This window comes from Gossypium hirsutum, chromosome A03 (genome assembly GCF_007990345.1).
Source record: "Gossypium hirsutum isolate 1008001.06 chromosome A03, Gossypium_hirsutum_v2.1, whole genome shotgun sequence".
Classification (NCBI taxonomy): Eukaryota; Viridiplantae; Streptophyta; class Magnoliopsida; order Malvales; family Malvaceae; genus Gossypium; species Gossypium hirsutum.
In genome coordinates this window covers 13,168,290-13,240,378 of record NC_053426.1, presented here as the reverse complement: position 1 = coordinate 13,240,378, position 72,089 = coordinate 13,168,290, and the positions used below count along the sequence as shown (strand labels likewise).

At 34.9% G+C, this 72,089-nt stretch overlaps 1 protein-coding gene and 1 non-coding gene across 2 annotated transcripts; both read left to right on the top strand.

The window, feature by feature from the left end:
- The first annotated feature begins 28,791 nt into the window (after window positions 1-28,791).
- LOC107887589 (uncharacterized) lies at window positions 28,792-33,728 on the top strand. The gene is made up of 2 exons (XM_041108722.1): window positions 28,792-29,331; window positions 33,642-33,728. Exons 1-2 carry the CDS (start codon window positions 28,863-28,865, stop codon window positions 33,695-33,697), a joined length of 525 nt encoding a protein of 174 aa, XP_040964656.1. The 5' UTR covers window positions 28,792-28,862; the 3' UTR covers window positions 33,698-33,728.
- A 7,245-nt stretch (window positions 33,729-40,973) lies between these two features.
- Window positions 40,974-41,080, top strand: LOC121227653 (small nucleolar RNA R71). The gene has a single exon (XR_005925207.1). It is a non-coding gene; the product is annotated as a small nucleolar RNA R71 (small nucleolar RNA).
- Window positions 41,081-72,089: the final 31,009 nt, after the last annotated feature.

Below are 72,089 nucleotides of genomic sequence, written 5' to 3'. Positions count from 1 at the left end.
AATGTTAAGTTCATTTTACATGTATTGACTTTTATTATTGATTTATTTGTCAATTTTAATATAATAATAGTATATCATTTTTTCAAATGAAAGTGGTGGGACGCGCAGAGTTCAAGGACATACGCTGCTTAGAGATCTATACGACTTAGATCCTGTCGAGCGTGTCAAAGTAAGTAGAAATACTCGTGGTCAGCCTGTTGGATCTGAAGCTCGACTTTTAGCAGGCTATTTGGGCATTTTAGCAAGAAATGCCAATATGTTGCCCATCAATTATGAATCATGGCATCACATGCCTGATAGCAACAAAAATCAGGCTCTCGTTAATATTAAGGTAACAAAATGTTAATGTAATTTATAATAGTTTGGTTTAAGTTTTATTTATTTTTACATTCTAAACTTGTGTTTTTTTAGGAGAGATTTGCTTTTGAGGTCTCCGATGATTATATCAAGAAGGCATTGGGTAAAAAATGGAGAGACAATAAAAGCACTTTAAAAAAACAATATTTTAAGAAAGACATAAGCCTCGAGGAAAAATTAAGAAATGTCTCGCCGGGAATGCTGAGGTACCAATGGGAAGATGCGGTTCGATTCTGGAATTTAAAGAAAGGAGAGGTATTGCGTATTTCCAAACTCTTATATATAGTGTTTACTATATACGTAATAATAATTTCATTATGTAGGACCGTGAGCGAGTTGGAACAAGCAGCAGGCAAAAACAAAAATACACGCACACAGCAGGGTTGAGAAGTTTTGCTTCTGTAGCTGAGGCCGAGGTATTATGAATTTATTAGTTCTTTCAAATATTAATAACTTTCTACTATTAAATAATATTTTTACTACTATATTGTAAGAAGTCAAATCTGGACAAAAAGTTAGACGCCTTCAGCTTTTTGAGATTACGAATAGGAAAAAAGATGGATCTCCTATGACATCCGAAGCTGGAGAAATTATGGTATATTTACTTAATAATATTTGATTTATTCTAAATATTTATAATCTTTAATTATAATTGTTTAATTCAATTCATCGTTAGTAGTTTTAAATAATGTTAAGTTATGTTGCATTCATTTTTATTATATATTTCGTTTCTAACTGTTTAATTGCTTTTTTAGGAGAAACTAAAGGAGAAGAAGGCAGAATATGAAGCGATTGCTTCGACTGATAGTTCTGTTAATCTTGAGAACATTGATAACAGAATTATCACTGAAGTTTTGGGTTCTGAAAGATACGGTCGGGTTCGATTTCAAGGATCTGGTGTTACCCGGCCCAATATTTTGGATCCGGCTCCCAGTAATACATGCCTTCTGGAAGTCAAGCTCAAGCTGAAGTTCAGAGGTTAAGAGACCAGATAGCTCAGATGCAAGCGAACACGGTTGAGCAAATTTCTGAGGTTCAACAAAAATATGAAGAACTCCAGCAACAACTTAGAGCGGAGGCAGCAGAGAGGGAGGCAGTAGCAGCAGCGAGGGAGGCAGTGGCAGTAGCGAGGGAGGCAGAGGCACGAGCGAGGGAGGCAGAGGCAGCAGCGATGGCAGCAGAGCAGAGCAAAAAGTACGATGACCTCCAGCTACAACTTTAGCAAATGATGCAGATGTTTCAGCAATCGCAAAAGCCGCCATCTTAGACATTAGTTTTCTAATTGTAAGAATGTTTTTAACTTTGTCACGTTTAACATTATTGTAAGAATATTTTAAATTATACTTTATTTATTAATTATATCATATATCTTTCGTTAAATTTGAAGTATCATTTAGAATTAATGTTTTTGGTTGTATTTTTTATGCTAAATTTGCTGTTTTTGGCTGCATTTTATACTATATTTGTTGTATTTGGTTGGATTTTAATGCAGGAAGGGTTGGATATTGGTGAAAAAAATATATTGCAAATCTGTCAAAATTAGCGGCGTTTATTTAAAAAAGCGCCGCTAAAAGTCATGGCTTTTAGCGGCGTTTTTTTAAATAAACGCCACAAAATTTTGTGGCGGTACTTATAGCAGCGTTTTTTGCGGCATTTTAAAAAGCGCCGCAAAAAGTTTTAGTGGTGCTTAAAAACGCCGCTAAAGGCTAAAAAAAGCGCCGCTAAAAGTTCTACTAGAACTCAAAAGAGTTGGGCGGCAAACACATTGAGAATCCTTGCTAGTGTGCCTCCCCCTTTCCCATATATTGAGTTACTTCAGTCTTTTATGTATTGGGATTTTACCATATTAAAATCTATAAGAAAATAAATTTATTTTTCTTATTCAGTAAAAATGCGATGACTAGCGAATTTTATTTTTCACGTTAGACTCGATTATTTAATTACATTTAATTAAATAATAATTCAAAGAAATTAAATTAATTTCTAAGTCATTTCTTACTCCTTTGAGAAAATGCATTGGATACAGATAGTAATTCATGCAATCTATTTCTCATACATCATTTTCATTCATTCATCATAATGGTTCTTATTAGCAATGCAAACAAAGTTGTGTTGATCTAGCAAATAGGCCGATCAAACATGTACAAGTCATGCTTAAATAATTTGTAATTAAGTTTCGACTTTTTATCTATTAGTCACAAATTGCCAAGTCATGGAGTCAATACACTTAAAAGATCATGACTAATCTTCCCATTATATACAATTATGGAAGCAACTTAAATCAATGCTTTTATCCAATGACCTTGTCATTTGTGCGCTACCCTCATAGGATATCCTTAATCACTTTGGGTTCAATCTGTTCACCCAATTTGATCTTTTTTTATTCATGGTCACCATTTTAACGTCCACGATGAAAAATATCATTGCTAACAAATAGTAATGATAAGTATTTGTCTCTAAAGAATGACCCATGGTAACATTCTTTTTTCATAATTCATGCAATGGTATTGAAAACATAGCATTTACTCTTTAACCGAGTTATGAATTCTACTATTGTAAGTGAAGTTGTTTTATACATAGGTCATATACTTAATATACCAAAGCATTTAAGTACACATGGTTAGTCACTCATGATTTAGGTAAGGAACACTATGAACATCACAAGTGAATAAATTCATAAACGGATCTAGAATAAATTCTACTTGTGTAACAACTCATTTTTCAATGGTACCGAAAATGGTGGTTTCAGAACTCTGTATTTTGACAATCGAGTCAGTAAATATTAAATTTTAATATTTATAAGTTAAATATAATGTATATTGAATTTGATTTGTTAAATTTTGTTAATTGGACAAGTGGTCAAATGACAAGTGGTTTGACCTTTAAGTCAGTTATTTTAGAAAATGAGGTATTGGGACTTTGTTTCTATATATTGAGTCATTAAACATTTCCATTGAATATTTACGAAGATATTATATAGGAGAAATAAAGTTTGGTCCAAAAATTTTAGTGATTTGTTATTTAATTAAGGTATAAGGACTAAATCGTAAAAATCGTAAGAGTTTATATATATTGAATTTTGAAAACTAAAAGATTTAATTAATAATTATTTAAGGTCTAATGTGACAATTTACCGCCTTTTAAATGTTTTGGGCAGTTAGTTCTTATTTTCACTTAATTATTTTATATTAAATCATGTTATAATAACATTAATAATGGTTAAAATAATAAAAGATAAACATCATCGTCTTTAGACTTTCCACCGAAAAGAGAAACATTAGAACACCATTGTTGAAGCTCTAAGGTTCTGCCAACTTGTTTCCTTGAATGTAAGCTAATTTTTATGTTTTTTTTTGTAATTTTTATATTTTTGGGATTGTTATAGCTTAATCTAGCTAGCTCAAGGACTATTTCATAAAATTGTTAAAGGTTTTAAATGTTTCCATTAGTGAGTTATGGAAGTTCTTGATGTTTACTGGTAGATTTGTAAACTTGGTTGTTAAATAAGATTAATTTGTAAAGTGATTTTTGTTAGTTTTGAATTTAGGGACTAAAATGAAAGTATGTTGACTTTAGCATGAAATTTTTGTAATGTTAAATGATTGAGAAATGTATAGGGATGAGTATGTAATCGGATTGAAATTGTGGGTTTAAATGTGAAAGTTATAAAGGTATCGATTTTAAAGAATAAATTGAATAAAATGTAAAAGTTTAGGGAAATTCTTTAAAATAAAATTAATAGGTCTTATGCATGAATTTGAGTGTTATAAGGTATATGGAATTGATATTTTAAACTTAATAAGGTGAGAAAGAATTAAGGATCTAATATTAAGCCTTGTATTCTTGAAGAATATGATTCATGTGAGATACTGAATGATAATGACCTCGTTTTGATATGTGTTCTAAAAACGTGGAAGTGCTCCTGTATTGTATATGTTTTGAATCTTGTATAAATACCAATTTGAATGTAGTAAACGATTAGGATATGATTGGTATGCTAATAGGGTTAGTTGCACGCTTATTCTGTTTGCACTTTGGTGCCCCTGTTTGCACTATGGTGCCCTTGTATGCACATTTGTGCCCTTGTTCAAACATTATAATAATTAAAAATCTATCTTAAAAATCTATCTTAAAAGTTTTAAATTCCACTTATCTTAAAAAGTGAATTTTTTTTTGAGAAATACCCGACTGGAATTTATTCAAAATAAAAGTAACACAATCAAAATAAAGAGACCAAGTTCAAACTTGACCAGATCCTAAACCAGCCCAAAATGCAAACAAATGCATCTTGGCCAACTATTACGAAACGAAAGCCCCCCCAAAAAATAATTTCCAGTCAAATACACCAACTAACACACACTCCCGAGATATTCTCAACCTTATCGCCTAAAATGGTCCAGTTTCCAAAAACTAGCAACTTTTCAAAATAAAACCCGATCAATTGTCATTATCCCTTCTAGACCATGCTCACAGCATCTACCCCCAGTCAGGCTCCTTTAATCTTCTTCTTCCTACGACTTCAATGACAAAATCTGGTACTCCTCAATCCAGGTAGTCTTCCCTATCCCTCTTCACATTCAGTGGCCGAACAATGTGCAAGAGCATTCACAGATCTGGGTACATGCTTGAACCAGATCCTTTGAAATCCTCTTTTTATTTGTTGAATGTTTCGAATGATAGCTCCTATTTCTGATTTGTCTTGAAGATCTATCTGACATTTTTTTTATTGTCCTTGCATCACCCTCTACTATCACTGCTTGGAGCCTTAACTGCAGTCCTAATAATAACGCTTGAAGACATGCATAAACCTCCACTGTAAAGGGGGACGCAACTGCCGGGTGGATAATCATTTTGGAAGCAACAATCTCACCCAATGCGTTTCTAGCAACAACCCCCAAACCCAATCTAGCTTGTGTTTGATTGAAGGAAGCATCAAATGTAACACCCCTAAGCTGTATTCGATGCCAAAATAGGGTTACAGAGCGTTATTGGACTTATAACTTATACCATCAAATATTTCATAATCAATTATCATTCAAATCAAAAACCATTCATAAACATTCATATGGTCCCTAATACGAGCCCTCAAGGCCCAAAAAAGACATTAAAAGTGGTTCGAGACTAAATCGAGTACTTAAAGAATTTTTAGAAAAACATGGAAAATTTTCAAAGCACAGGAGATACACGTCCGTGTTGCCAAGCCGTGTGTCTCACACAGCCAAGGGACACGCCGGTGTCTCAGGCTGTGTAGGCATTCGAAATGGGATCACATGGCCGTGTCCCAATTGTAACAGCTCGATTTAGACCCTAATCAGAATGATGGTTTTGGGACCACGAATTTGAGTCAAAAAAATATTTAAAAATTATTTTCTGTGTTTATTTTGGGTGAATTTATATTCGTGAAATTTTCGTGATCTACTTTTATCGTTTTAGTGTCCGATTAAATAAAATGGCTTAATCGCGTAAAATGAAAATTTAGTGGTTTAATGTGTGAGGGCCGAATTGTGTTTGTCTTTGTAATTTGAGGTATTTAATATGCAATTTGTCCATGATAATAAGTAATGGACGGTAAAAGCCTTAAGTTATAATGGTTTTGTATTAATAAATAAAGGTTATATTTGTAAAATGTATAATAACATGTAATAATAAAACATAAAAATAAAACAAAAGTGTTCATACGCTTTGCATGACCGAATATAAAGAAAAAGGAAAAGAAATAAAGCTTCCATAGGTTCTGTAACAGCTCGATTTAGGGCCTAGTTGGAACAGTGGTCTCGGGACCACAAATTCGAAGTTAGAAAAAAAATATTATTATTTTAATATTTTTATGAAGTTATAGTATGATTTTATTGGTGCATGATAAATTTAGTGAGCTAATTTTAATGTTTTCTACCCCAATTTCGAAAAAAGACTAAATCGCATAAAAGGCAAAAGTTGCATTTTAGTACCCAAATGAGTTAAATAGCTAAAGAACTTAAATTGAGGGGCAATTTCACCCTTTTTATTAGTGTTGGCCGGCCATGTGGATAATTTTAAAGAAATGGTCAAAGTATTAGGTGGATGATGTCATGATTTGGTGATAAAATAATGCCTAAAAGCCTAGCTATCATTTCTTTCCTCTCCATCTATTTTCTCCACCGAAAATATCAGAAAAAATGGAGTTTTGAAGGCTGAAAACTTTCAGCAACTTAAAGCCCTCACAAGTAGGTGATCCCCACACCCTTTGTTGACGATTTTTGCATTTTTGAGACCCTTGAAGCATGAGCTTTCAAATGAGGGTGATATCTTACAAAATGGTCAAGAATTTAGGGTTTTTCCATGGATGTATTTGTGATGTTTATTGAGTTTTTATGGATGAATATGAGTCCTAGTTGTGTCATGAACAACTTTGGTGAAGGAGTTTTCATGGAAAACACCTAAAGGGACTATTTTGCATAAGTTGTAAAATAGTTAGTAAGCATGTGAAATAGTGAGAATTTGAAGTTTCTACAAGAGTAAAAATAGTTTAGTTAGGCCTAAGATACAAATAAATTCAATGAAAATTGATTTTCGAGCATAGGGGCAAAGTGGTCATTTTACCAAAGATGTGAATTTATAATTGCCTAATTGTAATTAGTGACTAAATGAGTGTATATTGCTATTATAGATCAAGATTTACCAAATCTAAACCTAGATCGGGGGAAGGCCAAGCAAACCGACTAAACCGAATAGCCAATTACTTTTTGTAAACCGAGGTAAGTTGTATGTAAATGATACAACTACACTGTTAATACTTGTATTCATATCGCCATTGAATTGATGTTGTATGAGTTGCCAAGTTATGAATTGAGAATGTCTAGTAATATTTGAGACAATAGAAATATCCCGTTGAAACATTAGAATACGAAATGGATATTCGTGCCAAGGCATTGGGTGATTTGTACTCCAGTGTAAGACATGTCTGGGACATCCTTCGGCCATATTATGAGAGCCAGTGTAAGACCATGTCTGGGACATGGCATCTGCATCCAGACGAGGGCTAGTGTAAGACATGTCTGGGACATGCATCGCCATACTATAATAGCCAGTGTAAAACCATGTCTGGGACATGGCATCGACACAGAGATGAGTGCCAGTGTAAGACATGTTTGGGACATGCGTCGGCCTCGACAGAGATAGCCAGTGTAAGACGTGTTTGGGACACGCATTGCCTAAGAGTTGTGCAAGTGTAAGACATGTCTGGGACATGCATCAGCACGCGTATATGAGAGCCCGTGTAAGACCATGTCTGGGACATGGAATCGACAATATATCTCATGTTGAAAGTTCATAGAATATCCAGTAGTATTCCAAACATTTCAATGATGAGAGTTGTAGATCAATTTTGATAAAGAAAGAATAATCATGTTATGAGTGGTACAGGTACCTATATGGTAAGCATGAGTAATGAGCTTAATTTACAGAATGTGACTCGAGTAGATGATAATGAGTAAGTTAAATTATGTTTACCTTTGAGCTATAAGTATGATGACTAATGGTGAGATTGCTGTTGCATATTTATTTATATGTAACTTACTAAGCTTTATGCTTACCCTCTTTCCTTTTCCTATTCTTTCAGTGTTATCAAGCTAGCTTAAGGATTCCTTAAAGTTAGAGATATCGATCACACTATCAGCCGCAATACTTTGTATAGTTTGATTTATATTTTTGAAAGTGGCATGTATAGGGCTAGACTAGGATGTTGTATTAAGAGAATGGTTCATGTATTTTGGCTTAAGTCAAAGGCCCTTCATTTTGTAATCAAGTCTGGAATAATGGCTATTATTCATTTTGATGAATGCATATAATGTTCTTTCTATGGATGAATTAGTGCCCTTTGTGATGGGATTTATATATTGAAATGATCTTGTGTAGGTTGTGCAAAATGGGTGACAAAAGGGCTTGGGAAATAGCCTAGTTTGTCCACACGGGTAAGACACACGGGCATGTGTCTAGGCCGTGTGTGACATATGGTTCAAACCCATGGGTGTGTGTTATGGCCGTGCATCTCCTGCACTTAAATTTTTAAAGTCATTTTAGCACACGGGTGGGCCACACGGGTGTGTGCCCAGGCAGTGTCATAAAGTCAGTATGGATGCTTGTAGCACACGGACAAGAGACATGGCCACGTGTATCGATCGTGTGAAGGACACGGTTATAGGGCACGAGTGTGTTCGTAGGCCATGTGGTTTTGGCAGAATGCTTATGATTTCAGACACGGGTTCGGAACACGGGCGTGTCCCTGGCACACAGTCGTGTGTTCTATACCCACACGGGCGTGTGGAGTCTTGATGCTCAAAAATTTTCTAAGTTTTCATGAGGTCTCGGTTGGGTTGCAAACAACCCTGGACTTATGATTGGGCTTCGTAAGCCCATATATGAGTTAGTTGCTTGTGAAGAGAGAGGCTTTTAAATTGTTAGAAACTTCAGCCAGTCTTATACAGTTGGTTGAGTTTAAGTCAGGTAGCACCACGAACCCTATCCTAGCGTTGGATACGGGTGAGGGGTGTTACAGGTTCGGCCATTTGTTGATAGCTTAATCAAGGTATGTAACTAGTTCAGTTTTTGATAATTTTTACGTTTTTGAGATCGTTGCTTCGAGTACTATCCGACCCATACTTGAATTTTTTATTTTGATAAATATTTTGAGTTATGCCATTGATGAGAGCTTGAGATTTTTGTTGTTTAATGATGAATTATGAAAGATATGTTTTAGATTAACATGTTTTGTATTGGAGTTTTTGATGATTTTGAGTAATTAGGACTAAATTGCAAAAAAAATAACTTGAGGGACTAAAATGTAAAATAAATGAAATATATGGACTAGTATGAGTATAAGGAATATTCAGCCTAACTATGTTGTTGTGAGATTTTGTGTATTTTGTGTTTTATGCAATTAGGACTAATTTGTAAAAGTATGAAATATCAAGGGTAAAATGGTAATTTGCCCATTTATGTGATGTTGGAGTAAATTGAATGAAATTGTGTTTGAATGAGATTAATTTGAAAATTTGCATAGATTAAGAACAAAAGAAATCGGACTTGGATCGGGGAAAAGCAAAAATAGTCGAATAGTCGATTTACATCGTTCGTTGATATTCAAGGTAAGTCTTTAAGCAATTAAACATCGTTAATTTTGAATGTAACTTAGTTTAATATGCTGATTTGGAATTCATGGATTTATAGTAGAGTTAGCCGAATGTGATAAAGCATAGAAATAGCATATTTGAGTTTAACTCGATTAAGTTATAACATTTGAAAGCCCGTATGTGTAATACCCCCAAACCCGGCCTAGATGCCATGGCCGAATCTGGCGGCGTCACATGTGAGTGCTTTTTAGAAAAACCTTAGCAAGTTAAAAGTCGTCCAATTTGTTATCTTTACTTAAGTCGTGAAATCTCTATTCTAAATATTAAGTGAAAACATTTCATTAACGCGGAAGCTAAAACATCATCAATTCATAAATCAATAATTTAATAATTCCCAAAATAAACCCAAAATAAATATTTAAATAAAGCAAAAAAAATAAAGTGTTACTCAAAAATCCGTAAATGTCTATTAGTGGTCACCATCGAGCCCTCCGTCACACAAATCCATCTACTGCTGGGGATTACCTGAACAAATAAATAAATAAAGGAGTGAGTTTTCGCAACTCAGTGTGTACATCCCCACAAACAACATGCAAACAAACAGATAACAGAATACAGTTATTCGGCCTCAGCCATACAGATATCGAATGCATAACAGATCAGATATCAGAAATATCATGCCCACCAACCCTGCACACCATCTCCGTCCAACCCAACACACCATGTGGGGATAAAATCGACCCACCCATCCCTGCACACCGTATATGGGGATATAATCGACCCATCCAACCCTACACACCATAAAGTACTGCATCGCAGCACATATCATAAGTATGCAACTTAGCTACCAGATAACGGGCTTATGAAGCCCTTCAGGTACTTCCTTCACTTTGTCAAACCCACCCCGATGCAATGCATCATACAAGCATGGCATGCTATAACGCAGACAAACATATCATACCTTTATTTACAGAACAAAACAGATCAGATAATTATGCTAAGTATATCATGCATACCCATACATCACAGAATTAAGAGTTCAGATAAGGCTTACCGACCCTACTACAGGTTACAGTCGACTTGGGCGACCCGTGCAACCTTACAGAACATTTCAGATTAAAGGGGCTCACAGGCCCGTGTGGCCCACACGGCCCAAATTGCCTTGCACATGTGGATCACACGACCTGGCCCAGATTTCCACACACTTGTGTGGGCCCACATGCCCGTGTGGTCTACACAGCCTATTTTCCTGAGCCCGTGCCTCACACACGACCTACAAGCCATCACATGTCCGTGTTCGTCGTGTCAGTGTGGTGTGCGCACGGCCTGGCTTGTCAGTGACATGCCTATGTCTCGTGACGCAGGCGACTACACAGGCAGACCACACGCCTGTGTGGCGTCGACAGGCCACTTTTTGGCTTTCGTTGAAACTTATTTTCTGGGTAATCGAGTACAAACTTGGTTCGTTTTTACTGCTAATCCAACCACGAGCACTCTAAAGCCTAAAATCGACAATACCAAGCCTAAAATCAATCTCTTAAGTCAGATTATTAAGAATAGGCAAATCCCGAAACGAGAGATCTACTTATTTTCAACGAATAACGATGATTCCTTGCTATTAAGAGCTCGATTAATGATCCACAGACTCTAGAATATTCCTTAAAAAGCAACCAAAGTCCTTCTTAAACAATCTCCAAGGAAATCCCTTAACTTTTATTAAAAACCAAACTTACTGAACCGACAAAATCACTAGCAACACGCCACAACTAATCGAAAAAGAAAAAAACAAAGGAGAAGAAAAATGGAGAAGAAGGGAAAAAGAAGAAAAGAAGCTCAGCAGCTAGGGTTTGAAAGAGAAAGAACGACAGAGAAAATATTTTGCCAAAAAGAAAGAAATAAGAAAACCCCTAATTTTTCCTAAAACCCTCAACTCAGAATTTTAATAAAACCCAACACTTTACTGAAACTTGCAGCAAAAATAATCCTATCGCTACCGTAGGGAATCAAACTCCAGACCTCTATCACACCAACACACATCTTAACCACTAGACCAACAGGCCTATTCTATTAGGTTTTTACCATCAATTCCTTATAAACCCGTTAACCAAAACCCAAGCTTAATTCTTATAAAAACCAAAATTTTAGCCCAAGTTAAGGCTCGAACTTGGGACCTCCCAAGCACACCCCAAAGCATATAACCTCTTAAATGACATATATATATACAAAAAAGAATCAAAACAAAAGTTTCGATATTTCCATGCTCAACAACCACAAAAGCTGAAATTACAGAAATTTGAGGCGTTACAGTATGAACTATATGGAATATCTGAAATGTTCGATATATAAATTGTTTATAAGACAGCTTTATAATAATGATATTCGAGCTTTGAGCCTAGAAAACCTTGTGCTAGTGAATTTAATCGGGCTTGATGCCTAGCAGGCTTATTGCCGGTGTATAAAATCAGACTTTGAGTCTAGCAGGCCTTGTGCCGGTGTGTGATACAGGCTTAGGCCTAGCAGGTTTTATGCCGGTAAAATATTATAAGTCTATGCCTAAAAGACTTTATGTTGATGTGATAAATGAATACGTTAAACGAGCTAAAACGATCAGGAGCGTGATAGTTGGACTACCTATTTGAAAACATGATGAATTGATTTCTTGATATGTGATGAAAAAGAATACATGAATTTGATGTAGTATATGTGCTAATATGAGAAATAAATTTCATCTTATAATTATACATGAATGTAATGTTAAGCTTTGAGAGATGAATATATGTCTTAATATATATATTCGATTATATAAGTCAATGTGGTTTCGAAATTTGAGAACATATTGGTGATTTACACTTGTATATTCGGCCAAAGAGAAATTGCCTTGTGAAAGTATATGTTATATATGTGTGGAATTAAAAGTTTGAAAATAAAGGTGATTAAAAAATGCATAAGTTGATTTATTTAATTGAAATGATTAGTAATTGAAATGTTATTATGCATTACTTGTTTTATTTGCTTAAGGCTTACTAAGCTAAGTTAGCTTACTTTGTGTGTATATATTTGTCTTTGTTTTATAGATTTTTGAGATCATTACATGCTCGGCAATCGTTAGTAAATTCAATCACACTATCGTTTATTCTCGGTACGTTTGAAAGTTTTAAATTCAAACTTATGGCATGTATAGGCTGAATGGTGTTTCGACATGATGAACCTTGGTTTTGTATAAAAGCCATGCGAAAATGGCTTATTTAAATGCTTGAATTTGGTTTTGGTATGATGATGGTTTGAGTCCATTTTGGTTATTATGCAATGTGTCAAGGATGAATAATACTTGTGATACTATTTGAGCGTTGAAGTTGCTTGGTAAATTTGGATGTGTGCATTGGATTGATTCGGTTATGGTATGCATAGATAAGAGACTATTTAAAATTTTGGTTGTTGTATTTGTTCAAAGTGTTATATGTGATTTGGCATTGGAGGTTGTTTGGCTATGTCCGAGCATGATATAAGTTTGTCTTGATATGTTCATTATATGGTATGGAAGATTCACGTTTTGTATATATAAATATATCTATTTGTAGTTAATGGCTTACTCTTGAGAGGTATAAATTGTAATATGAGTTGGTTTGAAAATTATACAATAATGTATTGTGAATTCAGATATAAGATAAAGGTATATGAGATGGTTATGACTAACTTGTGGTTCGGCATTTGCTATTATAAATATTTATGCATATGATGAATTGACTTGATATGTATCTCATCTAAAGGTATACTACATAATAGGTAGGTTATATGTAAAATTATTTGCTTCTTAGGAAAAGTTTAGATGACCAAATTGATGATAAATAGGTTAGTTGTGTACTGCATTTTTGGCATGTGAAATGAGTACATTTCAAATCGTTACTTGTGTTATAAAATGGTTAACTATAAATAAATGGTTGAGTATAATTTTAGTTTGTGAATTAAGCTTGATAAGTTTCGTTATTAATGTTCAACTATAGTTCATGTTTAATATGGTTAAAATGTATATAAGGTTTATTTGTTTAATGAAACATATTTGACTATTTGTGAAGATATGAATGCCGTGTATGCTGATGATTAAATTGTCATGTGTTAGATTTTTATTTGATTTAATTTGTACATGTTTCGAAATATGTCTTAAAATGTTTGATGTTTATTAGATATCCGAATTTGACTTGTATTTGTATTGTAATGGCCTAAATTCAAGGTTATCGGAACAATGGTTTCGTAACCATAGATCCGATTTAAAGAGAAATTTATTTCAATATTTTTGCTTGAAAATTTATATGATAGGAAAATCGTATGAAAATATTGATAGGAAAATTTTATCGATTTAGTGATTAGTTAGAAATTTTTTTTTTGAAGAAATTGGGTAAAATAAGGTATCGAGACCTCTATCTCGTAAAACCGAGTCAAAAATAATTTTATAAATATTTATGAAATGTTATTAATGTGGTATTAAAATTTCGTTAGGAAATTTTAATGTTTGGGTAGTCAATTAAATGAAAAGGACTAAATTGTAATAGGTGTAAAAGTTGATAGAGTGATTAAATAGCTTAAGAGTCTAATGAGAAAGGATTTAAAAGGCAATTAGACCCAAAAGTTATTTGGGCTGGACGGAAAGGGTATGAAATCAGCAGAAAAATTGATAAATTAAGGGTAAAATTGGAATATTGCAAAATTAACTAAATAAAACTAGGACTAAATAGGAAATATCTAGATTTCTCTTCATTTCTCTTCAATTCCAGCAGCTAAAAACGCCATAGGAGGGTTCTCTAAGCTGGTATTTCATAATTTTTGCACCAAGTGAGTTAATCCTTGCCTTTTTCTTATAATTTTTGTGTTTCTAAGACTTTTACAACTAGGTCCTACTATTAAATTCATTAGTTTTTGATTTCATGGATGAAATTGAAAGTCACCATGGTTGAGTGCTGTAAGTTTATGATGAAATAGAATGAAATTAAAGCTTTAATTTGTTTATGAGATGATTTTATTAGGCAATTTCAATGGAAATTGATTTTTAGGACCTAATTGTGAAAATGTTTGGAATTAAAGTCTATTGCTGAAATTCGGATTCCTAAAGGTTGTAAACTAGTTTAAGGTGATAGAATAAAATGTTAATTGAGAAAAATTCAGCTCAATTGAGAGGCTAATTGAGTAGGGACGAAATTATCATTTATTAAAAGTTTAAGGGAAAAATGGTAATAAACAGCTTGCACTAAAACAGTTTGGACAGCAGCAGTAGACTAATTTTGAAAAATCACCAAAAATTATAGGAATCGAATTAGAAGATGAAAAAAATATTTAATTAAAGCTTCTTGAGTCTAGTTTCTCATAGAAAAAATATTGTAAGTAATGGATTTGTAAATTTTGAGATATAATGAATTTTGTGAGACAAGGTCAGAATGAATTCGGGTTCCCCTGTTCTGACTTTGAAAAATTATAAAAAATTTAATAAAAATAATTAGGGACTTAAATTTATATGTATAGAATTCTGAATGAGTCTATTTTTAATATAAACAAACGAGAACATCATTTGAATTCTGTATAAAGAGATAATTTATTTTTAGTGAAGAAGGGTCAGAACTGTTAGTCAACAGAACATGGGTGACTTTGAAGAATAAACTGTACTGATTGGATAAACCAAAAATTCTTAAAATTTTATGGTAAAAATATATATGAGTCTAGTTTCAGGGAAAATTAACGGATCTTAATTTGGAGTTTCATAGCTCAAGTTATAAATAATTTAGTGACTATGACTCAAGTAGACAGCTTTGAATGAACTATAAATAATAGTTGAATTATAGAGAATGTTGCATATGAACATGAAATGTATTAAATTGATAATTAAATTTATTTATTTAGATCCAGAAGATTCAAATACGAAGCTAGATCAAGGAAAGGAAAAAGTTCGGGATTAGTAGATTTTTACTGTTTACAAACAAGTATCAAGGTAAGTTCGTGTAACTTGAATTATATTCTTAAATGCTTGAGATTGTATGTTATTGATGTGAATATGATTTGAGTGTTCATTGTATGAAAATTAATGAAACATTGATATATTTGATAAAATGGGAAGAAATCCCAATTGAATGAAAGGAAAATTCGATGGATCTCTGAAAAGGAATTGACGGTAAAAAGGATCTAGCCCGGACGGGTGATCCTATCCTGATATAGCCCTCCCGAAGAATATGTGTAAAATGAATTTAGCCCAGACGGGTAATCCGAATTAGGGTCTGAATTTAGCCTGGACTGGTAATTCAGATCCAAGCTCATTAGAGTAATTGTCGTTGCAGGGGATTTAGCCTGGACTGGTAATCCCGACAATACTCTATAAGTTTATATTGCAGGGGATTTAGCCTGGACTGGTAATCCCGCTGCAAGGTTGAGGTTCGCGGGAGTGTGCTCTCTGAAATGGAAATGTGCGCACATGAATATGAATTGACGGACCCGGAATTGTACACTAAAAGTGTACCTCTGAAAATCCATCGAAATTCCGATAAATTCAACGGGATAAGTATAAAAAAATAACAAGGAAATGGAAATTATGATATTGATGAGCTCATCAATCATGGTATATATTATTGGTACATGGAAATTATTGTACTAACTTGAATGTTGAGTTTGTGCATATTAGGGTAATAATGCATTGAATGGATATATGGATGTTTATTGTATTGTATTGAAAATATTAGGTAAGTATAATTCTTGTTACATGAGCTTACTAAGCACAAAGTGCTTACCCCGTTTCCTTTTTTCCCTGTTTTGTAGTATTAAGAGCTCGGAGGTCGGATTTGGTCGGAGACACATCACACTATCAACCTCAGGATTTCGGTATATAAAGAAACTTTATTTTGGAAATCAATGGCATGTATAAGCTAAAAAAGTAAATGTTAACGTGAAATGAATGTAAAGTTAGCCATTAGTATGGTTAACAAACCTGGTTATAGATATGTGATGATGTTATCTTATATAAATGCATGAATCTATCATGAAAATATGTTGAATTGATTTGGTTGATGTGGATTGGTCTCGATTTAATATTACAGGGAAGGTTAGATATTTATAAAAGGGCTATATTGAATATAAAAAAAAATTTAATTCGTAAACTCCAGTAATGCCTCGTACCCTATTCCGGCAATGAATACGGGTAGGGGTATTACATGTATATTATGTAATGATAAAATTTCAATTAATATTTATTTGGACATTCATATATACATATGAATATGACTTATGTGAATATTCAGAGTTGTGCTTTTGTCCAGTAATGCCTCCGGACCCTAATCCGGCGATGGATACGGGTTAGGGGTGTTACACCAGCCCACATCTAACCCCGTGTAACTCACTGACTTGGGTCACACAACCAAACCATACGCCCGTGTGCCAGGTGGTGTACCCTTTGAAATGGCCTCACACACTCGTGTGCCAAGCCGTGTGCTAGGCCGTGTGAAAACTGGAGGGTATACTAACTTGTGCTACACGCCCAAGCCGCATGCTCGTGTGCTAGGCTGTGTGAAGCTACTGACTTGGTTTCTAAATAAGTGTCAGGGGACACACGGCCGTGTCACCTGACCGTGTGTCACACACGCTATGCCCGTGTGGACAAAAATAGACTATTTTTCAAGCTATTTTTCTCACCCAAAATGATGCCAATCTAAGCTCAATAATGAACATACAACCATGGCATAAATAGGCACTTAAAACCAACCAATATCAAGCCTATATCATGTACTATCGACACATACAACTTGATATACATAAGCACATACCAATGATCACTTTACAACATACCAAATATACCTCCAAAGAACTGTTCAAACTCACTTATTAGACTTTGTGCCTAATTCAACATGCGTACCACATCTCAAACTCAATCATTTAGTACTCAAACTACCAATACACAACCAAGGCATTCATCAAGCAACTATACACCACATACCGAAAAATTATTTATGCATATTTACATAACCAAGTATACAAAAATAAGTCAAATCACATGGCTAAATACATAACCAAAACAACATGAGACATATAGACCACATTAGCCAAAATACCTATATATTCCATTTAACCCAAAATGTAAAGTCCAAAGTACCAAAATAGAGTTTGATAATGTGATGCAAATCTCCGATGACTTCCGAACCGAGCGAGCTTCCGAATCACTATAAACATAGAAATTAAAACTGAGTAAGCAATTAAGCTTAGTAAGTTCGTATAGCTAATAAATACAACTTACCAAATCATCCACAATTTAGTTAAGCATAATTAAAACATAGGTAAATTCCCATTTGGCCCAAAGCCTAACACCTAATCACAATTATGTTAGTTATGTATAAATACATCAACTATGAATTACTTCTCGTATTTTACATGAATACTTGTGTTGATTCATATCAACTCGTATAACCTTGTATCATCATCTGTGCCTATTGAACCATTTGGAATATTGTCGAATACTCGGGTATTTCGCACACTAAGGTTGCGTTTGTTTGCAAGGAAAATATTTTACGGAAAATATTTTCCTTGTTTTCCAGTGTTTGCTTTCTTGAAAACATTTTCCATTTGGAAAATTATTTCCAAGACACGGGTAAAATGTCTTACGTTTTAGGGAAATTGTCTTACGGACTTCATTTTTGTAAGACATTTTCCAGTCCCTCCATCTAGGTAAAAGTCTCTCCTTCTTCCTTTATTCATTTCTCTTACTTCTTCTATTCTTCATTTTCTAGTCCATAGCATATATCATTTTCTCAGGCTGCTGTTTCATTTCCTCTGTTTCTCTCTTTTTCAGGATTATACCATTCCTCTTCTCTGGGTCTTGACTTAAGGTATGGCATAAAGCTATTTTTTTTTCTTCTTGTTCCTTACTTCTCCACAGATTTTATGCCTGAAATTTTATGCTTTCCTTTGTTTCTTTAGCTAGGGAAGAAACCTGAATGATTTAGGGATTTCCAAACTCAAATTTTTAGAAAAGAGAAATACCGAAAACAAGCTTGAAATTGAAACTGATCGGTTTCAAAAATCTCTAATCTTTGTTCTTTTCGTTGTTGATAAAAAAATGATAAAAATAAAATTCTTGGGGTTTGGTTTGATACTTGGAAGCCCCAACCAATAACACCAATTTTGAAATCGAGAGATATGTGGGTTTGAGAGGCCATAGCTGAGCCGCGTCAATTATGAGTAGTTAGTGTGGTTGGTTTGAGAGGACTCAAAGGATCTTGAAATGGTCGTCAAGAAACCTAGATCAAAGTTTTTGAGGAAATTTAGAGAGAGGGAGTAGTGAAGTAAGTAACCTAGATTTTAATTACTGGATATTTTTGTGGATGAATGTGCTTGTTTCAGTTATGAATGCTTGTGATCTGTTTTATAATTGTCTTTTCTCTTGGTTTTTGATTTAAAATAGTAGTTTTTTTATTTGGTTGCTGAAAAAGTGAAAGAAAATAAAGGAAACTGTTGGTTTTTGTTCTTTTTTTGAAAGGTTCAAGCTTGATAGGCTTCCAAAAGAATATTTTGCTTCTCATGGTTGTTCTTCAGCTACAAATAAGCAGGTCTAACGACTTGTTCGTGAATTTAAAAGTGTTGTTTTATTAAAATAAGAAAAAAAAATAATTAGTAAGTGAATTAAATTAAACCTGTAAACATTCTAGTTGATTTTTTAAGTTTTGACTTTTGTCATTGCAAAATCAAATATTGCGTAATATATCTATCATTTTAGTCCAACCTTTATTGTTGCTTAGTTTAGCATTATGGCTGCAGTTATAAAAAGTTTGGTCTGAAAGAAAAGTGCATTTGGAAAATGTTGCTTTGAAAAATTATGGTTTGGGAATTTTAATCTTTTAGCATTGCTGTTAACTACTGCTATGAGAAGTTAAAATGTCAATTTTAAAAACATGATGTTAGAAGAAAGACGAGACAAATGAGGTTTTTTTGCATTTTTCTTTTTCAAAATCATATTTTCAAACGGCAAAACCATCAAAGTGCATCTTCTTAGTTTGGTTCAAAAAGTATTTTGTCGAAAAGCTTTGGCTATTTTTTCCTGGTTTTTGGTTGTCTACTGCTTATTGTTAACATCATGGCCAGCTGATTTAGAATGAATCTTCTGTTACTGCTTATAGTTCGCTATGCGGTTAAATTGCTTAAAATCCCTTTCATATTTAAATGATTTTTTCAGTTTTTCGTTTTCTCATATAAAAAAATGTCAATTTAACTGCACTGACTTGGTTGTAATACTAATATGTATATATTGTACTGAATCAGATTATAAGACACTCCTCTTGAAATTATATAGTGGAATTCAATGGAGTTTTGTGGTAATAATGCCTTCAATTTTTTTTCCTTTTTGGGGTAAATCATAAACCTGAGACACTTTTCCCTTTTGTGGTTTTATATTTGCTGCAAAAGCCATTGTACTAATGCATTATTAGTTAGATTAAGTCCTTTTTGTTGTGCATTAGATATTTTTGTTTGGTCTTATTATGAATAAAAATATTTTCAGCAGTTAGCTGCATAAAAATGGTAAAATGTTTTGGGCTTATACCAGGCTTGTTTCTGAAATTAGGCTTAAATTATACTTTGAACTATACTTGTTTTCCTACTTTAGTGCTTAATTTTTTTTATTTCATTACTATTATTTTCGTCTCAGTTTACCTCAAATTTTATCCGTGTCCCATAAGAATATGTTGCGTGTCATGTTCTTGTTGGTGCATTTTTATTCCAAAGTAAATTGGGATAAAAATAATAATTCAGATACTAAAGTGTAAAGAAAAAAATTTCAATGCCAAAATGAGAAAATAATAATAATAATAATAATAATAATAATTTAAAGCCAATTTGTCTTAAAGCCCTAAGTTATTGTCATCGTGGACATAATGCTTGTGACTCTAAAAATTGTTCTTCAACTCATGGTGAAAACAGAGCAAAACCTTTCCTAAAACATGAGATTCGATACAGTGCCACGACCATGTCACATGGCCGTGGGCAATCCTGCCAAATCAACACGGGCATGCAACACGCCTGTGTCTATAAGCCGTGGTAGAAACTGAGAAATTAACACGGGCGTGCGACACGCCCATGCCTACCACCTGTGGTCAAAACTGTCAAGATAACAAGGGTGTGCGTATATATACACGGGCGTAGGAGAAGCGAACGAAGCAGGACACGACCGTGTAACACGACCGAGTGCACCAACACGCCCAAAAAACACAGGCGTGGGCCGAATTTTAGAGGTGCCCAAATTTGAAAACCACGAAATGCACAGGCTGAAGCACAACTGTGTGCCCCAATATCTATATAAACCCACACTATTCATCATCCCCTTCCCCAATACCCTAACCCTAGCCACCGCTCCCACCACTATCGTCGCCTCTTAAGCCCCGACCAGCACCCAAAATCCATCTTTCTCCTCCATTTCCTTCCATAACGCATCCAAATCTTCTCTCTTATCCTTCCTTCCCTACACATTCCTTTATTTTTCTATCTTTCTCTACACTACAAACCCCCACCATCGCGCCGTCGCTCCTCCAACCACCGGTCCTCCAGTAACGGTCTTCTCTTCTCTTTTAGTTTTTTTTATGCTTACTATCATGATGATCTTAATTTTACCCTATTACGTACATTTTTCTATTAATTGCTTACCATATCATCCTCATTCTTAGGATCTATTTCACATATTTTGTACCATTTTCTTACCATTATTAGCTACTTTTATCTATTTCGTGTTGAATTTAGTCATGCTATTACTAAGCCATTTGCCATAAAATTTCTATCGTCAAGTTCGATTGCTTTTGGTTGAGTCTTGTTAGTGTCACTAGTTTTTGGTTGAATTTGTTAGTTTAATTATATTCATGGTTAATTCCTTTTTGAATTTGTTAGCATATGTTATCTTCTTTGTTCATTAAGACATAATACTCGTTCTTCTTCTAAGTATACCATGTCAAATCCACATGGTAAGAAAATAACAGTCCCCGCTTCAAAAAAAGCAGAAGGGACCCGGAGCCATATTAGCAAGCGCATCTACCGAAGTGCGCCATCCCTTCCTACAGTTTCCCTTGGGACCCCAGGAGAACTTTTTCTGATACTCCATGCAAGATCCATCAGTGCAGGACGATGTATTAATTGGATCGCTCTAGAGCAGATTCAACTTGTTGACGCCGTTCGGGCTCTCCTGGCTACTGACCCATGGAGGCTCTTCTTCGAGATCGTCGAGCTGACATACCTCGAGCTCACACTAGAACTCTGTTCGACCTTTCACTTTCAAATCATTACGACAGAGTTCGATGTTCCCGGAATGGTCCAGTTCTGTCTCGACGATTTAGTTTGCCAGTTGAGCATGCCTAAGTTCGGTGTCTCATTAAGACTATATACGGAGGAGTTCATGGATGGCGAAGACTTCGGCAGTCTCCATCGCCACATCCATTATTCTCTTTCAAATTGCTGGAAGGCCATAGTCCCTACTTTGGCCACTTATGACCGTAGTCGCTCCAAGGCATCGCCTCTCGCCCAATCGCTGAGATACTTACACGCCATCCTAGCCCACACCCTGATAGGACGGCGAGAAAGTAGCGGCGTCATCAACACTAATGACGCCTATTTTTTATGGAACATGATGCATGGGCACGTATTCGACCTCACTTATTTCATTGCCTGCGCCATTCGCCATCAGACAGAGCGGCATAAGAAGGGAGTCCTTTCCATCGGCCCTTATGTGACTCGCCTGGCACGGTACTTCGGTCTTCTCAACACGGTGGCGCAAACATCCTCTCTCACCCTCATCGGTCAAACGTCCTCACAGGGCATCTCGAGTATGCTTCATATGAGGATGATCGAGCGACGACGTGGATTTGATCCTCCTCAGTACCGCCTCATCCAGTTAGCCGAGCAGAAAGACCCAGAGGACATTACTGATGATGTCCCTCCACCTCACGAGGATCCACCATCTTAGCCACCACCTGTTCATCATCCAATTCATGTGGCTGCTTCACTCTCTGACATCTCTGAGCGTCTCACTCGATTCAAGCAGTAATGTTTTCAGCGCTTCGATTACATTGATACAACCTTACATCAGATTTGTCAGCACATTCACATCTCATCGCCACCCCCACCTCGTGAACCATCTAGTAATGAGGATTTTTGAAGACTTTTATTTATTATTTATTATTTTTACTTTTATCTTTATTTATCTTTTTAAATTACTTTTCATTTTATTTCTCTTTAATACTATTTTTATTTCATCTTTAGGTTTTACAATTTATATTATATAATTTATGTTTTCGGCCATTTCTTTACGAGTAATCATGCTACTTTATATTTCCTAAAGAGTTAATAATTCTATCGCAGTTATGAAGAGTTCCAAAGCTCACTATTACTTAGGAATTTGCAACTCCACTGGAAAAGGTCCTCCACAACTGCCATGCTCTGCTCGACCACGTCTATAGCTGCCACCTGTTATAATATTCTTTTGGCGCTGGACTTGTGGACTAACAACCTTTACCACTACCGGAGTATCCTCCTCCAATCTCACCCTTGTCTTAGCCAATTACTTTCCATGACTCCAATTCAAGGATTCCATTTAAAATTCAGGAAGTTTCACTTCTCTCCCTATCTTATGATCTTATATCTATATTTTTCACTAAATCTATCTTTCTACATTGAGGACAATGTACATCTTAAGTGTGGGGGGTTATTTATATCATTATCAGAAAAATCCCTAAATTTTGTCTTATTCTCACGTGACTCACTCATATCACTATTAGAATGAATTTTGATTAATTTATGATTTTTATTGATATGTCTTGAATTAAAACATAGGCATTTATGCATTGATTGTTTAAACTGTAAGGCATTAGAGAATCAAGCATGACAAGTTGATTTCTGAGAATTAAAAATCTTTAGGTTATTTCCCCAAGTTTAGGTATTATCTTGAAGTTGAAAGTTATAGGATTAATATCAAAAAGCCATAATTTTTGAGATATCTTGAGCCTTTAGAGCATATATTATTTCTTTCATGCTTACTATTATTGTTGCTATGTGATCGCGTGATTCGTAAAAAGTAATAAATATTTATAATGAAGATCAAACCTAGACTAACTATTATCACGACGAAAAGGCAAGCGCACCTATTGAACAATAGTATAGTAATGGAAAAACCGGGATATCGTACCCAAGGGAACCAAAAGTACTAGTAATAACTATCTTTTTATTATTTAACCTAAACATAAAAAGGGGTTGTTTATTAAACTAATTAACTAAACTAATTAACTAATTAAACTAAAGAAAAAAGTAAATTTGGAAAAAGACTTGAAGAAAAGTAATTGATAAAGATGACACCCAAGGAGGAATCCACCTAGATTTCACTTGTTATCTGACTCTGAACCAGACGATTTATTCACTTGACTTGATTCGTGAGACTCCCTAACCTATATTATTTTCTCTTTCGAGACTAATAACGTCTAACCCTCAGTTGAATTAATCAAAATCTCTTTCTTAATTAAAACCCCTAGGGAAGCAGTAAATCGATCTATGGACTCCCATATTAAGTTTCACCCTAATCTGGCAAAATCTCGTAACCCTATTTCTAGGCGTTCGATCAACCCCGCTTAATAATGCCAAATCTATTCTTAGACAGGGACTTTTGCTCCTCTGCATAAGTACATCAAATCATGAATTAATACCCGGAATATTAACTCAAGCATTAAGAACACATAATTAAGAACAAATCAAGTATTTATCATGCAGTTCAGATAATAATAACAAGATCCATCATAGGTTTCAACCCCCTTAGGTATCTAAGGGGTTTAGCTCATAATAAAATAAGAGTACATCTCAAAAGTATGAAAATAACAAAACATAAAGAAAACTCTAAAGCCCCTGAAGGAATTCTGAGAGAGATCTTCAGTCTTGGAGTAGCTCGAGCTTTTGGGATGGATCGTCTGGCTTCCTTCAAGTAATTCCCGGCATGTGGTTTTGTACTCCAAAAAAGTTATGGAGGGAATAGAGGGCTTTCTAAGTCATACTTAGGGTGTTTATATAGGCTTTGGATTGGCATTCTTCTTCCCTAAATATCCTTTTCCGTGTAAAATACAACTCTTTGAAAAAGGGACATGACCGTATGCCATGGCCGTGTAACGTGTTTGCCAGGCCGTGTTTGATCCGTTAAATTGCACACTACTGTGTGGGTCAATAGCCAAGCCATGTGAATCATGAAAGCCTTGGTCAACACCCTCGAAAGACACGGGCGTTTGAGCAGCCCGTGTGGCAAGGCTTAGGCCGTGTCATCTTCTCGATTTGGTCTGTTTTATCCCTTTTTGGCTCATTTTTGGCTCCTTTTGACTCTTGGTGCTCTCATGAGTACAAAACATGAAATAACCAGATTAAGAGCACCAAAATCCACAAATCTAGTGATAAACATCCATAAATATGCTAAGTATTTGGGGTAAAAATATGTATTATTTGGCGTTTATCAAATACCCCTACACTTAAGCATTTGCTTGTCCTCAAGAAAAACTCTCATTTACTACTAGAATTCATTCCTTTCAATCATATAATCATTACTGATAATGTTACAAACTATTCCACGAAAAATCATACAGTGAGAATTCAACTATAGGGGCATTAAAAGCATCAAACAATCTAAATCGAATATTTTGATAATAAAATTATAGGTAATCTCCTTCCTCTAAGTAATTAACTTTAGTTCTAAATATACAAGAGATGACATCCTCACTAAGGATTCACTCAAATCACTCAAAGTGCTTAAGGTTCAAGATTAAGCACTCGATTGTCTAACATGAGAAGTTATTACTATAGGCTTGCATGAAAATAAAATCTCCACCACTTGTAAATGATATGATACACAAATCAAAAGGTCTTTGTGTGATAGCCCGAAATAGGGCCTAATCGGAATAGTGGTTTCGTAACCACAAATCCGAAGTGAAATAGTTTAATTTTATAAATTTTTATTAGTTACTGATTGATTGAAATATTGTGTGAAAATATGGATAGGAAATTTTAATACTTTAGTGCTTAATTGAATTTTTAGGACTAAATCGAGAAAAATGCAAAGTGTGTCTAATTAGTGATTAAATGACTTAATTGAATTATTGCATGAAATTGGAAGTGTTTATGTGGCAATTAGACCATGAATTAGTGTTGTGGACACAAAAGGGTATTTCTAGAAAAATATCTAAGTAATGGGTCAAGGGCATTTTTGTCCAAATTGAATAAAAGACAAAATAAAGATGAAAACAAGTGTTCATCTTCTTAAAATCAGACGTTTGCTGCCAAAAAAAATTCATGTCACCATAGCTAGGGTTCTTGAACTTCCTAAGCTCAATTGTAAGTGATTTCTTGCCCCGTTTTTGATTATTTTCGTATTTTTATGCTTATTGAAGCTTGAATTTCATGTTTCTACTATTTAATTTAAATGAAATTAAAGTTTGAAAATTTACCCATTCATGATATAATTGTAAATTGATTAGTGATGTTAGATAATGAATGTTTGAAGTGTTAATTACAAGTTTTACTAGATGAATTTTGATGAAAATGTTGAAAAAGGGCTAAATTGTGAAAGATGGTAAAGTGTGCATAAAGTTGTGATTTTGTGAAATTGAGGGCTGTTATGAGCATGAAATATGATTTAGTGAAGTTTGAAATTTAAAAATTTAGTGAATTTTATTTTTACGAGCTTAGGGACAAAAGTGGAATTTTTGAAAAGTTTCGGGGAAAAATATAAATTTGCCAAAATGTTGTGTATGAATTGTATTTGAATGAAATGTTGATAAAATGTATTAAATTGTGTTAATATAGATCAAGAAAGAAGAAATAGTGGAAGTGATCGGGGAAAAGAGAAAGTTATCGACTAAATTACAAAAAAATAGTCGTTTTGCATCCGAGGTAAGTTACGTGTAAATAATAGTTATATTTTTATAAATTGTGAATTATATTTGATATGTGAATTAATATTGAATGTGGAAGGAAAATTGTTCATGAATTACTCAAGTGTTAAAGTGTTAAAAATAAAGTGTTAAGTGTAAATTCCCGGTTGAACTTAGGAATAGAAGTGGATACAAGTGACATGTCACTAGAGATCAGTGTTACAGTGTTGCAGTGAGTCCCGGGTGCTGGGTGATCTAGCATGTGTTGCAGACACTTGACAGCTTGTGTGAGCAGGCCCGTGGACATTTCCAGTGTTATTGATCAGTGGTAGCTTCGGCTACATTTCAGTGGTAGCTTCGGCTACATATCAGTGGTAGCTTCGGCTACATATCAGTGTGGCACTTATGTGCTAAATCTCTACGTATCCGTGTATATTCCAACTGTTCAACGGGATTAATAATGAATTAAAGTGAATATGAAATGTTAAGTGTGAAAATGTATATGCAAGTGAATTGGTAAGATTGTGCATGTGTAAGTGATTGAAATTGCTAAGAAATGTTTTGATTAGTTATATGTTAAAAGTGTTAATTATTAAATGAGTAATTATTGTTTACATGTAACTTACTAAGCTATTTATAGCTTACACATCTCTTTCTTTCCTTTGTTTTATAGTGATTTGAACTTGATCGAATAGTGGACCGTCGGAGCTCGTATCACACTATCATAGCCATCTCGGTATTATGTGCTTTTCAAAATGTTTGAACTATGGCATGTATAGAGTCTTAATCATCTTGAGCATGTTCAAATGATATGGCTAAGATTAGCTATTGAAATGGTTAGTAAAGATTATGTTTTGGTATTATGTATGTGTAAATGGTAACTAATTCAAAGAAGCAGTTTCTTTGACAGCAGCAGTGACGTGAATGTAAAAATTCACCATAAATAGTAGAAATGGAATTAGAGAGTGAATTATATATGGAATTAAATCTTATCAAGTCTATTTTTATATGAAAGAAACGATGTAGGAAAAGGAATTCTGTATTTTGAGATATTTGAATTTTAGTGAGATAGGGTCAGAATGGTTTTTGAAGTCCCCTGTTCTGACTTTGAAAAATCATTATAAATTGTACAGAAATAATTATGGATCATAATTTATATGTGTAGATTTCTTAGTGAGTCTATTTTCAAAAGAAAAAAACGATAACCTTATATGTATTCTGTACAAAGAGATAATTGATTTTTAGTGCCGAGAGGTCAGATCTGTCGAGCTGTGAAACAGGGGATACTTTAATGAATAAACTGTACTAATTGGCCAAGTCAAAAATTCTGAAAATTTTATGGTAAGTAGTAATATGAGTCTAGTTTCAGGGAAAATTTACGGATTTAAATTTTGAGTTCTGTAACTCGAGTTATAATTAAATTAGTGAAAGTCACGCAGGTAGACAGTTTTGTTGTGAACAGTGAATTTAATTTTAAAAGTAATTTTTTTTTATGCTCCGAATTGGTAAGTTAAATTGGATAACATCTCGTACTCGATTCCGGCGACGGTCTCGGGTAAGGGGTGTTACATTTAGTGGTATCAGAGCTACGGTTTAGTCGATTCTCGGACTAACGTAGCGAGTGTAATAGACTATCTATACATGCCATAATTGAATAATGATGGTGTGACGACTCCTGACATCTTAAAATGTTTTTTTTATAGTAATGGATTCTAACCGAGATACAGCTGATGATGCTCAAAGTAATGTACCTGTTGAAAGTCGATTTGAGACTCAGGGTCAAGGAGATGAGGCTCGAGAAGCTTTTCTCCAAATGATGAACAATTGGTACATTGAGTTTGTTAGAACTAATCCTAATGCTCAACCTCCTCCGCCCCCTCCTATTCCTCAAGCTGTTCCCATAGCTCCTCAACAAACTGAAGTGTTAAGATTGTCAAAGCCTCCAGTGGACAAAATTCGAAAGTATGGAGCCGAAGAGTTCCGAGCTAATGTAAATGATGATCCTGAAAGAGCAGAGTTCTGGCTTGATAATACCATCAGAGTGTTGGATGAATTATCTTGTACTCCAGAAGAGAGTCTCAAATGTGCTATCTCATTGTTGAGGGATTCAGCTTATAATTGGTGGAAAACTTTAGTGTCAGTGGTGCCTAAAGAGAAAGTTACATGGGATTTCTTTCAAGAAGAATTCCGAAAGAAGTATGTGAGTCAGCGTTTCATTGATCAAAAGAGAAAAGAGTTTCTTGAATTGAAACAAGGGCGCATGACGGTAGCCGAATATGAACGAGAATTTGTCAAATTAAGCAAGTATGCCCAAGAGTGTGTATCTAATGAAGCTACATTGTGCAAAAGGTTTGAAGATGGATTAAACGAGGATATCCGATTGCTAGTGGGAATTCTTGAAATTAAAGAGCTAGTGGTACTAGTTGAAAGAGCTATCAAGGCTGAAGAATTGAGCAAAGAGAAAAGAAAGGTGGAAAGTGAAGTTAGAGATGCAAGAAAAAGATCAATGGGCAAGCCATTTCAGTCTCAAGCGAAGAAGTTTAAAGAAATGAATAGTCGATCGAATGTTTCTAGTGTAAATTTTCAAAGAGATCGAGGAAGACAATATTCAAGTTCTAAAGCTCAGGCGACTTCTATGGCAAGTGTAGGTAGTGTTAAACCTACTAGACCGGAATGTCAACATTGTGGAAAACGACATTTAGGGGAATGTTATTTAATCAGCCGAGCATGTTTTAAATGTGGATCTCAAGATCATTTTGTGAAAGATTGTCCAGAAAGAGAAGAGATAGAAAAGTTTCAAAATGTGAGATCGAGCAGTGTGACTACTAGAGGAAGACCATCGAGAAATGTGGGGACTGGAACTAGTGGTAAAGGTGTAACAAAAGACACGACTGTAAGATCTGAAGTGGGAGCCCCAGCAAGAGCTTATGCCATCCGAGCTAGAGAGGAAACATCTTCCCCCGATGTGATCACTGGTATATTTTCTCTTTACGACACTAATGTTCTTGCATTGATTGATCCTGGTTCTACTCACTCGTATGTATGTAGGAATTTAGTGTCTGATAAAAATTTGTGTGTTGAATTTATTGAGTATGTGATTAAAGTGTCGAATCCTTTAGGCAAGCATGTGATAGTTGATAAAATATGCAAAAATTGTCCTTTGATGATACAAGGTCAGTGTTTCCCTGCCAACTTGATGTTGTTGCCATTTGATGAATTTGATGTTATTTTGGGAATGGATTGGTTGACATTACATAAGGCCAAGATAGATTGCAGTCAGAAAATTCTTGAGTTGAAGTGTGGTAGTGGTACAGTTCTTCGGGTTGAAACAGATAAGTCAAATGTGATGCCAATTGTGATTTCTGCCATGTCTGCTCAGAAATGTTTGAAAAATGGTTGTGAAGCATATCTTGCTTATGTGTTGAATACAAAAGTGTCTGAAACAAAGATCGAATCAGTGCCAGTGGTATGTGAATATTTAGATGTGTTCCCAGAAGAGTTGCCAGGTTTGCCTCCGATTAGAGAAGTAGAGTTTGGTATTGAAGTAATGCCAGGTACTGCTCCAATATCGATTGCTCCTTACAGAATGGCACCAACTGAATTAAAAGAATTAAAAGTGCAATTGCAAGAGTTGACGGATAAAGGATTCGTCAGACCAAGTTATTCTCCGTGGGGTGCTCCCGTGCTATTTGTGAAGAAAAAGGATGGGACATTGAGATTGTGTATTGATTATCGTCAACTTAATAAAGTGACAGTAAAGAATAAATATCCATTGCCCCGAATAGATGACTTGTTTGATCAGTTAAAGAATGCCACAGTGTTTTCCAAAATTGATTTGAGATCCGGATATTACCAATTGAGGGTTAAAGAGTCAGATGTGCCAAAGACTGCTTTCAGAACCCGGTATGGTCACTATGAGTTTCTTGTAATGCCTTTTGGTCTGACTAATGCTCCAGCTATTTTTATGGATTTGATGAATCGAATTTTCCGGCCCTATTTGGATAAATTTGTTGTGGTGTTTATAGATGATATTCTTATTTATTCCCGAAGTGAAGTCGAGCATGCTGAACATTTAAGAATTGTGCTACAAACGCTGCGAGAAAAGAAATTGTTTGCTAAATTTAGCAAAAGTGAATTTTGGCTTAGTGAAGTTGGATTTTTGGGACATGTTGTCTCGGGAGATGGCATTCGAGTGGATCCGAATAAGATATCGGCAATAGTTGAATGGAAGCCTCCAAGAAATGTATCTGAAGTTAGGAGTTTTCTGGGCTTAGCCGGATATTATCGTCGATTTGTAGAAGGTTTTTCGATGATAGCTTCACCGATGACAAAATTGTTGCAAAAAGATGTTAAGTTCGAATGGACCGAGGAGTGTCAACAAAGTTTTGAGAAATTAAAGAAGTGTTTAACTGAGGCACCAGTGTTAGTGCAACCTGAGTCAGGAAAGGAATTTGTTGTTTATAGTGACGCGTCATTAAATGGGCTTGGATGTGTATTGATGCAAGAAGGAAAAGTGATAGCGTATGCTTCTCGACAATTGAAACCGCATGAACGAAATTATCCTACCCATGATTTAGAGTTGGCTGCTATTGTCTTTGCTTTGAAGATTTGGCGTCATTATTTATATGGTGAGAAATGTCGTGTTTTTACAGATCATAAAAGTTTGAAATATGTTATGACACAAAAAGATCTGAATTTGCGGCAAAGAAGATGGTTGGAATTGTTGAAAGATTATGAACTTGTAATAGATTATCATCCGGGAAAAGCCAATATAGTTGCTGATGCTTTGAGCAGAAAGTCTCTCTTTGCTTTGAGAGCTTTGAATACGAGATTAACATTGACTGAAGATGGATCATTGTTTGCAGAGTTAAAAGCTAGACCATTGTTTCTTCAAGAAATTTGTGAGGCTCAGAAAGTGGATAATGAATTGCAAAGAAAAAAGACTCAGTGTGCAGTGGACGATAATTCTGATTTTCGGATTGATTCAGATGGATGTTTAATGTTTCATGACAGAATATGTGTTCCGAAAAATGTTGATTTAATTCAGAAAATTTTGCAGGAAGCACATGATAGTCGGTTGGCAGTTCACCCCGGTAGTGTAAAAATGTACAATGATTTAAAGAAATTATATTGGTGGCCGGGTATGAAACGGGATATCTCTGAGTATGTGACAAAGTGTTTTGTGTGCCAACAAGTAAAAGCTGAACACCAAGTACCTTCAGGGTTACTTCAACCTATTATGGTGCCCGAGTGGAAGTGGGATAGAATTACTATGGATTTTGTTTCCGGATTGCCATTGTCACCGAAAAAGAAAGACTCAATTTGGGTAATAGTTGATCGATTGACTAAGTCAGCTCATTTCATTCCTGTGCGAATGAGTTTTTCACTTGACAAGTTAGCTGAATTGTATATTGCTGAGATAGTTCGATTACATGGTGTGCCTGCGTCTATTATATCTGATAGAGATCCACGGTTTACTTCAAGGTTTTGGAAGAAATTACAATAGGCATTGGGTACTAAATTGAATTTTAGTACAGCATTTCACCCCCAAACCGATGGACAGTCTGAAAGAGTAATTCAAGTGCTCGAAGATATGTTGAGATGTTGTGTATTGGAATTTGAAGGTAATTGGGAAAGATATCTACCTTTGGTGGAGTTTGCATATAATAATAGTTATCAATCCAGCATAAAAATGGCACCTTATGAAGCGTTGTATGGACGAAAGTGTCGGACTCCATTATATTGGACTGAACTTAATGAAAATCAGTTACATGGAGTCGATTTGGTAAAAGAAACTGAAGAAAAAGTGAAGATAATCCGTGATTGTTTGAAAGCTGCATCGGATCGACAGAAGTCGTATGCGGATTTGAAAAGAAAAGAGATTGAGTTTCAAGTGGGTGATAAAGTATTTCTGAAAGTGTCTCCATGGAAGAAAATTCTGAGATTTGGCCGTAAAGGTAAATTAAGTCCAAGATTTATTGGTCCGTATGAAGTGATAGAAAGAATTGGTCCAGTGGCTTATCGATTGTCTTTACCACCGGAATTGGAAAGAATTCATAATGTGTTTCATGTTTCTATGTTGAGGCGATATCGATCGGACCCATCACATGTGATTTCACCGACTGAAGTGGAAATTCGATCGGATATGACATACGAAGAAGAACCGATTCGAATCTTGGCACGAGAAGTGAAACAGTTGAGAAACAAAGAAATTGCTTTAGTGAAAGTGTTATGGCAACGACATGGGGTGGAAGAGGCAACATGGGAAACTGAGGAGGCTATGAGGAAACAGTATCCCAACTTATTCACTGGTAAGATTTTCGGGGACGAAAATCCCTAAGGGGGGGAGAATTGTGATAGCCCGAAATAGGGCCTAATCGGAATAGTGGTTTCGTAACCACAAATCCGAAGTGAAATAGTTTAATTTTATAAATTTTTATTAGTTACTGATTGATTGAAATATTGTGTGAAAATATGGATAGGAAATTTTAATACTTTAGTGCTTAATTGAATTTTTAGGACTAAATCGAGAAAAATGCAAAGTGTGTCTAATTAGTGATTAAATGACTTAATTGAATTATTGCATGAAATTGGAAGTGTTTATGTGGCAATTAGACCATGAATTAGTGTTGTGGACACAAAAGGGTATTTCTAGAAAAATATCTAAGTAATGGGTCAAGGGCATTTTTGTCCAAATTGAATAAAAGACAAAATAAAGATGAAAACAAGTGTTCATCTTCTTAAAATCAGACGTTTGCTGCCAAAAAAAATTCATGTCACCATAGCTAGGGTTCTTGAACTTCCTAAGCTCAATTGTAAGTGATTTCTTGCCCCGTTTTGATTATTTTCGTATTTTTATGCTTATTGAAGCTTGAATTTCATGTTTCTACTATTTAATTTAAATGAAATTAAAGTTTGAAAATTTACCCATTCATGATATAATTGTAAATTGATTAGTGATGTTAGATAATGAATGTTTGAAGTGTTAATTACAAGTTTTACTAGATGAATTTTGATGAAAATGTTGAAAAAGGGCTAAATTGTGAAAGATGGTAAAGTGTGCATAAAGTTGTGATTTTGTGAAATTGAGGGCTGTTATGAGCATGAAATATGATTTAGTGAAGTTTGAAATTTAAAAATTTAGTGAATTTTATTTTTACGAGCTTAGGGACAAAAGTGGAATTTTTGAAAAGTTTCGGGGAAAAATATAAATTTGCCAAAATGTTGTGTATGAATTGTATTTGAATGAAATGTTGATAAAATGTATTAAATTGTGTTAATATAGATCAAGAAAGAAGAAATAGTGGAAGTGATCGGGGAAAAGAGAAAGTTATCGACTAAATTACAAAAAAATAGTCGTTTTGCATCCGAGGTAAGTTACGTGTAAATAATAGTTATATTTTTATAAATTGTGAATTATATTTGATATGTGAATTAATATTGAATGTGGAAGGAAAATTGTTCATGAATTACTCAAGTGTTAAAGTGTTAAAAATAAAGTGTTAAGTGTAAATTCCCGGTTGAACTTAGGAATAGAAGTGGATACAAGTGACATGTCACTAGAGATCAGTGTTACAGTGTTGCAGTGAGTCCCGGGTGCTGGGTGATCTAGCATGTGTTGCAGACACTTGACAGCTTGTGTGAGCAGGCCCGTGGACATTTCCAGTGTTATTGATCAGTGGTAGCTTCGGCTACATTTCAGTGGTAGCTTCGGCTACATATCAGTGGTAGCTTCGGCTACATATCAGTGTGGCACTTATGTGCTAAATCTCTACGTATCCGTGTATATTCCAACTGTTCAACGGGATTAATAATGAATTAAAGTGAATATGAAATGTTAAGTGTGAAAATGTATATGCAAGTGAATTGGTAAGATTGTGCATGTGTAAGTGATTGAAATTGCTAAGAAATGTTTTGATTAGTTATATGTTAAAAGTGTTAATTATTAAATGAGTAATTATTGTTTACATGTAACTTACTAAGCTATTTATAGCTTACACATCTCTTTCTTTCCTTTGTTTTATAGTGATTTGAACTTGATCGAATAGTGGACCGTCGGAGCTCGTATCACACTATCATAGCCATCTCGGTATTATGTGCTTTTCAAAATGTTTGAACTATGGCATGTATAGAGTCTTAATCATCTTGAGCATGTTCAAATGATATGGCTAAGATTAGCTATTGAAATGGTTAGTAAAGATTATGTTTTGGTATTATGTATGTGTAAATGGTAACTAATTCAAAGAAGCAGTTTCTTTGACAGCAGCAGTGACGTGAATGTAAAAATTCACCATAAATAGTAGAAATGGAATTAGAGAGTGAATTATATATGGAATTAAATCTTATCAAGTCTATTTTTATATGAAAGAAACGATGTAGGAAAAGGAATTCTGTATTTTGAGATATTTGAATTTTAGTGAGATAGGGTCAGAATGGTTTTTGAAGTCCCCTGTTCTGACTTTGAAAAATCATTATAAATTGTACAGAAATAATTATGGGTCATAATTTATATGTGTAGATTTCTTAGTGAGTCTATTTTCAAAAGAAAAAAACGATAACCTTATATGTATTCTGTACAAAGAGATAATTGATTTTTAGTGCCGAGAGGTCAGATCTGTCGAGCTGTGAAACAGGGGATACTTTAATGAATAAACTGTACTAATTGGCCAAGTCAAAAATTCTGAAAATTTTATGGTAAGTAGTAATATGAGTCTAGTTTCAGGGAAAATTTACGGATTTAAATTTTGAGTTCTGTAACTCGAGTTATAATTAAATTAGTGAAAGTCACGCAGGTAGACAGTTTTGTTGTGAACAGTGAATTTAATTTTAAAAGTAATTTTTTTATGCTCCGAATTGGTAAGTTAAATTGGATAACATCTCGTACTCGATTCCGGCGACGGTCTCGGGTAAGGGGTGTTACACTTTGCATGGTTGTAACGAGGTTTAGGTTACGGGTATGGATACAAGCTGAAGAGACAAATGTTAGAATCAAGATAATTTCAATTTGGAATCGAGATAATTTCAATATATTACCCCCACTATCAAAAACTTAATTACTAAATCACAAACAAATATTTAGAACTATATTACATAAGCTCATGAAAACTTTAGTTTGTTGAGGATTACAATAATAATATTGAGTTTTTTTTAAGAACAAATCAAGTCAATACAATATAGAAATCATACTTCATGATTCAGTAACAAAAAATGGTGAACATAATGAGGTAACAATATTGAATTTAATCTCGATAAAAAAGGGTAAATTAAGTAAGAGGATTTCAACAATAATGGGTTAATAGGTTAATGATGAGGGTTAATCAATAAAAAAGGTTAGTAGGCTCAAAGGGGGTTCACTAAGGGTTTAATTATGTGGGAAGGCTTTTTATGGAGTAAGTGGGTTATATCCTAAGTGCCTTTATCATCTCAGTATATCAAATCATACGTGTGATCTCGACATGTATAATCGAAGCAAGTTCTAGAATAACAGTTCAATGTTGACACACTTAAACCACAAAAGAAGTGAACAAGAAAAAAAGCTATATGCTCAAAAGGCTCAAAAATCTCACCAAAAATTTGGGTTTTTTTATGTCATTCATGTATACTTAAGATTTCAAGATAATACCTCAATTTAGGAAAATAATCTAAAAAATGTTAGTTCTCAAAATATCAACTTATCATGCTCAATTCTCTAATGTCCTATAACCAAATAATCATACATAATTCCCATGGTCTAATTCATGACATATCAACAATAATAATAGATCAATCAGAATTCATTCGATCAAGATTATGAGAAAATCACTTAAGCACAAGACCAAATTCAGATATTTGAGAATAATGCAAAAAGTTAGGTTTCATGTTCATGTTCACCCTCCCTACACTTAAGATGTACATTGCCCTCAATGTACAAAGATAGACTATTCAAAATAAAGAAAATCATAAGAGGGAAGGAGGTGAAACTCCCTATTATATGGATGCAGAGCTTGATTCTGAGGCTGGGGTGTTTGGGGAAAGTGGTAGCTGCCACTGCTCTTGGCTAGATGAAGAAATTGGGTCGTTGAACATGGCACTTATTGGGTATTGTTCCCTATTTGTTTCCTCATTTCGTAAAATATTCCTAGCTGCTTTGCTTGGAAGTTTGTAGAATCATGAAGAGCTCATTAAGAGTTGGTGGAGAAGAGAGCATAGTGGGATTACTTGTTAGAAATACCAAAAAAATGAAGAAAGTAAAATTTACTAATATAGATATGTCTTTCAAAAGAAAATAATACAATTGAAATGAAAATAAAAATAAAAATAAAAATAAAAAGATAGAAGGATTCAATGATCCTCGTTAGTGGGGCCCTCAGGTGGTGGCGCTGGAGTGGCGATGTGAAAGTGTTGGCACAGCTACTGCATCATGGCCTGCATGTCGTCCATCTGTCTGTCATGTCGCCGATCTTGCTCGTGAATCATCTCAAACTGTGTAGTGCAATACTGCTCAAAGTGAGCAAGTCGGTTGAAAAGGTGTGCCAATGAAGCAGCCGCATGAACTGGTCGTTCCCTAGGTGGCGTGGTAGAAGGCTCCTCGTGCTGTAGGGGAACATCATCAAGAATGTCCTCAAGATCCTCCTCGTCAATGGCATGAGTGAGACGGTACTGAGGAGGATCGATCCTATGTCGGTGCTCGATCATCCTCATGTGTAACATATTCATGATGCCTTGTGAGGACATTTAACCTATCAGTGTAAGCACTGATGACTAGGCCATGGTGTTGTGTTTGGCAAGATGCGACACATAGGGGCCGATAGAGATTACTCCCTTCCGATGCCGCTCGGTCTAATGGCGAATGGAAAAAGTGATGAAATATGCCAAGTCAGTCACGTGTGCATTCACCATGCACCATAAATAGTAGGCGTCGTAGGTGTTGACGACGCCCGTGCTCTCTCTCCTTCCGGTCAAGGTATATGCTAATATGGCATGAAGATATCGTAGGGAAGGGGAGAGAGCTGAGGCTTTCGAGTGGTTGGGGTCATAGGTGGAAGAGAGTGGTGCCAAAGCCTTCTAGTACAAGGAGGGAGAAATGTAGATATTGCGTGGTAGTGCATTCATGTCCTCCTCCTCCATAAACTCATCGGTGTAAAGTCCCAGAGCGACTTCAAACTCTGGGACACTCATCACGCTAACTAGACCGCCTAATCGAAAGTGAATGGTGCCTGGATCGTTATTGTTCGTCATCACCACCTGTAAATGAAAAGTAGAGCATAATTCTAAAGTTAGCTCTAAATAAGTGGGTTCGGTAATAGCGAAGAACCATTCCCATGGGTCTGTGGACAGGAGGGCGCGGATGACATCAGCTAGGTGGACTTGCTCTACGGCAGCCCAGTCGATGCAGTGACCTGTAGTGAGGGGTCGCGCCCGTAGTATCTGAAATAGCTCCTCCTGCGAAGCTTGTGGAAACTCAAGGAATGGGTGTCGAACTTCAGCTGTAGCACGTACCGAGGAAGAACCCGGTCCCCTACGTCTCTTTGAGGATGGGACCGCGGCCTTCTTGCCTCTCGATGATGACATAATGTACCTAAAAATGTATGAGCATTGATATAATAGATCCAAGATGTGTTAACATTTAACGATATCAAACGAGAGGTGAAAAATTTATATGATTATTCAGAAACATTTACTGGAATCAAAGATTCATCATCAGTTAAGCAAGAATCCTAAAACTAGTATATGCTATTTAGTAGATTAAACAATTCAAATATAGAAAATACTATAGCAAATTCCTAACTTATTCAGAACAAATTGGTAATAGTAACAATATCTTTTTAAGGCATATAAAATACTAATGTAGTAATGCAAATTGGAAAAACAAGGTTGAGAAAGTGAACCAAAAGCTGTTGTAGGGTGGCGCACGGGCGTGTTGGTGGAGAGCACGGGCGTGGGGTGTGAGTGTACAGCCGTGTGAAGGAAAAATAGAGGGAAAAGAGAAGGGAAAGTGAGGATTGATGCAGGGGGAGTGGATTTTAGGGTGGTTTGAGGGTTGGAGAAATGAGAATCTGGGGAATGGTGGCCGGAATAGGGATTAAGGAGTGGAGAAGGGGAGATTTCAGCTAGGGTTTTGAAAGGAAAAAGAAAATGAACAGTGATTTGCTTATGTAGGGGAGGTGCACACGGCCTCGGGCCACGCCCGTGTACTCTGAAGGTGAGCCCATGTTTTTCGAATTTTACAATTTAGGTCGTACCTGACTTTGTTCGCTTCTCCCACGCTCGTGTATTGTTGTCCATGGCTTAATGGCACGGGCGTGTCTTACACCAGTGTCAAACAAACAGAATCGAGCCTTACCTCTGGCACGCCCGTATTTTTCCATTCCCATGCCCGTGTTAACCTATCAAGTTCCCCTACGGCTATGTTGCACGGCCATGGGGATTTATCGCATCCAGTGTTTTGGGGAAATCATGTCTTGCTTCCACACGATCGTATCGCACGACCATTTCTCTTCCCCTGTTTGGCCACTGCTTTAGGCACACCCGTGTATGTTGAAAAACTTTGCAATTCAAAGATAAAGTTAATGATTCAAAGTGTTAGAAATTAAAAATAAAGAAATAAAAATATGTTAGTGCTCGGGTTGCCTCCCAAGAAGCGCTTATTTATAGTCTAAGCTCGACTTACCTCTCTAGTGAATGGTCAGGGTGGTTCGAGGAGTTTATACTCCTCATTCCTGCTATCAATCTCATCAAAATAGGGTTTTAATCGGGTGTTGTTTACCTTAAAAGTGTCGAACTTGGGGTGACTCACCTCCATCGTACCGAATGGAAAAATACTGAGTACCATAAGAGGGATTTTCTCATTCGGTGTGGTTGTGACAATGTGAGGATCTGCGACATCTAGTAAGACTTTATCGCCAACCTTAAGTTGATTCGGAGAGGCATCGACCTTGTTTTGACGTAGTTTCGGTTTATCATGTGTTCTCAATTTGTGTACTTGCCATTCGTCTAGCTCCTCTATCCGTAGCCTTCGTTCTTCATGAATATGTCCTCTATCATTCTTGGAACATGGCTCGTGAACTTCTTTGAAGCTTAATTTCTGCAAAATCATATTGTTAGTTTTAGTAGATTGGTGTTGACTATTACCTTCAATGTTCGATGTGATGCTAGAATTACGAGCTTGAAGGGTGATCGTTTCATCTCCCACACGAAGTGTAAGCTCACCTGTGCCAACATCAATAATTGTTTTAGCAGTTGCTAAAAAGGGCCTTCCTAAAATCAAAGGGGTGTTATTATCCCCCTCTATGTCTAGAACAACAAAATCAACGGGAAATATGAACTTATCTACTTTCACGAGTACATCTTCAATAATACCCCTAGGGAATCTTATAATTTTATCTGCAAATTGAATGCTCATCCTAGTTTGTTTAGGTTTCCCAAGACCTAGTTGCTTAAACATTTTGTAAGGCATTACGTTAATACTAGCCCCTAAATCAGCTAATGCATGACTTATATCTAAATTACCAATTAAACAAGGAATTGTAAAACTCCCTGGATCTTTTAATTTGTGGGTAGCTTATTCGTAGAATAGCTGAGTAGACTGTGTTTAGCTCACATGCGACGCTTCGTCCAACTTCCGCTTATTTACTAAAAGCTCTTTTAAAAATTTCATTGCATTTGACATCTGCGACAAAGCTTCAATAAACGGTAGGTTAATATGTAATATTTTTAAAAGTTTGAGGAATTTACCGAATTTTTCGTCTGAGCGGTCTTTCCTTGTCGCGTTAGGGTATGGGACACGAAGTCTATATTCTTCATTCACCGTTTTGTTATTACTTACCTCACTTTTACCTTTGCTCACCACAGTTTCTTGCATCAATTCTGGCTCAGGCGCAATGAATCCTTCCTTATCTTGAGTACTAATTGCGTTGAGGTGTTCCCTTGGGTTAGGTTCAGTATTACGCTACCTTGTGGTCGTTCAGAGATTAGTTTGGATAGCTGACCTATCTGAGTTTCGAGTCCTTGGATCGATGCTTGTTGATTTTTAAGCGCTGTCTCTGTATTTTGGAAATGGGTTTCTGACATTAATATGAATTTTGAGAACATCTCCTCAAGGTTCGGTTTTTTCTCTTGTTAATAAGGTGGCTGTTGAAAACCCTGAGGATTTTGTGGCTTTTGATTTCCTTAACCACCCTAGGAGAAATTTGGGTGGTTCCTCCAACCTGCATTATAAGTATTACTGTATGGGTTATTTTGAGATCTAAAGTTATTGTTACCCATATAGTTGACTTGTTCCTCTTCAGTTGTAGGATTGAAGGATTGATATTATGTATGCACACCTCCTCTACTTGAGTCACACCTCATTACTGGATATACCTGCGTAGAACGAAGAAAACCATCAATCTTTTTATTGAGAAGTTCTACCTGATTTGACAACATAGTAACTGAGTCGACGTTATAAACGCCGGCTATTTTTGTTGGCTTAGTCCTCATGACTTGTCACTGATAGTTATTCAGTGACATGTCTTCAATAAATTCATAAGCCTCTTCAGGTGTTTTGTTGTTGATGGTTCCGCCAGTAGCTGCGTCAACCATTTGCCGAGTCGAGGGATTCAAACCATTTTAGAATGTTTGTACTTGCAGCCAAAGTGGTAACCCATGGTGAGGGCACCTTCTCAGTAAGTCTTTGTATCTCTCCCATGTATCGTAAAGTGTTTCTAAATCCATCTGCACAAAAGAAGAGATATCATTACGTAATTTAGCCATTTTAGCCAGCGAAAAGTATTTTAGTAAAAAAATTTTCGATCATTTGTTCCCAAGTAGTAATTGACCCTCGTGGTAACGAGTTCAACCACTGTTTAGCTTTTTTCCTTAATGAAAAAGGAAATAACCGAAGACGAATGGCATCATAAAAAACACCATTGATTTTAAATGTATCGCAAAATTCCAGGAAGTTTGCTAAGTTAGCATTGGGATCTTCATCCTGCAAACCATCAAACTGAACAAACTATTGTATCATTTGAATTGTGTTAGGTTTCAATTCAAAAGTATTTCCAACTACAGCCGGTCTAACTATGCTAGATTCAATTCCTGTTAGAGAAGGTTTAGCATAGTCATACATAGTATGTGGAGCAGGATTTTGATTAGCCACAATTGTAGGAGGTAGCTGATTGCCTTGGTTTTCAGCCATCTCTTCGGTTGGGGGTTGAATATTGCCTTCTTGCTCATTCTCCATGTATCGTAAGCTACGCCTTATCTCTCTTTGATTTCTACGAACTGTACGATTGATTCTTCGTCAAAAAGTAATGGTCCCGACGGGTTTCTTCTAGTCATAAACTATAAAAACTTACCAAGAGAAAGAATAAGTAAATTAATAAATAATAATAAAATTAAATTAAATTGCAAGAAAAATAAATGGCTAAAGTAATAAAAATTGAGCGTTCTTAATATCTTAGTTCCCCGGCAACGGCGCCAAAAACTTGATCGCGAGATTCGTAACAAGTAATAAATATTTATAATGAAGATCAAACCTAGACTAACTATTATCACGACGAAAAGGCAAGCGCACCTATCAAATAATAGTATAGTAATGGCAAGATCGGGATATCGTACCCAAGGGAACCAAAAGTACTAGTAATAACTATCTTTTTATTATTTAACCTAGAAATAAAGAGGGGTTGTTTATTAAACTAATTAACTAAACTAATTAACTAATTAAACTAAAGCAAAGAGAAAATTTGGAAAAAGACTTGAAGAAAAGTAATTGATAAAGACGACACCCAATGAGGAATCCACCTATATTTCACTTGTTATCTGACTCTGAACCAAACGATTTATTCACTTGACTTGATTCGTGAGACTCCCTAACCTATATTATTATCTCTTTCGAGATTAATAACGTCTAACCCTCAGTTGAATTAATCGAAATCTCTTTCTTATTTAAAACCCCTAGGGAAGTAGTAAATCGATCTATGGACTCCCATATTAGGTTTCACCCTATTTTGGCAAAATTTTGTAACCCTATTTCTAGGCATTCGATCAACTCTGCTTAATTATGCCAAATCTATTCTTAGACAGGGACTTTTGCTCCTCTGCATAAGCACATCAAATCATGAATTAATACCTGGAATATTAACTCAAGCATTAAGAACACATAATTAAGAACAAATCAAGTATTTATCATACAATTCAGATAATAATAACAAGATCCATCATAGGTTTCAACCCCCTTACGTATCTAAGGGGTTTAGTTCATAATAAAATAAGTGTACATCTCAAAAGTATGAAAATAACAAAACATAAAGAAGACTCTAAAACCCCTGAAGGAATTCTGAGAGAGATCTTCAGTCTTGGAGCAGCTCCGACTTTTAGGATGGATCGTCTGGCTTCCTTCAAGTAATTTTCGGCGTGTGGTTCTGTACTCCAAAAAAGTTCTGGAGGGAAAAGGGGGCTTTCTAAGTCATACTTAGGGTGTTTATATAGGCATTGGATTGGCTTTCTTCTTCCCTAAGTATCATTTTCTGTGTAAAATAAAACTCTTTGAAAAAGGGATACGCCCGTGTGCCACGACCGTGTAACGTGTTTGCCAGGCCGTGTTCGATCTGTTAAATTGCATACGGCCGTATGGGTCAATGGCCAGGCCGTGTGAATCGTGAAAGCCTTGGTCGACACCCTCGAAAGACACGGGCATGTGAGTAGCCCGTGTGGCAAGGCTTAGGCTGTGTCATCTTCTCGATTTGGTCTGTTTTGTCTTTTTTTGGCTCCTTTTGACTCTTGGTGCTCTCCTGAGTACAAAAAATGAAATAACCGGATTAAGAGCACCAAAATCCACAAATCTAGTGATAAACATCCACAAATATGCTAAGTATTTGGGGTAAAAATATGTATAATTTGGCATTTATCACTATGAGTGCGTCAATATTGATTTGTTATTCTAGAACTTGCTTCGGTTATGCATGTCAAGACCACACCATTGATTTGATATGTCGAGACGATAAAGGCACTTAGGTTTAACCCACTCGCTCGATAAAAGTCTACCTTCATAATTAACCCTTAGTGAACCCTCTTGAGCCTAACAAGCCATTCATTGATTTACCCTCAATATTAACCCATAACCAATTTTTGTTGGAATCCCCTCAATTAATTTGATCCCTATTTTTGTCGAGATTTGATTTGAATAAACTGCTTAGCTATGTTTTATTTTTGATAGTTATCAAAGTTCTATATTACTTGATTTATTCTTAAAAAAAAAAACGAAGTTGCTGCAATTGAGATTTGTCATTTAGCATATTACGAAATTATGTAATGCTTAGATTAAAACGATGTTATCCATGAAGAAAAGCTCAATTCTAGGATCATCTAATTAGGAATGTAATTTTTCAGTTTTAGTATTTTTCTAGTTAAGTAATTTTTCAATTCAATCTCGACTCTAACCTTCTCTTTCAGCTTGTGACCACACCCCCTAACCAAAGCCACGTTACGACCCTCTAATTACCTTTTGATTGATATATCATCTCAATATATAGTGGTGGAGATTTTATTTTCACGCAAGCCTATGATAATAACTTTTCATATTGACTGTTGAGTGCTAAATTTGTCCTTAAACACCTCGAGTGATTTAGTGAATCTTTAGTGAGGATGTTAAACCCTGTAATATTTTGAATTAAAGGTGATTACTTAAATAAGGAGAGACACCTATGTTTTCGTGATAAAATGCTCAACTTGGAATGTTTGAAACTTTGATGTTCTTCTAGTTAAATTCTCAATGTATGATTACTTATGGATTATTTTGAGATATTTTTTATAGGAATTATAAGTTGAGAAAAAAATGAATTCTTAATTGTGAATTGAGGATTTTGCTTGAGGACAAACAAATGCTTAAGTGTGGGAGTATTTGATAAGTCGTAATTTATACATATTTTTATCCCATGCTTAGCACATTTTTGGATAAATTATCATTAGATTTGTGGAATTTGATGCTCCTATTCCTTTGATTTCGTGTTTTATACTTAGGTGAGCATAGGAGAGTAAAAAGAGCGAGAAACGGGCCAAAAATAGAGAAAATGGGTCAACATGGGAAATCAACACGGCTTGAACTTCCTCACACGGGTAGACCACACGCCCATGTCTATTTAGCAGACTTTAACATGACCTAAACCACTCCACATGAGCGTGGCACACGGCTGTGTCTCTGTCGAGCCCAAGTCTAGTTCTACTTTGAAAAAGACTACTTTTAAGGGTTTGGAAGCATCCCAAAGCCTATATAAATACCCGAGGAGTCACCTAGAGAAAGACATGGAGTGGAAGACAATGAATTACTCAAAGAAAGCCGATTGATCCATCTTAGAAGCTGGATTCTCCTTCAAGACTGAAGATCTCCCTTTAATTTCCTTCAGGGGTTTTTAGGTTTCTTTATGTTTTGTTATTATTATTCTTCTGTGATGTTGTCTTTTACACATATGAACTAAATCCCCTAAATAACTAAGGGGGATGAAACCTAAGACAGATCTTGTTACTATTTTCTGAATTATATGATAAACACTTGATTTGTTCTTAATTATGTGTTCTTAATTCTTGCTTTAATATTTCAGGATATTGATTCAAGTATTGATGTGCTTATTCAGAGGAGAAAAAATCCCTGTCTAAGAGTGGATCTAGCATAATTAAGCGGAGTTGATTGCACTTCTAGACATAGGGAAACATAAATATGTCGAATTAGGGTCAAACCTAATAAGGGAATCCATAGATCGAGTTAATGCAACACTAGGGGTTTTAATTAGAAAGAGATTTCAATTAATCAACCTAGGGTTAGACGTTGTTAGTCTCGAGAGAGATAATAATATAAATTAGGGATTTCTATGGATCGAGTCAAGTGAATAAATTGTCTAGTTCAGAGTCAAATAACAAGTGAAGTCTAGGTGGATTCTTCCTTGGGTATTGTCTAAATCAATCAGTTTTCCCAAAAGTATTTCCCCATTTTACTTTCTGTGCATTCTTAGCTTAATTAATTAGTTTAGATAAAGCAAATCCCCTTATTTTTAAGCTAGATAATGAAAAGAAGGTTAATATTAGTACTTTTAGTTCCTGTGGGTTTGACATTCCGGTCCTGCTATAAGCTATACTACTGTTTGATACGTGCGCTTGCCTTTATCGTGATAATAGTTAATTTCCAAGTACGATCAATCATAAATGTAAAACTTATCACCCACATCAATAACCAAGATTCAATACCTATAGACTGCTGAGACAATGAAGAGACTGAAGAGGTAAGAACAAAAGCATCTTCATCTGGCACATCCAAACGTAAAAGAAAAAATGCTCAAGAAAGTGTTGTTGATGAAAAAATTAAATTTGTGGGTGAACAACTTGGAAAAATTGCTAATGCTTTGAACAATTTACTGTGGATAAGACACCTCATCTTTACGAAGAAGTGGTGTCGATGGAGGTAGAAGGATTTGATGATGACTTCCTGTGTTCTGTGTTTGATTATCTAGTGAGTCATTAATCTGAGGCAAAAGCTTTTTTATTTAAAAGTAAGAAGCATAAAAAAATTTGGCTTCAAAAATTTTCTCAAGGTTGAAGATATTAATACTTTTAATGTGGTATAATATTAGTTATGCACTTGGACAATGTTGTTGTTATCATGTGGTGTAATATTAGTTATCATATGGTGTAATATTAGTTATGCACTTGGACAATGTTGTTGTTATCATGTGGTGTACTACTAATTATGCATTTGGATAATATTATTAATTTCTAGTATTAATTATGGTTTGAAAGTTAATTTATAATTATTCAATCCTTGTTTTTTATTTTTTATAACACAAGTACAAATAATTTATTTGACTTTGGTTGTTTTCAATTTATGACGGTTAATATTCTAGTTTAATAATTGAGCATTATTATATATTTAAAATGATTTATTTATTTATAAATAAATCATTGCAATATATGTAAAAATATTTTAAAATATAAATTTATTAATATACATAATAAACTCAATTAAGCAATGAAAAGATTAAATTTCTTAAAACAGCTTTTCCGGAAAATATTTTCAGGAAATCTGCCGAACAACAGAAGATATTTTACACAGTTTCATCCAAACACCAGAAAAGTAAATCATTTTCCAGAAATCATTTTCTGAAAAATATTTTACTGGCAAGCAAACGGAGCCTAAGTGCCAATACGTGGTGAAAACCACATCTATCTCATATCTCATATAGATGCTCACTCTCAAGCTATCACTGAGTCTACTCACACAAGCTGTCAGTCAAGACGTAGCTACACGGTGCTGCTCACACAAGTTTTAAAGTAACCACAACACATGCTGAAAAATCAGCCACAGGTAGGACGTACGAGACCAGCACCCAAAACACAGTAACCCCTAATGACATTTCATTTGTATCCTATCTATTCCTAAGGTTCAACCGGGATCCATACATCGTCGAAACTTCTTCGAATATTTTCGTGGAGTTGTATCATCACAATTACAATAATAAAGCATTTAAAACACATTTAACTTAATGCTTATCAACATATGAACTTACCTCCTATTTATACGGAGATAATCGACCGATCAATCCACTATTTTATCCTTGCCTCTATCTAATTCCGAACGTGGCTTTTCTTGATCTACATAATCAAATTTAAATAATTTAATAATTATTCTATTCAATTCAATCTAATTTCATGTTATGGCAAAATTAACATTTTGCCCTTAAACATTTGACTTCTTTACAATTTAGTCCCTAGGATCATAAAATAAAATTCATGAAATTTTCTCTACACCCAAGCTTAGCTGAATTTTATAGGTGCTCATAGCAGCCCATATATTCCAAAAATTCACACATTTAACACACAGTTTTTACATTTCTCAATTTAGCCCCTATTTGACAATTTCATTAAAAATCCTTTAACAAAAGTTATTTATTTAACAACAAGGATTCATTTTCTTCCATTAAACTTCAAAAATAACTAGCATGATCTCATGTTAAAACCCTATAATTTCAACCATTTTGCCAATTGGTCCCCTAGTTAGCTATGTTAAGCAACAACAGTCCTGAAAACATAAAAATCAACAAAAACAGGACAAGAATTCACTTACATGCAAGGGGTTTAAGTTGCTGAAATTTTAAGCTCTCAAATAGCCAAAACATTGCTGAAATTTTCAATTGCATGAATGGGGAAAAAGATGACACTTTTATTTTATTAAATTTTAACCTTTAATTGTCTAATTACTTAACTACCCTTACCTAACTTTAAAATTTTCATAAATACCAACATGCACATCCACTAACTTTATTAGTGGTCTAATTACCACATAAGGACCTCCACTTTAAAGTTCTATAGCTATTTAATACTTTTAGCTAATAGAACACAACTTTTACACTTTATGCGATTTAGTCCTTATTCACAAATTGAGCACACAAACGATAAATTTTCTTAACAAAATTTTTATACCACAATACTATCATACTGTAGACCACAAAATAATATTAAAATAATTTTTACAATATCGGATTTGTGGTCCTGAAACCACTGTTCCAATTTCACTAAAAACGGGTTGTTACATCAAAGTTGATTTTGATCAACGAATCTGTTGGGGGGTTCCATTCCTCATTTCCTTCCAATCTAGTTATCTTTCTATAACAGCCCAATTTTCAGTGATGTCAGAAAAGTGGTTTGAGACCACTGAAATTTGACAAGTGACCTTATAAATTGTTATTTAGTATTTATGAGCCAATCATGAATTTAGGAAAGCTTATGAATTAGTGATTTGTGCTTTAGAAATATTTATCAAATTAATTAGTTTTAAAACTGAGGTATCGAGACATCGATTTCATAAACCGAGCCATAAATATTTTTATAAATATTTACGGAGTGTCATTGAGTTAGTATTAAAATTTTGTTAGAAAATTTTAACGTTTTGAGAGTTAATTAATTAAAAAGGATCAAATTAAAAAAATGCATTCCCAAGACTCAGTTCTCGTAAATCGGATTCGTAAATATTTATTAAAAATATTTACGAAGATAGTTGTGTAGTTAATTAAGTTTCGGTTAAGTGAATTTGCTTGAACTAAAAGTAATTAGGTATAAGGACTAAATTGCATATAGAGTAAAAGTTGAATTATAGATTAAAGAAAAATTAAAAGGGCTAAATAAGAAATTATGCCATTGATTATAAATGAGGCAGTATAAAGATTTTCTTTGAATTTAATATATATTATATTAAAATATCTTTTACTTAACATATAAGTATAAATATGTATTATGTTATATTATATTATATTATATTATATTATATTATATTATATTATATATAATAAAAAAATAAAGAAATAATAAATAAATAGAAATAGAAAAAGAAAGCCAAAGCAGAAACGAAACAGAGAAGGAAAGAAAGAAAAGAAAAAAAGAAAGAAAGAAAGGAGAAAAAGCTAGGATTTTCAAGGGTTATAAGCTTAATTGGTAAGTTAATTTAGTTCATTTTCTTGTAATTTTTATGTTTTTAGAATCTCAGTATTAAATACTACCTGACCCATATCAAAATTTTAGAAATTATTGAGTTTTTAAATGTTGTTAATGTTGAATAATTAGAGTATTAGGGATTAAATTGATAGATTTTCAAGGTAGAAATAAAAAAGGATTGAATTATAGAATAAATTGTAAATTTTGTGTAATAGGGAATAAATTGTGAAAAATTCAAAATTTAGGAATTTATGTGAAAATAGGGAGTTGAATTTAGTCTAAGTGGAATTTGCATGAAAATAAAGAATTAAATGTGAGAAATAAAGTTAGTCTCGATTTAGAGACTAAATTGAAGTTTAGGCAAATATTGAGTAAAAATTGAAATTTTCAATATGAAATTAAATTGTGTTGAATTGATGAATTTTAATTGTTTTAGTTCGTGGCTAACGTCGTACTGGAGTCCTTAACTAAAAAGGGGAAAGATAAAGTCGACATAGAATAGCTCGAAATTTCTGGTTTGTATTTCTATAATCCGAATCTAATAATTATTTGTTATATTTATTATTTAATATGCATAATAAGTAAAACTAAGGTGAGTATTGGTATTGTTGATATTGAATTGAATGAAAGTGAATTTGTGATTAATGTGAATCTGGATATTGGATGTTGATTGTATTGAAATATGAAAAATTAATCGAGTTGAATTATGAGTTTATGTGTATTGATTGGAAATTGAAAAGTGAATTGAAAATCCTATTAATTGTATTGGGCTAAGTCAGATATAGTTGGCATGCCATAGGATTAGAAGAGTTCAGGGATACTTCGACCACGAGTCAATGAGACACTGGGTGTCATATTATTACTTCAGATAAATTCGATGAGGTACTAGGTACCAACTTACTTCGGCATGGCCAATGAGACATTGGGTGTCACTCTATTACTTCGAATTATCCGATGAGGCACTGGGTGTCATACTAGTGTATTTTAGTTGGATCCATGTATCCGTCCGAGTCTGAATCATGTTAATAGGGGTAAATAAATGAATTGAATTGAGACATGAAAATGAAATGTATGAACCAGGTGTTCATGGAAAGGTTATTGAATGAGACAGTGTTATGATTGAAATTGAAGAATGAATTGAAATGTGATTTGAGACACATGATTGTGTCATATAGTGAAAGCTACCTGGGATATCAAATTGATTGAATAGAATGAATACAAATGCTTTATCTATGAAATGATTATTTGTAAAACTATGTCTACCGAATGATAAAATGTATATGCTTTATAATATTATTTTCTCTAAAGTATTCAGATTATAGAAATATCTCTGAGTTTTATACTCAGCGTACGGTAGGAGTGTTCAATCGGTTAACCGACCGGTTAATCGACCCGAAATAACATTAACCGAATTAACCGACCTTTCAAAGTTTTTAACCGTTAACCGAACTGAATTTTTTCAAAAAAATTAACCGAACTGAAAATTTTTCGGTTAATTCGGTCAGTTAACCGAATTAACCGAAAATTATATGTTTTTTTTAATTTTTGGTTAAAATAAGTATAAAATTAACCGAATTAACCGAATTACCCGAATTACCTAAATTAACCGAATTAACCAAATTAATCAAATTATTTGTATAAAATTATATGTTTTTTATTTTTATTTTCAGTTTTAAATTTTTATTTTTATTTATTAAATTATTTGTAATTTTTATGATTGGGTTGGGTAATTGGGTTGGGTTGGGTAATTGGGTTGGGTTGGGTACTTGAGTTAATATATATTAGATTGGGTATTTGGGTTTACGTTGGATTGGGTTTGAGTGACTAGTGGGTTATTTATATATTATAATTTTTTTATTAATTTTTTCGTTTAACCGACTGGTTTCGAACCGAATTAACCGTTAACCGAAAACTTAAAAAAAATTTAACCGATCTCCAACCGAATTAATTCGGTTAACCGATCGATTAACCGAATTCGGTCGGTTAATCGAATTTTTTCGGTTTTACCCGAATTTTGCACACCCCTAGCGTACGGTTTGTTTCCGTGCGCAGGTTAGGTTAAAGTCCAATTGCTTAATTAGCATCCAAGGCCAATCCCGAACTCATTGTGGTGAAGTACATATCTTTTTAGGAATGGCATGTACCTAGGACATTTGTATTTGTCATTTTGAAAAGTGTTGCAAAATATGTTATAAAATGTTATTGAATACATATATATATATATAATTTTTTGTACTATATTAAGATTATAAATAGTATGTTTTGGTATGAAAATTAGATTTGATTTGAATGAAGTAATTGAATTGATTGGGATATTACATGAGAAATAATATGTTTGTTAGATAATTATGTAATGTTCATATTTGATCTAAAATATTCGGTAATGCTCCATAACCCTGTTTCGACGAAGGATATGGGTTAAGGGGTGTTACAATTAGTGGTATCAGAGCTATTCAGGTTTAGACGATTCTCGGACTAAATCGAGCTCGGAATTGAGTCTGGAGGTACATGCCGTAATTGAGGTAAATTGAGTCGAGATTTGGATGCTGATATATTTGTTTTTGTTTTATGGTTGAAAATTTCAAATGATTATGATGATTATGTTGATGATAAATTTTATATTATACGTTTGAATATAGGAGAATCAAGTTTTGAGGCTTTACGACCTCTACCCCCTCACCTGTATGTCTTATACAATAGAATTTACAAGATTTATATTGATTAAATTCACAAGTGGGAAATTGAAGAGTTCAGTGGCTATGTAATTAATAGTGTGGTTAGAACTGAGAATGGGTTAACAATTAAAGAAAGTTCTAAAAGAGATATCAGATTATTCTGAAGATTATTCAGGATACGCAATGTTGCTATTAAGGGAGAAGTTATTCACGAGTAATCTATTTATTCAAGTATGGTATTTAAAGAATGGGTTAATCGGAATTTCTTCTGAGTTGATTTCTTTAATGATTGGGATAATGTGAGATTATTGATGATTTTAGTAGTCAGTGAGATAGTGTTGAAATTGCAAAAAATCTGAATGCAGCCGTTATAGTCGACTATCTTACAGCGATCTATTCTGGGTATTTTATATGTTCTTTATCCTCAGAGGTATATGCAACTGTTCATTTTCAAATGTGATTCTTATCATATAGAAAGTTTGGTTAATCAAAATGTTAGATGGAAGTATTGTTAGTTTGGTTGATTCATGATCGGCATTGCTCTATCTTTCTTTGGTTTTTTTATCTATTATGTTAGATAGAAGACTTGATAATTAGATTTATATTATGTTAGATAGAAGCTATTTTCTACTTCTACTGGTTGATGTTCTAAGTTACATATATGCAATTTACAATGTCTTTATCACAACTGTTTCTAGTGCGTATGAGTGATATTTTTCTTCTGGAATTTTCTTTAGGATAATATCAAACTCATTATCATTCAATGTGATTTTTGCTCTCGAAAATTCAATATAGCTTCACATCTTGGATTTCATTATCTCAGTTTTCTTTATCTCGATTTTCTTATCATTCTTATTATTTAATTTATCAAACATGGTTCATCTATAAAAGGTATTCATTGGCCAGAGGTAATTATATCTATTACTATTATAAATCCTGGTTTGATCATGGGAGCTCCGTGATATGGATCTTAGATTACAGAAGTTGTATTACTGCACTGGTTGTTATTGGGACTACTTTCGGTTTTCTTCTTCTATTTGGGAAACATTATTGAAGTTAAGGTATTGTTCTATATATATATTGTTGAAGCATCAGATTTATTATAGCACCATGGTTTAAGATTTATCTGATGATTGTGGCTTCGAAATAATTCAAAACTTCAGTGTTGATAATGGAAATAGATTTATTATGTGATTCTTTTCTAGTTATCGTGAAAGGGTTTTCTATGACAGTTGTATTAAAGACATGGCTATTATATAAAGATTTGAGGTTTGAATGGACTGACAAATGATAGCAAGGTTTTGATTAGTTGGAAGCTTTGTTGACCGAAGCATCAGTTTTGGTTCAGCCTGAATCAGGTAAGAAATTCATTATTACAGTGATACATCATTAAATGAGTTAGATTGTATTTTGATGGAGGAAGGAAAAGTAATGGGCTATACTTTTAGACAGTTAAAACTATAGAAAAGAATTACTCGATATATGACCTTGAATTGGCAATTATTGTGTTTGTACTGAGAATTTGGCAATAATATATGTATGGTGAAAATACTATATATATATATATATAACTCAGTATCTGATGGTATAGAAAGATTTGAATCTGATATAGCATAGATGGCTTGAACTATTAAAAGACTCTGATTTGGTAATTGAGTATTATTTGGGAAAAGAATATATAGTTGATGATATTCTGAATAGAAAATCTCTACTTGTTTTATGAGCAATAAATATCCGATTGTTATTATTTGATGAAAGATTAATTTTAGTTGAGAAAAGCTAAACTGATGTTCCTACAACAAATCAGTGAAGCCCAAAAAAGTGATAAAGAGTTATAAGTTAAATGCGTACAGAGTAAAACAAATTCTAATTCAGGATACCAGATGGGATCTGATGATTGTCTGGTATTTCGAAATAGAGTCTGTGTACTGAAGAATTCAGAGCCTGTACAGAAAACTTTATATTGAGCTTACAATGGTAATATGTCTGTCATCTGGGAAGTATACTAATTTGAAAAAGGTATATTGGTAAACCAGAATGAGATGTGATGTTTCTGAAATTATATTTAAATGTTGATATGTTAGCAAGTTAAAGTCGAATATCAGGTACTGATACTTTCAGAATTGTTACAGCTAGTGATGATATTGGAACGGGAATAAGATAAAATTATTATAAATTTTATATTGGGAATACCTCTATCTTCGAAAAAGAAAAATGTTATTTGGGTAATCACTAATTATTTGACAAGTTCTATACATTTTACCCTAGCATGAGTGGATGGCTCACTTGATAGATTGAATGAGATATATGTTTCTGAGATTGTCAGATTTTATAGAGTGTCAGTCTCCAATATGTTTGATAGGGTTCCACAGTTCACTTCCTGATTATGGAATAAATTATAAAAAGCTTTGGGTAAGCAGTTACAAATTTTTGATACTGTATTTTGTTTTCAGATTAATAGTCAGTCCGAATGTGTTATTCAAATTTTTAAAGGAATGCTTTGGTGCTATATTTTAGAATTCAAAGGCAAATGGAAAAGAAGTAATTGATGTTAGTTAAATTAAAAATCATAACAGTTTTTAGTCAAGTATTGAAACTACACTATACAAGACTCTGTGTAGTAGCAAATTATTGGACTGAGCTTAGTAAGAAAAGATACGTAGAGTTGATATGATCCGTGAAACAGAAGGAAATATGGATGAGATCTGAAATAGGTTTAAAGCAGCTTCTGATTATCAGAGATTATATATGAGTTTTAAATGAAAAAAAATAGAGTTTCAAGATGGCGACAAAGTGTTTCTGAAAATTTTGCCATGGAAGAAAGTTTTTCGGTTTGACTGTAAAGGCAAATTAAGTTCTTAATCTATTGAATTACATGAAATTTGTTGAAAGAGTTGGAAGTGCTACTTATCGGATGGTGTTACTGCTAGAGTTTAACTTAATTCATAAAGTTTTCTTGTGATTATGATATATGATGGTATTAATCAGATACATTATCAGTTATTCCTTCGATGGATATCGAAATCCAACTTGACATGAGTTATAGTGAAGAATAGATCAGAATTCTGGCACGTGAAGTAAAAGAATTGAGAAATAAAAGGTAGCTTTAATAAAAGTTTTTTGACAATGATATGATATAAAAAAAGCTACCTATTTACTGCTTTAATTTTCGAGGACGAAAATTTTTAAGGGAGGAGAGTTATAACAGCCTAATTTTCAGTGATGTCAGAAAAAGTGGTTCGAGACCACTAAAATCTGACAAGTGAGCTTATAAATTGTTATTTAGTATTTATGATCCAATCATGAATTTAGGAAGGCTTATGAATTAGTGATTTGTGCTTTAGAAATATTTATCAAATTAATTAGTTTTGAAATGAGGTATCGAGACCTCGATTTCATAAACCGAGCCATAAATATTTTATCAATATTTACAGAGTGTCATTGAGTTAGTATTAAAGTTTCGTTAGGAAATTTTAACGTTTTGAGAGTTAATTAATTAAAAAGGATCAAATTAAAAAAAATACATTCCCGAGACTCACTTCTCGTAAATCAGATTCATAAATATTTATTAAAAATATTTACGAACCTAGTTGTGTAGTTAATTAGGTTTCAGTTAAGTGAATTTGCTTGAATTAAAAGTAATTAGGTATAAGGACTAAATTGCATATAGGGTGAAAGCTGAATTATAGATTAAAGAAAAATTAAAGGGGCTAAATAAGCAATTATACCATTGCTCATAAATGAGGCGACATAAGGAAGATTTTTTTTGAATTTAATATATATTATATTAAAATATCTTTTACTTAACATATAAGTATAAATATATATTATATTATATATAATAAAACAAATAAAGAAAGAATAAATAAATAGAAAAAGAAAAAGAAAGTCAAAGCAGAAACAAAACAGAGAAGAAAAGAAAAAGAGAAAGAAAGGAGAAAAAGCTAGGACTTTCAAGGGTTCCAAGCTCAACTGCTAAGTTAATTTAGTCTCTTTTCTTGTAATTTTTATATTTTTAGAATCCCAGTATTAAATACTACCCAACCCATGTCAAAATTTTAGAAATTATTAAGTTTTTAAATGTTGTTAATGTTGAATAATTAGAGTATTAGGGATTAAATTGATAGATTTTCAAGTTAGAAATGAAAAAAGATTGACTTGTAGAATAAATTGTAAATTTTGTGTAATAGGGACTAAATTGTGAAAAATTCAAAATTTAGGAATTTATGTGAAAATAGGGAGTTGAATTTAGTCTAAAGTGGAATTTTCATGAAAATAAAGAATTAAATGTGAGAAAAGTTAGTCTCTGTTTAGGGACTAAATTAAAACTTAGGCAAATATTGAGTAAAAATTAAAATTTTCAATATGAAATTAAATTATGTTGAATTGATAAATTTTAATTGTTTTAGTTTCGTAGCTAACGTCTTACTGGAGTCCTTGACTAAAAAGGGGAAAGATAAAGTTGACGAATAATAGCTCGAAATTTCTGGTTTGTATTTCTATAATCTGAATCTAATAATTATTTGTAATATTTATTATTTAATATGCATAATAAGTGAAACTAAGGTGAGTATTGGTATTGTTGATATTGAATTGAATGAAAGTGAATTTGTGATTAATGTGAATGTGGATATTGGATGTTGATTATATTGAAATATGAAAGTTTAATCAAGTTGAACTATGAGTTTATTTGTATTCGTTGGAAATTGAAAAGTGAATTGAAAATCCTATTAACTGTATTGGGCTAAGTCGGATATAGTTGGCATGCCATAGGATTGGAAGAGTTCAGGGATACTTCGACCACGAGTCGATGAGACAGTAGGTGTCATATTATTACTTCAGATAAATTCGATGAGGTATTGAGTACCAACTTACTTCGGCATGGCCGATGAGACACTAGGTGTCACTCTATTACTTTGAATTATCCGATGAGGCACTGGGTGCCATATTAGTGTGTTTTGGTTGGATCCGTGTATCCGTCCGAGTCCGAGTCATGTTAATAGGGGTAAATAAATGAATTGAATTGAAACATGAAAATGAAATGTATGAACCATGTGTTCATGGAATGGTTATTGAATGAGACAGTGTTATGATTGAAAACGAAGAATGAATTGAAATGTGATTTGAGACACATGATTGTGTCATATAGTGAAAGCTATTTGGGATATCAAATTGATTGAATAGAATGAGTACAAATGCTTTATCTATGAAATGATTATTTGTAAAACTATGTCTACCGTATGATAAAATGTGTATGCTTTATAATATTATTTTCTCTAAAGTATTCAGATTATAGAAATATCTCTGAGTTTTATACAGCGTACAGTTTGTTTCCGTGCGCAGGTTAGGTTAAAGTCCAATTGCTGAATTAGCATCCAAAGCCAATCCTGAACTCATTGTGGTGAAGTACATATCTTTTTGTTAATGGCATGTACCTAGGACATTTGTATTTGTCATTTTGAAAAGTGTTGCAAGATTTGTTATAAAATGTTATTGAATACATATATATAATTTTATGTACTATATTAAGATTATAAATAGTATGTTTTGGTATGAAAACTAGATTTGATTTGAATGAAGTAATTGAATTGATTGGGATATTATATGAGAAATAATATGTTTGTTAGATAATTACGTAATGTTCATATTTGATCTGAAATATCCGGTAATGCTCTGTAACGTTATTCCGGCGACGGATATGGGTTAGAGGGTGTTACACTTTCTTTCTTCAATCCCTTCGAGTTCTCAGATATAACGAACTACTCGTTCGCCTATTTCCTTCCCAGTAGACTATTTCCTTTCAAGCACTAATTGATTCATGTTTGTCCAGATAGCCCGTATGGAGCATCAGAACGTCCTACACTGCTTGTTCGTACCTCTTCTAAAAATCCAGGTAATCCACTCCCAATAATTTGTAACTCAATTTGATAAATTCCAAGTAAGATTTAAATGAACCCATACCTCCACTGTTATAGGAAGTCTCAAAAAATTTGGACGAGGTATTCCATTGCACCCTTACATCTGGGACAAAACGCATTCACCACCAACCTTCTGGAAAATAAATTAGCTAAAGTAGGAAGAAAGTACCAAGAAGTTTTCCATAGCATAATTTTAATTTTAGATGCGATCTATAATTTCCATAATTTCTTGTAGAAATCAGTACTATCATCTTGTGTAGAATTTGTATTTGAGAAAAAACACTTTCATGTAATAGTTTATAGGCGCTTCGAAAAAATAAAATTCCCCAGATGACTCTCCCCTCTATACTAGCATGTCATTGTGAACTTCTTGTTCTAAAGGAATTCGGAGGATTCTTGTTGCAACTTCCTCTGAAAATGTACTGTTGATCAGATCTACTTTCCATTTCCTATCAAAATTTTCAATTAAGTCTGCTACCCGAACTAACTCCTCATTGCTAATTGACTCGTGAACTTTGTAACAGGTAGAACCAGGAAGCCACGCATCACTTCAAATAGAAATTCTTTCCCCTGAACCCACTCTCCAACACAGGCCACTTTGCAAGAGCCTTTTAGCAACCCATACGCTCTTCCAAGTAAGCGAAGGTAAATTACCTAACCTTGCATGCAGAAAGTCTGAATTTGGAAAATATTTTGCCTTTAATACACAAGCTAAAAGCGAATTGGGATAATTAATAAGATGCCACTCATGTTTTGCCAATAATGCGATATTAAATCTAGTTAGACTATGGAATCCCATCCCCTCAAAATCTTTTGAATCGCACAAGTTTTCCCAACCACACCAATGAATGCCTTTTTTACCAGGACCTTTTTGTCACCAATATTTTGCCATGATATTCTCCAACTCACCAGAAAACGACTTAAGAAGTAAAATAATAATTAATAATAATAATAATGCCATCGAATAATTTAAACTGATTTTATGAAAACTTACCTCCTTGGGATAGAAATCTAGTACTCCAATTTTCTATCCTCTACTTAAATTGATATTTAAGAAACTGAAAAGAGGCCTTTTTGCATCTAATACCATATTTGGCAACCCTAAATATCTTTTAGGGTTGTTAGATTATCTCATACCTAGAATACCAGACACAATTCATTTATTACCCTCAGTCGTATTTAAATTGTAAAAGATGGTAGATTTATCAAAATTTACACATTGTCTTGAGCATCTTTCCTACTCCTTTAGCACGCCCTTTAACGTATGTGCTCCCTTAGCAGTAGCTTCTCCAGAAAGAATACAATCATTTGCAAATAGAAAATACAAAATTTAAGGTCCACTCTTACTTGCCTTAGCACCTCTTAGCAACCCATCAACCAAAGCTAACCTCATAAGAATTGATAGACCCTTACTAGAAATCAAGAAGAGGAAAAGGCTTAAAGGATCTCCCTACCGAAGCCCTCGACTAGGTCTAAATCTTTGACTAGGTTTTCCATTCACAACGACCGAGTATGAAACCAAAGATATAAACCTCATAATAGTATCAATCCATCTCACATCAAAACCCATATGTGTCATTATCTTCCTCAAAAATTGTCATTCAACTCTGTCACAAGCTTTACTCATATCTAATTTAAAAGTCTTAAACTCTTTTTCCCCACTCTCTTTTGACAAAGAGTATATAAGATCTCATAGGCTAAAAGTACATTATCTAAAATTAACCTCCCAGGAACAAAAGCACTTTGAGCATTATCTATACACAACTCTAACACATCATTGAACCGATTCACAATCATCTTTATTACCAACTTGTATAAAACATTACATAAGCTAATAGGCCTAAAGTTTCCTAGATTTGTTGGATTAGGACATTTAAGGATCAACACAATATTAGTTACTTTCAGTGGTTCAAGACTCATACCTTCATTTAGGATTTCTAAACAAAAGTGTGAGACATTACTTCCCAGAATATGCCAAAACCTTTGAAAGAACAAAGTTGAAAACTCATCGTTCCCAGAAGCCTTAGATAGCCCCATTTCCTTTAAAGTCATAAGAACCTCATCACCGAGTAACAAGATAATGACCTTTGATTCAAGTCATTTGAGATCGATGGCTTAACCCTTGAAAGAATATGAGTAAAATTTCTAACACCACCCGAGAAAATTTTTTTGAAAATACCTTCGAGCAATTTCCTCCATTTCACCCTTATCTTTTGTTTCCCTCCCATTTTCATTCTCACTTACGATAAGAAGCATAATTGTGAAAGAAAGTTGTGTTTTTGTCCCCTACTTTTAACCAATTTGTCCTTACTTTTTATTCTTAATACATTTTGTCTTTGTCAATCTCCAAATTTAACTGGATCTTTGCATCAATAATTTGAGTGAGATTCTCATCATCTAACTTCTCTTGAACCAGCTCTTTAAGTTTTTTCATCAACTCTTTTTTGAGACCGTTCCTTTTAGATTTTATCAAACCAGCCCATTTGATCAACCTAATTTTCAATTTTTCAAGCCTACTTAATAGCTCATCGGGTGTAGAATCTCATAGGACTTTCACTTCTTCTTCAAAAGAATCCTCCATAACACACCAAGCCTTAAACAGAAACTTTCTTTTAACCAGTCTGTTTGTTTCCTATTCAATGTGAATAAGGAGTGGACAATGGTCAAAGAAATAATGTGGAAGATGTTGTATCATTGTGGTAAGAAACATCTCCATCCATTTAGCATTTGTCACACCTCTATCCATTCTCTCTCTAATGTTACTCTCAGGTAAATTTCCCCTTTCCCATGTGAACCACACCCCAGAATATCCAACATCCATCAACTGACAGTCCTTCAATACTTCAAAAGCATAAGAAACCTCGTTAAAATCCCCACACACCAACCAGGAAAGTTCTTGAATGTGCCTTAGGCTACGCAACAAACTCTACGACTCCTCTGTTTCGCATGTAGGGTGACTCATAAAACCCGGTTAACCTCCACCTTAAGCTTTCGCCATACTTCTCTTCCATAACATCAATATGATTACTAGAATAGCTTCATGCTAAACAAAGCCCTCCTCTCGAACCCACTGTTGACACATCAATACCATTCAAAAAGCCACACCTCCTCCAAACCTTCTCCATTTGTATCGTACTCAGTTTAGTTTCCATAAAGAAGACTGCTTGCGGACTATACATCTTCAACACATGTTGAAGTCTTCTAATGACTCATGGACTCCCCATATCACGAACGTTCCAACTTAAAGTTTTCATTGTGATCGGTCAGCTTGCCCCTTGGCAGCAGCTGATAAAAGGTAGTTTTACCTCGTCCCCCTCTATTTCCTAACCACTAATGACCCTGTAATCATCTCATTTTTACAAACATCACTTTCTCTTCTAGCCTTTTTCTTTCCCTCACCCCCTTCAATAGCAAATTCCTCTAAGTCATGATCTATGGCTATTTAACCCTGAGATTTTATGTATTCCCTTATAGAAACCATTACAGAACATAGATTGCCTTCCAAATTCAAACCCAATATAGGATCAATACTAGTGGTAGAAATTCCCTCATCTCTTTCACCCCAATTCCACCTTCTAGAATTATGCCTCCTAAAATAATCACCTCTTTTCTCCCTTGTTTATTCCTCTCTAAGCCATACGTTATTTATTGCCATAGCTCTTCTAGATTGGGATCATAACGATAAATCCCTACCCATCTCAACTGTAACATCCCAAAATAGGGCCTAGTCAAAATAGTGGTTTTGGGACCACAAATCCGACATCAAAATATTTATTTTATAATTATTATGAGGCCTAGAATATGAATATATGCATGTGTTAAAGTTTTACGAAGAAATTCTAAGAATAAGGTTTCTAATTAGAAATTAAGGACTAAATTGAATAAATTGCAAAACTTGGATTCTAGAAGCAATTTGTATGAAATTGCTTTAGATTATGAATTAGAAGGTCTTAGAGAGTAATTTTCCCAAATTCTAAATTTTTGGACAAAAATGGGCTTGCATGGATGAAATTTTAAAGAAATGGCATGAGGGCATTTTGGTCATTAGGCATTTTAATTAAATAAAAAGGGAAAAATGGAGCAACAATATGCTCATCTTCTTCCCATAGCTGCCGAAATTTGGAGGACACCATAGCTAGGGTTTCTTCAATTTTCAAGCTCAATAGTAAGTGCTCTCAAGCCCGTTTTTCATGTTCTCTGTATTTTTGAAATCCCGGTAACTTGCTCTTTCCATTTCTACCCATATTTCATGCTAGGGTTTATGTTCAAAAATTTACCCATGCATGAGTTATTGGTATTTTGATAGATTATGGAGGAATATGAAAGATAAATGTGTGTTAAACATCTTTTCCAAGTTGGTTTTCATGAGAAACCCTTATAGGGACTATTTTGCAAAAGATGTAAATGTGTGGTAGAAATGAGGAAAATAATGAAAAATGTAGGTTGCCATAAGAGATAAAAATGTTCAGTTAGGCTTGGGTAAGATAGAAATTGCATGTGTTTCATTATACGAGCCTAGGGACTAAATTGTAAAAAAAAGTCGAAGGTAAGGGGCAAAACGGTCATTTGAACTGGGGGGTAGATATTAAGCTTAAAATGTATAATGTGGGGTATTAATGAATTGATTTTACTGTTATAGGCCTCGAGGAACAAATTTCAGAGGTCGATCGTGGTAAAAGTAAGGTTTCGGAATAACGGAAACACAATCCCGAAAAGAATTCCAGGTAAGTTCGGATAACATAAAGTAAACTCCTAATATGCATAATTGTATGATTTATGAATGCATGATATTTGCATTTATTGATGGTATGAAAATGCATGAAATGCACCTTTGGTAATAACTTGTTGATAACTATCTCGGTTGAGGTTAAAAAGGGGATTCGATGGATAAACCATGCTTTACATATGAATTGAGATCCTGCATGTGTTGTAGTAAGGATTTAGCCCAGACGGGTAATCCGTGATCTCAAGTTTGGAAAGAAATTTAGCCCGGACGAGTGTTCCTTAAATGATCGAGCCTCTCGAAGAATATACGTGCATTACGGATTTAGCCCGAAAGGGTAATCTGAATTGGGTCTGAAATTTAGCCTGGACTGGTAATTCAGATCCGAGCTTATTAAGGGTTTTTGTCACTATAAGGGATTTAGCCTGGACTGGTAATCCCGACATCACCTTACAAGTTCATATAATTAGAGATTTAGCCTGGACTGGTAATCCCGCCATATGATGTGAAGTTTACAGGAGTGCATATATGGAATGATCATTCGTATGAATTGATAGATAATGGGTATTCGATCAAGATTTCCTAGAAACCCAACGACATTAACATGAGATATACATATATGAATGAAATGTTGAATGATGAGCTCATCTAATTAAATTACATGATACACAATTATGTGACTAACTCAGTGATTGAATACATGTGATAGGAAATCATTTCATAATGGATGATTTCATGAATTAAGTATGGAATTTACTTTCCGGTTATTCCAGCTTACTAAGCATGAAAATTCTTACCCCCTCTCTTTTCCCAGTTTTACAAAGCTCGAGGACTCATAAAGATTGGAAAACGGTTGGAGAAGCAACACACTATCAACTAGTCAAGCTTTAGTATAAAGACACTTCTATTTTGTTAATGGCATGTATAGGGCTTTGAGTATTTTGTCATATGTGTCATTTGAATTGCCAAATAAAGGCATGTAAAGATGCATTCATCTTTTTGTATAAGGCCATGGAAATTGGCATATTTGAAAGTAGGTTATGATCTGCCTTTATATGCATATTTATGCTCCATTATGATGGGTTGCTACAAGTGGCAATGAGTTCAAAAAAGAGCCAAATTTTGAATGTGCTACAATAACATAAGAACCCATAAATACTAGATGAGAAATAACCTTTTTTATGAAACCAATGATATGAGGTTTCCATACAACTATTTTCATCAAGATCATTTACAAGTGTATAATCATGTTTTACTTTGAATTTGGTATCTTTTAAGAAAAAGAAGTAAAATAGGTGACTAAAGGCTTGGAAAATAGCTTATTAAAGTCCACATGGTTAGACATACGAGCGTGTGTCTAGGCCATGTGTGACACACGGCCCATCCCCATGGGCGTGTGGTATGGCCGTGTGTCCCCTGCACGTAAAACTTTAAGTCAAATTAGTACACGGGTAGGACACACAGACGTGTGTCTGGGCCGCGTTAATTTAACAGAATGCTCAAGTTTTGGACACGGGGTGAGCCCACGGGCGTGTGCCTTGGCCGTGTCTAAAAGTCAGTGTTGCCCACGGGTTAAAGGCATAGACATGCCCTAGACCACACCGACGTGGGTGATCACACGGTCGCTCATACACGGGCATGTGACAGTTCTAAAAAAGGAAATTTTCTAAAGTTATGGAACGTTCCCGGTCCTATCTCGAATCATCTCTATGTATATTTAAGGCCTTGGATGCCCATTTAAAGGGCGAGATGCTTGTAAGTTTCAGTTCTGAGCTAAACTGGTGAGTCGAGTCAGCATGTTTTAAATGAAAAGTTTCGGTAATACCTCAAACCCTATCCCGGATACGGGTGAGGGATGTTACATTTATTGGTATCAAAACTCCGATTTAGTCGGTTCTAGGACTACCATAGAGGATGTTAAAGTTCACTATACATGCCATTATTTGAATGTTGATAGTGTGACGTCTCCTAATTGTTTAAATTGTTTTGAATATAGTAAATGTCTTCCAATCAAGCACAAGATGAGTCCGAGGGAGCCGAGAGCCATGCTCCAGCTTCCGTACAGCGAGTTGTATCTTGTAGTAGTAGAAGGCTGATGTCAGAAGGCCGAGAAGAGGCCCGAGCTGCCTTATTTGATATGATGGATGAATGGTTTGGGGATTATCTAAGAAATTGCTCCAATATACCAAGACCATCCCCACCCCCTAACAAACCTAATGAGGGTGTGCCATGAGGTATGGCACTGGTGAGAATTGGTAAAGCCCCTGTAGATAAGCTTAGGAAGTATGGGGCTGAGGAATTTAGAGCAAAAGTTGATGATGATGCTGAAAGAGCCTAGTTCTGGCTCGAAAATACTACGAGGGTGCTAGATGATTTGTCATGCACACCCGATGAATGTTTGAAGTGTGCCGTGTCCCTTTTGAAGGACACTGCATACAATTGGTGGAAGACCATATCCTCAATAGTGCCAAAGGAAAATATTAATTGGGATTTCTTCCAAGCAGAGTTTAGAAAGAAATATATTAGCCAACGGTTTTTGGACTCGAAGCGAAAAGAATTCCTGGAACTCAAACAAGGGAGCAAGACTGTAGCGGAATACGAGAGAGAGTTAGTACGACTAAGTCAGTACGCAACTGATGGGTCCAAACTGAATCAGAAATGTGTAAATGCTTTGAGGAAGGTCTGAATGAGGATATCAAGTTGTTGATTGGGATCTTGAAAATACGGGAGTTTGCCGCATTGGCCGATCGAGCCAAGAAGGCCAAAGAAATCAATAATGAAAGAAAATAAGTTAAGAGAGAGGCTCGAGTTACGAGCAAGAGGTCTAGCGGTAAAACACTCTCGTTCTCCGCAAAGAAAGTCAGGAGCCTACATGAACGCTCCACTTCGTCAGTGGGATATTCGGGTAGATCAAGAAGCTCTAAGTGACGGGGTCAAAAGTCTTCCTCCTCGATGGTGACTAGTGTGGAGAGTGTAGATGATCAAAAATTGAAGTGTAAGAGCTGCAACAAATTTCATTTCGTGGAGTGCCGAATGAAAAGCAGCGCATGCTTCAGATGTGGTTCTCTTAATCACTTTCTTAGAGACTGCCCAAAACGAGATGAAAAAGAAGTGGAAATAGCTCCGAAGTCGAGTGCTCCCATTCCATGAGGTAGACCTCTGAAATACCCTGGGAGTGCTAGTGGCAGTCGAGTTGTGGCGAAAGATGCTGCAAAATCAGAGGTTCGAGCCCTGGCAAGAACGTTTGCGATACGTGCTTGAGAAGAAGCCTCTACTCTTGATCTTATTACGAGTACTTTCTTTCTTTTTAATATAAGTGTTATTGCTTTAATTGACCCGGGGTCAACGCATTCATATATCTGCATGAGATTGGCGTCTAGTATGAATATACCTGTGGAACCTACGAAATTCATTATTAAAGAGTCGAACCCATTAGGCAAGTCGGTTCTAGTTGATAAAGCCTGTAAGAATTGTCCTTTGACGATTCAAGGTTGTTGTTTCCCGGCTAACCTTATGTTGTTACCATTTGATGAATTTAATATAATACTTGGTATGGATTGGTTAGCCCTTCATGATGTAACAGTGAATTGTGGTAGTAAGTACATTAAGTTAAAATGCCCGGATGGTAAGATTCTACGGGTCAAATCAAGAGAATTGGGTTCGCCGCCGATTGTAATCACGGTAATGGTTGCCCAGAGATATATGAGAAAAGGATATGAAGCTTACCTTGTGTTTGTGATGAACACTAAAGAAATTGCATTGAAGATTGAGTCTGTGTCGATAGTATGTGAGTATCCAAATGTGTTTCCGGAGGAATTACTCGGACTACCTCCTGAAAGGGAGATAGAGTTTGGTATTGAATTGGTGCCAGGAAGACCCCCATTTCTATTGCCCTGTACAGAATGGCACCTACCGAGCTGAAGGACTTAAAAGCACAGTTACAAGAACTGACGGATAAAGGATTTGCTAGGCCAAGTTTTTCACCTTAGGGTGCCCCCGTGTTGTTTGTAAGGAAGAAAGATGGTTTGATGAGGCTATGTATCGATTATCGGCAACTGAACAAGGTGACTATTAAGAATAAGTATCCTTTGCCAAGGATCAATGATTTGTTTGACCAGTTGAGAGGAGCCACCGTGTTCTCCAAGATAAACTTGAGGTCTGGTTATTATCAGCTGCGAGTTAAAGACTCGGATGTACCCAAGACAGCTTTCAGAATGATGAATGGCCATTATGAATTTCTTGTCAAGCCGTTTAGGCTGACGAATGCACCGGCTGTGTTTATGGATCTAATGAATAGGTTCTTTCGACCATATTTGGATAAGTTTGTCGTTGTATTTATTGACGACATTTTGATCTACTCTAAAGATGAGACAGAGCATGCGAAGCACTTGGGAATTATGTTGCAGACCTTGCGGGAAAAGCAACTGTATGTTAAGTTTAGCAAGAGTGAGTTTTGGCTCCAAAAAGTTAGATATTTGAGTCATATAGTTTCGGGTGAAGGCATCTGAGTTGATCCAAGTAAGATTTCTGCAATTGTTGAATGGAAACCGCCTAAGAATGTAACTGAGGTTAGAAGCTTTTTAGGCTTAGCCGGTTACTATCGAAGGTTTGTAAAAGGATTTTCCATGATAACGACTCCGATGACGAAGCTGCTACAGAAAGACGTTAAGTTTGAATTGCAGAGAAGTGTCAGCAAAGTTTTAAGAAATTAAAAACATTGTTGATCGAAACTCCTGTTTTAGTGCTACCTGAATCGGGAAAAGAATTTGTGGTCTATAGTGATGCATCCTTAAATGGATTAGGGTGTGTGCTTATGCAAGATGGCAAGGTGATAGCCTATGCTTCACGGCAATTGAAGCCTCACAAGAAGAATTATCCAACCCACGAGCTAGAGCTTGCCGCTATTTTTTTGCTTTGAAAATTTGGCGAGACTTGCCGTATATTCAAGGACCACAAGAGTTTTAAATACTTGATGACATAGTAAAAATTAAATTTGAGACAACGGAGATGGTTAGAACTAATTAAGGATTATGATTTGATTATCGACTATCACCCGGGAAAGGCGAATGTGGTCGCCAATACATTGAGTAGGAAATCCCTGTTTTCCTTGAGAACCATGAATACCCATTTGACATTGCTTGGTGATGGTTCAATTCCAACCGAGCTGGAGGCTAGGCCAACATTTCTGCAGAAAATTCATGATGCCCAGTTTAATGATGATGACTTGCAAGCAAAAAGGGCTCAATGTGAGTCTGGTATTGAGTCCGATTTTCGAATTAGTCCTAATGGATGTTTGATGCTCAGAGATAAGGTTTGTGTACCCAAATACAATGAACTTATTCGGAAGATTTTGCAAGAAGCACATAACAGTCGTTTGTCTGTTCACCCTGGAAGTACCAAGATGTACAACGATTTAAAGAAGATGTACTGGTGGAACGGCATGAAAAGAGATGTTTCTGAATTTGTATCGAAATGCCTAGTATGTCAGCAAGTTAAAGCTGAACATCAAGTGCCTTCAGGTTTGTTACAGCCTGTAATGGTCCCCGAATGGAAGTGGGACAGAGTTACCATGGACTTTGTAATAGGATTACCTTTGACTCCGAGAAAGAAAGATGCCATATGGGTTATAGTGGACAAATTGACAAAGTCAGCTCATTTTATCCCGGTAAAGATGGATTATTCCCTTGATAGATTAGTCGGTTTGAACATTTCTGAGATAGTAAGATTGCACGGAGTACCACTGTCGATTATTTCGGAAAGAGACCTGAGGTTCACTTCGAGACTCTAGAAGAAGTTACAAGAAGCCTTGGGTACAAAGTTGAGTTTTAGCACAGCTTTTCACCCTTAGACCGATGGTCAGTCTGAGCGGATGATTCAGATTCTCGAGGACATGTTGCGTTATTACATCCTCAAATTTCAGGGTACTTGGGAAAAATACCTATCATTGGTAGAATTTAACTACAACGACAGTTTCCAAACAAGTTTGAAGATGGTACCTTATGAGGCCTTGTATGGTAGGAAGTGCCGAACTCCATTGTACTGGACAGAACTCAAGGAAAATCAGATTCATGGAGTTGATCTGATCAAAGAAACTGAAGAAAAAGTTAAAGTGATACGGGATTGTTTAAAAGCGGCATCAGATAGGAAAAAGTCTTATGCTGATCTGAAAAGAAAGGAAATTGAGTTCCAAGTTGGGGATAGAGTATTTCTGAAAGTATCTCCATGGAGAAAGGTATTGAGATTTGGTTAGAAAGGTAAACTGAGTCCACGATTTATCTGACCGTACGAGATCACTGAAAGAGTTAGACCGTTAGCCTATCGTTTGGCTTTGCCATCCGAACTGGATAAGATTCACGATGTGTTCCATGTATCCATGTTATGGAGATAACTTATGGAGAGGAACCGGTTAAGATATTGGCTCGTGAAGTTAAACAGTTGAGAAATAAAGATGTGGCTCTTGTAAAAGTTCTATGGCATCGACATGGTGTAGAAGTGGCCACATGGGAGCTAGAAGAAACTATGAGAAGTCAATATCCGAATCTGTTTTCTGGTAAGACTTTCGAGGATGAAAGTCCCTAAGGGGGAGAAATGTAACATCCCAAAATAGGGCCAAGTCAAAATAGTGGTTTTGGGACCATAAATCTGACATCAAAATATTTATTTTATGATTATTATGAGGCCTAGAATACGAATATATGCATGTGTTAAAGTTTCACGAAGAAATTCTAAGTATAAGGTTTCCAATTGAAAATTAAGGACTAAATTGAATAAATTGCAAAACTTGGATTCTAGAAGCAATTTGTATGAAATTGCTTTAGATTATGAATTAGAATGTCTTAGAGAGTAATTTTCCCAAATTCTAAATTTTTGGACAAAAATGGGCTTGCATGGATGAAATTTTAAAGAAAGGGCATGAGGGCATTTTGGTCATTAGGCATTTTAATGAAATAAAAAGGGAAAAATGGAGAAAAAATATGCTTATCTTCTTCCCATAGCTGCCGAAATTTGGAGGACACTGTAGCTAGGGTTTCTTCAATTTTCAAGCTCAATAGTAAGTGCTCCCGAGCCCGTTTTTCATGTTCTCTGTATTTTTGAAATCTCAGTAGCTTACTCTTTCCATTCCTACCCATATTTCATGCTAGGGTTTATGTTTAAAAATTTACCCATGCATGAGTTATTGGTATTTTGATGGATTATGGAGGAATATGAAAGATAAATGTGTGTTAAACATCTTTTCCAAGTTGGTTTTCATGAAAAACCCTTATAGGGACTATTTTGTAAAAGATGTAAATGTGAGGTAGAAATGAGGAAAATAATGAAAAATATGGGTTTCCATAAGAGAGAAAAATGTTCGGTTAGCTTGGGTAAGATAGAAATTGCATGTGTTTCATTATATGAGCCTAGGGACTAAATCGTAAAAAAATGTCGAATGTTAGGGGCAAAACGGTCATTTGAACTGGGGTAGATATTAAGCTTAAAATGTATAATATGGGGTATTAATGAATTAATTTTTCTGTTATAGACCGAGGAACAAATTTCAGAGGTCGATCGTGGTAAACGCAAGGTTTCGGAATAACTGAAACACAATCCCGAAAAGAATTCCAGGTAAGTTCGGATAACTTAAAGTAAAATCCTAATATGCATAATTGTATGATTTATGAATGCATGATATTTTCATTTATTGATGGTATGAAAATGCATGAAATGCACATTTGGTAATGACTTGTTGATAACTATCTCGGTTGAGGTTAAAAAGGGTATTCGATAGATAAACCATGCTTTACATGTGAATTGAGATCCTGCATGTGTTGCAGTAAGGATTTAGCCCGGACGGGTAATTCGTGATCTCAAGTTTGGAAAGGAATTTAGCCCGGACAAGTGTTCCTTAAATGATCGAGCCTCCTGAAGAATATATGTGCATTACAGATTTAGCCCGGACGGGTAATCTGAGTTGGCTCTGAAATTTAGCCTGGACTGATAATTCAGTTCCGGGCTCATTAAGGGTGTTTGTCGCTATAAGGGATTTAGCCTGGACTGGTAATCCTGACATCACCTTACGAGTTCATACAATGGGGGATTTTGTCTAGACTGGTAATCCCACCATATGATGTTAGGTTCGTGGGAATGCATATATGGAATGATCATTCGTATGAATTGACAGATAATGGGTATTCCATCGAGATTTTCTAGAAACTCAACGAGATTAACATGAGATATACATATATGAATGAAATGTTGAATGATGAGCTCATCTAGTTAAATTACATGATACATGATTATGTGACTAACTCAGTGATTGAGTGCATGTGATAGGAAATCATTTCATAATGGATGATTTCATGAATTAAGTATGGATGTATGCTAATTACTCGATAAGTTTACTTTCCAGTTATTCGAGCTTATTAAGCATGAAAATGCTTACCCCCTCTCTTTTCCTTATTTTATAGAGCTCGAGGACTCATAAGGATTGGAAGACGGTTGGAAAAGTAACACACTATCAACTAGTCAAGCTTTGGTAAAAAGACACTTCTATTTTGTTAATGGCATGTATAGGGCTTTGAGTATTTTGTCATATGTTTCATTTGAATTGCCAAATGAAGGCATGTAAAGATGCATCCATCTTTTTGTATAAGGCCATGGAAATTGGTATATTTGAAAGTAGGCTATGATCTACCTTTATATGCATATTTATGCTCCATTATGATGGGTTGCTACAAGTGGCAATGGGATCAAAAACGAGCTAAATTTTGAATGTGCTACAATAACATAAGAACCCATAAATACTAGATGGGAAATAACCTTTTGTATGAAACCAATGATATGAAGTTTCCATACTACCAACTTCATCAAGATCATTTACAAGTGTATAATCATGTTTTACTCTGAATTTGGTATCTTTTAAGAAAAAGAAGTAAAAGGGGTGACTAAAGGATTGAAAAATAGCCTATTAAAGTCCACATGGTTAGACACACGGGCATGTGTCTAAGCCGTGTGTGACACATGGCCCATCTCCATGGGCGTGTGGTATGGTCGTGTGTCCCCTGCACCAAAAACTTTAAGTCAAATTAGTACAGGGTAGGACACACGGACGTGTGTCTGGGCTGTGTTAATTTAACAGAATGCTCAAGTTTTGGACACGGGGTGAGCCCACGGGGGTGTGCCTTAGCCGTGTCTAAAAGTCAGTGTTGCCCAAGGGTTAAAGGCATGGACGTGCCCTAGACCACACGGGTGTGGGTGATCACACGGCCCCTCATACACGGGCGTGTGACACTTCTAAATAAGGAAATTTTCTAAAGTTATGGAACGTTCCCAGTCCTATCCCGAATCATCTCTATGTATATTTAGAGCCTTCGAGGCCCATTTAAAGGACGAGATGCGAATGCTTGTAAGTTTCAATTCTGAGCTAAACCTGGTGAGTCGAGTCAACATACTTTAACTGAAAAGTTTTGGTAATGCCGCGAACCCTATCCCGGCGTCGGATACGGGTGAGGGGTGTTACATCAACTACCTCAACCCCTAATGACATTCTTGCTTGGCAAAAAGAATCACAGTGCCCTAAACGACCACAAAAGAAACAAAATAATGTCAATCTCTCATATTTAAAAGTAACAACCATAATTTCATGGGGAGAACATAACCCCTTTTTTTTCTATTTAATGGTCAGCGAACATCTAAACAAACCCTAACACATAAGTAGTTTTGGAATCCTCTACCCAAACTATCACTATCGTACTCCACAAATTTTCCAAGGAAGTCGCTAAATTGCCTTGCTAATGATTCATTACGAAGTCCTAAGGGTACATCATGAACTTATGTCCAGAAATAAGCAAAAATCAATGGAACCTTCAATGAATCTTCCCCCTTCTCAATACAATGAATCAGCAAAAGATGATTATTAAAAGTCCAAGAAGTCCCATTAACAACACGCTCCATATCCATTTTATGAAAAAATTAAACAAGAACCTTTTCTCTCCCAGATCTAAGAT

Excerpts from the sequence above, each read along its gene's own strand:
- LOC107887589 (XM_041108722.1), top strand. The coding sequence starts at position 28,863 with ATGGGCAAGCCATTTCAGTCTCAAGCGAAGAAGTTTAAAGAAATGAAT. Across the intron at positions 29,332-33,641 it reads TTCCCCCGATGTGATCACTG|ATCAAGAAAGAAGAAATAGT; the intron begins GTATATTTTCTC and ends GTGTTAATATAG.